The following is a 61,246-nucleotide window of genomic DNA, read 5'->3' as shown; positions in this document are numbered from 1 at the left end:
GAGCTGGAGGCCGCCCTGCAGAAGGCCAAGCAGGACATGGCCTGCCTGGTCAAGGAGTACCAGGAGGTGATGAACTCCAAGCTGGGCCTGGACATCGAGATCGCCACCTACAGGCGGCTGCTGGAAGGCGAGGAGCAGAGGTGGGTAAAGTAGCCTATTTCCTCTCCCAGCCCTGCCTGGGTTTCTAGCGTACAATGTGCCCACTGGCATCACTGGACTCCCATTTCCAAATACCCCATCCTGCAGTTTTACAGGTAATTTGAGTAAGTCCTTTCAGTATGTTTCAAGCCTTTCTTGAGTCAGTCATGCCCACCTACGTGCTCCTATGAGATTGGTACCTTTTGCATCTGCTTCAGAGCCAGGAGTCAGGACATATTAATTGTTTTCCTGAGAACCCAAGTCTGGGCTTTCAGCCACCCCTCCTTGAAAGTGCCTTTCCCCTCCTGGCCCTGCTTGTGTATAATCCAGAATGTAACTCTCTTCACAAGCCTGGCCTTGGCCCCATCCCCCAGGGGTTCATATTTATCCCATAATGACTGACTCAGATGGGGGTTTTATGAACTCACGTTTATGTATTGCAAGTACACCTGCTCTAGGCATGTTTGCTTACTGCCAGTGTTAGAGGTGGCAGGGTTAGTGGATGACTGATCATCTCCCTTGTGTCCTACACTCCCAGGATGTTGCCCCTAGGTGGGTCAGTTGCTCACTCTCCGGGCCTTCTCCTTGTGTATGGCCTGGCTGCTTGTCCTCAGCAGAACAGAGTGTAGGGTGAGGATGCCGAGGAGGCCTTGGGGGCACGCTGTGCAGTGAGGAGATGGGGACCCAGCTTTGGTAGCTGGAATTGAAGTGGTCACACAGTGAGAAGACTCGCGGCAAACTGGAGTAGTTGCTTTGGCCCGTGGTTTGCTGGGCCTGGGAAGTTTGATTAGTGGATAATTCTGCAGCAAAGAAGATCTCAAGACTGAGTTTGGAAGGCCTGGAGTTAGCACTGGATACTGAGCAGCCCAGCCCTCCACCACATTGGGCTTGTGGCAGGGTGGGGGTGGGGAGGACTCAGAAGCTTTGGTGTGGGCCCTGTATGAAACTGGGGCTTGGGGTGAGTAGGTGGTGGGCTGCGGATTCTCCCCACACCTGAAGTTGACCTTGTCAAGCCTTTGCCATGGTGCGAGCAGAGAGAGTCCCGTTCCCTTCCCTTGAGATGTGTTGCATGGGAAGGGAATGAGGGTCGAGTGGAGTTAGGTGGCCCAGATTATAGCCCTGCCTCTATTGGCGGTTATTTCCTCTCTCTGGGTCTCTGTTTCTCCACCTGTCAAATGAAGGAACTCATGTAGACGGTCTGTCTGTTCGAAGTCGGTTCAAAAATCCCATTCATTCATGCAACAGTTGTTTATTGGGCCAAACACTGATTTAGGCACTGTGGATTCTGCAGTGGGGAAAAGACAAGACAGAAAGTTCTGCCCTCCTGAAGCCCACGTTGTAGTGACAGCAATCAGACCAGATTTAGGGACTTAAATCTGCATCTCCTCCAATGCGTTTACAAGTCAATCAGAACCAATAGCCATAGTAGCAGCGGACAGGTCCGATCTCCTCACCACGTGGCAGGCACGAAGCCCTTACGTGTGTCACTGGATTCCACCCTCACAGGGAATCTAGGAGTAGATACTCCTGATCAAGAGGCAGGTGGAGCGAAAGAGGGCAAATCCAAGGTTGTTGAGCCAGCCAGGCCCACCGGGCATCGTGTCTCCAGAGCCCACGTGGCGGCTGGGCGACCCCGGCTTCCCGATTGGCGCGTTTATAGCCCCTCCCCCTCAGCAAGTGCCCAGAAGGAGGGCATGGACCTCGCTCGCTGTAGCCTCTGGCCCACAACACCGACCTCTCTCTTTTCCTTTCCCAACAGGCTGTGCGAGGGTGTCGGAGCCGTGAATGTCTGTAAGTAACCCCTCCGTTCCCCCTGCTCCCGCGGGGGCGGCGCCAAACCTTTGCGCAGGGACGTGTTTGCGACCGCCGAGCCGCCTGGCCGCCTGGCCGAGGCCGTGCCTGATGCGTTCTCCCCCCTCTCCCATGCAGGCGTCAGCAGCTCCCGCGGTGGCGTCGTCTGTGGCGATCTCTGCGCCTCCGGTGCTGCCCCTGCTGTCAGCAGCCGCGTCTGCAGCGCCCCCTGCAGCGGCAACGTGGTGGTGGGCACCAACTCGTGCGGCGCCTGCAGCGTGGGCTGTAAGAAGTGCTGAGGCCGCAGCGCCCCCTCCAGCGCGCAGCCGCGTCACCCTCCACCCGGCCAGGACCTCGATCGCCCCGCCACTGCCCCACGACCGCCGGCTGCCCGCCCCCAACATCCAGTCTCCAGATGTGCACACTAGGCACGTCCACCCTACGTGCTCCCTCTGTGCGCCACCTCCAGGCGCCCCGAGCCCAGTGCACCTGGGGCGGCACCTTGGCCCCCTTCCCGTAGCCTTTCCTAGTAGTGGGTTTGTCGTCTTGAGGATTCATCCCTTTCTTCTGCCTTCTGTGTTGTTTGCTGGATTGTTTGCCTGACTCCCTCAGCTAAGCTTGCAGGGACAGGGCAGGCCCTAGACTCTCCCTGTCTCCACTTCCTGGGAATCCGCCAGTGTGCTTGTTCCTGTGGAATGGAGGTGGGGAACACCGACGGTGGTTTTTCCTGTAACTCTGTGAGGCCCGTGACCGTGGGAGGGAAGAGCATCTCCTTCCAGGGCTGCCTGCAGAAGCTTCTGAAAAACCAGTGACTCAACTGCCAGCCCATTTGTTTGCCTTCCTTTCACTCTTGTGTTTCCAATAAACTAACTGTAGCTGATTAAACCTGGTGCCTCAGAGTCTTCAAAGTGCCAGGGCTGTCCTGGGATAGGAGCTCCCTGCCACAGATTTCCTCAGGACCCCTCCATCCACTTAGTTACTACGGGCAGTGGGTGCTCCCCTCTGATCTTGAGCACCCCAATTCACAGTGAAACAGAAGAAGGCTGATGGATGGAGGGAATCAAGTAGGGTCATGGATTTCTGTAGCCCAAGATCTCTCAGCATCAACAGTATTGTCATTTGGGGTTGGAGCACTCTTGGCTGGGGGCTGTGTTGAACATTGCAAGGTACTTAGCAGCTCACTGGTCTCTACCCACTAGATGCCAGGTACACTCCCCCCCACCCCGCCTCATTGATTGGGACAACCCAAGATGTCTCTAGAAATGGACAAGTATGCCGTAGCAGTTCTCCACCAGGGTGATTTGCCCCCCTCCCCCACCCCCATCCCCCAGTCATTTCTGGAGGGGAAAGAGCTTAAGGAAATGTGTGAAGATGAGAACAGAAGGAAGGAGTGTGAGACAAGCAATGTGGGGGAGAGAAAGAGCATTGGGTCTGGAGTCAGACTAGGCTTCTCACTGAGAGTCCTGACTCTGCCATTTTCCAGACGTGTGACTTCTAGCAAACTGCTTCCACGGTCTGAGCTTCCGTTTCTTTCTCACCCCTCCCAAGACCCCCCAAAGTTTCATCATGTCATGATATCAGCTTGAAGTTCGGGATCTCACTCTTTGGATCAGATCCAGGTATGCACAAGCCTCTTGGGACATGGTTCCTTTGTTGCAGCCCCCTCCTGTCCCCCCCACCCCATTATGATTTATCTCAATCTGAAGATCTGTGAATTAAGAGTGTTTGTGTCTACCACACACCTGACCTGCAATGGTGAGATAGGGGTAGGATAGCCAGAGTGGGCACTCCCATTTAGAGGGAGGGAAAATTGGGGGCACTGAGAAGTCACTGATTCTTAGCAATTCCAAGTATGGTCAGGCAGGCCCTGCTACCTCCTCCCATTGTAGAGTGTTGTTAGTGCCCATTTTTGCCCCTTGGAGGTCTCCTCCTCTGTTCTTGGCTCTATCCTTTGGGATCTTGGCTCCATTTTCTGGATTGTTCTTTCTTTTCCATGATAAGTGGCTCGTGTTTTCTTAGCCTGCTTCCTGTCTGTAGGAGGTTGGGGACCAGAGGCCCATTTTCATCTCGAATCATCCCTATTCCTTTAGTGAGAACGGCTATAGTTCTTTCAAAAATGTCATTTCTGGGGCGCCTGGGTGGCTCAGTCAGTTAAGCATCTGACTTTGGCTCAGGTCATGATCCTATAGTCTGTGAGTTCAGGCCCCGCATCCGGCTCTGTGCTGACAACTCGGAGCCTGGAGCCTGCTTCAGATTCTGTGTCTCCCTCTCTCTCTGCCCCTCCCTTGCTCATGCTCTGTCTCTCTCTCAAAAATAAATAAACATTAAAAAAATTTTTTTTAATATTGTTTCTGGTGTATCAAATGATGACAGACTTTGCTGGACAGAAGCTATCCCCATATATCTCTTTGAGATAGGCTCCTCTCAACCTTAGGCTGAGAGTCATAATGTTTTAGGACAACACTTAAGATTCTTGGAAACCCTGTTGCTTAGCAGACAGAGAATATCTACGATGGTGCCTTTCAGATGCTTAGAAAACTTTTGGTCCATGGAGTGAGTCTAAGAGGCCACGAATTTAATCTTTCTGAGATCTCAGCAAATGACCCAACAGCCACAGTATTCATCTGGCTTTTGCTTGAGGGCATGGCTTACTGGCAGGGCTTTGAATTTGAACTTTTTTCTGCAGCCATTTTTTACTTTGAGAACCTTTTGCTAACTGGAAAGACTGTCCTTCTGAATTGTGCTAAAAAGCTGAACATTTCCCTCCACAGTCCATCTCTGTCCCCTTGTATTTTATCGTAGGCAGCTAGAAGCCAGTGGCAACTTCGTCATTCTACCTGGAAACCCTAGCCAGATCCCCAGATCCATAGATGTCCCTTTTATCTTCTTTGTCACCACAGGCAATAGTACTGCCAAACATGTCACCACTACATAATATGGGTCGCCTTTTACAGCATCTAATAATAACTTCATTGTCTATCCGCCTTTCTCTAATGGTCTCCTTGAGGACATTCAGACTCTGCCTGGTGCCTGGTCCCAAAACCAGTTGTGACCAAACCCAAGTTTGTTTGTCCGACGTGCAGCCAAGCTGATCCTTGAGACACTGAGTATGCAGAAAGGAAAGGTTTATTCGAGAGGCAGCCAAATGAGGAGACAGGATGGCAAGCCTCCTATCGGCCTCAGTGAAGGGGGAGAGAACAAGTTTTGCTTTGTTTTTTTTTTGTTTTTTGTTTTTTACAATCATAGGAGTTGAGATTATGTACATGTTTTTTTTTTTTTAATTGTTTTATTTATTTCTAGGAGAGAGAGACAGCGCGAGCAGGGGAGGGTCAGAGAGAGAGGGAGTCACAGACTGAAACAGGCTCCAGGCTCCGAGCTGGCAGTCAGCACAGAGCCCGACGCAGGGCCCGAACCCACGAACTGCGAGATCATGACCTAAGCGAAAGTCGGACGCTTAACCGACTAAGCCACCCAGGTGCCCTGAGATTATGTACATGTTAATGGAAAGGGCAGGGGCACTTAGGACTATTAATGAAAACAGATGCAGCACGCGCCCCGAGCAAACATACATATAATGAAACATACATCCCATGTTCACCTGGGTGTGGACACTTAGCATCAGAAGGCGGCAAAATTCAGCCCCTAATGTAAGAGGTGATTTCAGGACAAGGAGCAGGGACTATGGGCACTCTCCGAGAGTGAGTATAAGCAGGGTTCTTTGTCTCTGGTAAGGAATGCAGGGCCTTGCCTGTTCATAGGCGGGAACCATATGAGTTGACCTTGAGTCCAGGCTTCTGCAGGGCAGCTAGTGTATTTGTTAGTGGGGTCAGAAAAGACACAGTAGCTGATTAGGGAGGAACGGGTCTCTGAAAAACGAGATTTTGACTTTCTGTGAAGTTTCTGTCTCCTGGTTTGACAATGTTACAGGTCTTAGGTGTTCTTGCAGTAACACCTGGATTCCAGGTACGGATTTCTTCTTCACTTATCTATTGCAATTCACAAAGTATCCCCAAACCCAGTGGCTTAAAACAGCAATATTTCTGATGATCCCTGGGATGAAGCCTGGATGATCTTCTGCTTCTTATTATTGGCTGGGGCCTCGGGGAGGTCCAAATGGCTTCACTCAGGTGCTTGCTATGTGGTGCTGGCCGCTGGCCGAGAGCTCAGCTGGGGCCGATGGCCAGGAGCCTCTGTCCTCCTCCACATGCTGCCAATCCTTAGGTCCCAGGTGCAGAAGCCCAAGAATGGCACTTCTACCACATTCTATTGGTCAGAGCAGTCACGGGCCCAGCTCAGATCCAGGGGAGGGGCAATGAGGAGTGACAGGCATGCAGAGAGACGGAGGAATAGCTGAGGGCCATTTCTGAAGACAGCCACCACTGAGGATTCGATGAGACCATGCACATAAAATTTGGAGTGCGGTGCGGCACACACTTGGCAAGTGCCGTTATTATTGTTATTACTGTTACTGTGGTATCATCACAGCACAGCATTTTGAGCCTCTAAACAACAGGAGGCAGGGCAGGGTTGTAGAAAAAACTGGGTGTTGCAGGACACCTAGGTGGCTTAGTGGATTAAGTGTCCAACTTCGGCTCGGGTCATGATTTCATGGTTCATGAGTTCGAGGCCTACGTCTGGCTCTGTGCTGACAGCTCAGGGCTTGGAGCCTGCTTTGGATTCTGTGTCTCCCTCTCTCTCTGCCCCTCCCCCGCTCACACACACACACACACACACACACACACACACACACACATACTCTCTTTCTCTTAAAAAATAAACATAAAAAAAAGACTGGGTGTTGAAAGTCTGGAATTTTGGGGGTTCTTGTCCTGGTTTAGTCACCAAGAGTGTGTGGTCAAGGCTTTTTAGCTTTTGGAACCTCAATTTCTCCATGTTTTGGGGGTGATAACTCAAGGAGCAGTTGCTCCAGCTGCTGGGCAGGGCCAGGCAGGCACTGAGGGACTGTTACTCTGGGTATGGTCACTACCACAGCGGGCCTCACCTCAGGCTTGTCAGCCCACAGGGGTCTGACATCCAGGTAGCTCACGTTCCTTGCGGTCAATGGAAACTTTCCGCAGAGGAGGCACGTTGCTCTCTGGGAAGCCCAGAATTGGCTCATGCCATCTACCTCTGCAAGATAATGCAAAAAGTGCCTGGAAGGAAGTAGGAATGAGGAACGACTACGAATGAAGAAAGCTTTTCTGGGGTGGAGTTGGGGGTGGGAAGGAGTGGGCTGTGGAAGAGAGTGCAGACAGGAAAGGCTCATCCCAAGCTTTCCGAGGGCACCGGAGAGCCGTCCCCCTCCTCCCCACCACCCTTAGGACTTATGAGAGTTCCTGGATTTTTGCATGCTCTTTCTCCGAACCACCTCTTCATATGCTCTTCTCTGTCTGGAGCACTGCTGGGAGCCGCACCGGCCTCTCTGGATGTCAGTCACAGCAAGAATATGGTAGCGTTTGCACAGCTCCTGCCATGAGAAATGAAAACTGGTATCTCCTTCTGCTACTACTGGCTCATGTTGGAAATGAGCCTGCTGGTATTGACCAGGCCTCATAATATTCCATATCAGACCGATATTCTGAACACGGATAAGCATATTACCTCCTAAGGAAAAGCATATTCCTGCCTTTACAAAAGAGATTTTAGATGAAAGCTCTGTAGATGATTGTCAAAAGGCTCTTCCTATGGGCCTTGCAGATTCAAGACTTAGATAATAAGGGGGGTTAAGAACACAAGAGTTACAACTGAGCCTGGCCCTAAGACAAAGAGCCTAATTTAAAGTTACGGTACAGATAAGGGCAGAACATAAGTTACTACATATATCTTTGCTAATTGGTGATGCATAGCAGTCCCTTCCAGAAGGCCTACTTTCCACAAACACCCTCCCTTACACTGGCAGCTGGGATGAGGATAGATAAGAGTAGCTAAAACATAAACCCAGATGCAAAGACTGACCTATTTATGGCCCCCATGGGGCTTGCACATTCAGCATCAAGGAAAAGGCTCGCTCAAGCAACTTAGGAACAAGCCTAATATACATTCTTCCTCTTGTGATTAAAAATTGTCTAGAGGCGGGGCACCTGGGTGGCTCAGTTGGCTGGGCCTCCAACTTCGGCTCAGGTCATGATCTCATGGTTCAAGGCCCGCGTTGGGCTCTGTGCTGATAGCTCGGAGCCTGGAGCCTGTTTCGGATTCTGTTACTCCCTCTCTCTCTGACCCTCTCCTGCTCACATTCTGTGTGTGTGTGTCTCTCTCTCAAAAATAAATAAACATTTAAAAAAATCGTCTAGAGGCCTACCCATGCAAAATAAGGTAAGTTTGTTAGTATCTTAATCTAGGGGACTGATGTCAAGAATATGGGGAGGTTCTGCAAGAATACTTTTGTAAAGCCTGTTTCTGTACACCTTCCGCTGATCAAAGCATCTTACTACAAATAATTAGCCCCTGTAAAAATTCTGTCTTCTGATGTCATGTTATTGTTGAACCTTTAAATAAAGACATCAAAACCGATAGGATGGAGATGCCTGCCTGGTGATCAGAAAGAATCTCCAGGGCTCTCTCACTCTCTCTCTCTCGCCGACACCGTCCATCCTTCAGGGACCCCTGGACCTGCTGGAGCCGGCCTCCAGCAGAACACATCTCTTCCTCCTGGTTAACTCCTTAACTTATGTTGACATTTTTCTGTAAGATATAGACTTTGTGGAGGACAGGCATCTGTGATTATGTCCATCACTTACAGGAACCCTGGCTTGTGTAACAGCACTTGGTACATATTAGATGCTTTATAGTTATTTGTTGATTGAATAAATGAACTCCTGTTCTTCCTTTAGGTCTTGGCGTCAATATTACTTCCTTTGGGAGGTAACCAGCTTTCCCGGGTTAATAATCCTCCAACTACGCTTCTCCTTTGCCCTTAGCTCCAAGGCCCAGGTCTCTTTGTGGCTGCACCTGTCGTCAATGGAGAGGTGGCAGTGGGACCTAGGAAAGGAGGCTCTCATAAATGGAGAGTATGCAACATCAGTCCTGCCTGGTGCCTGGAGCTGGCAGGCTGGAAGGAAGGTGCATCCCGTCCGGAGACATGGGGTCTCCCTGGGATCCCCTGGGGCACCTGGATGACATCACAAGGCTGGCAGTCTTTACAGTATCCTCCTTAAGTCCCTGGGAAGGGAGTATTATGATCTTAGAGCAGAGCTCGGGGTCACTACCCAAGAAGATCAGAACTGGAAAGGCCCTTGCAGAGCCCCTGGGCCAGCACTCACTTGACGTGTGTTCAAGGCATCCTGAGCCAGAGGCAGGGAGAAAGGTGGGGGTGACGAGGAGTGGGGAGAAGGATTGAGGTCAAAGCCAAATATTCAGGATGGGTGTGCTGTGTTCAAGAGTTTGGACTTCATCCCGAGGGCAGTGGGGCTCCGCTGAAAGGTCAGACTTGTGTTTTATAAAGACCCCTGTCTGCTGTGTAGTGTGGGCTGGGAGGGGAGAAGGCCAGCACTCCAACCAAGATGGCGGTGGCTGGAATGTGGGTGGTGGCAGCAGAGAGAGAGGAAACGGATGGATTAGAGGGGCACTTAAGAGGTAGAAAAGGAAAGCACTTGGGGGTTAATTGGTTTTGAGGGTGAGGATGCAGACATGGGGAGATAATAGCTCTGGGCAAGTGTGCTAATGATCTTGACAGGGGCACAAGAGGAGGCTCCGGTGGAGAGAGTGCGCATAGTGAGTTCAGCGGGAAGGTCTGGTGGGTTAGAAGAGTCTCCAGGACTGCCAAGTGGAGACGTGTTGTAGGAACTGGGGCAAGTGGGTCTGAAGCTGGGGAGTGAGAGCAGGGGAGCCATCTGGACTCGGAAGTGCAGTTGGAGAATTTTAATCAAGGAGGCCATTAACTGTAGTGGTGACTGCAGACCAGAGACTGATGTCATTGCCCAGGCAGTGTGTGCCGAGAGGCGAGAGAGGGACCCCGAGGCACTGGAAAGTTCAAGGGCAAGGTTGTATGGATGAGGGACATGAGCCAGGGAGTGGGATGGCCTGGGAGCAGCTGAGAGCCTGAAACAAGGCAAAGGAAGGCAGAAGAAGGCAGGGGAAGGCCTGAGACTCAGGAATGGGGAGGGACGGAGGGCCACAGGGAGACTAGGGGGCTTGGGTGAGGAGCTGAAAGGGCCCCGGGATTTCAAGAGGGAATGAGGGAAGGTAGCCGGTCCTCGTAGGACAGCTTGGGGAGATGGGTGGGAAGGAGCAGGGCCTGGAGGAGAGGGGCCAGCATGGGGGCTGGGTAGGGCTGGGGCAAAGGGAGAAATGAAGAGAGTGGGTGAGAGGAAGTAGACTGCACGGGAGGGCTGGGGCCCGAGGAGGGCTACTGCAGGCCTGGCTCTTCCTCAGGAGGGATAGAGGCCTCCCAAGTTTCTCCTCCCAAGAACTCCTTGACTCTTCCTGAACGGAGAGCAAGAGAGGTCAGACCGTGCGGAGGGGGGGCAGAGAAGGGAGCCCTCTCAGCCTTGGGATTGAAGCTCTGAGGTATCTGAGGATGAGGGGAGTGTGGAGGGAGCTGAGAAAATGAGTAGGTTGTATCCTCTTACCAGCTGCGGGGCTTTTGAAGACGCTGTCCCAGGTGCTAAACAGGGGTGTATATGGGGGGCAGGAAGGATGGGCAAGAGGTGGGTGTCAAGGGCCTTATCTCCCCTTGTTTGATGGGCAGCAGAGGGAACGAGATGGGGTGGGGTCCAAACTGACACAGGGTGGCCACCTGAGGTTGTTGCTGCTGTGGTGTGTGTGTGTGTGTGTGTGTGTGTGTGTGTGTGTGTGTGTAGGGGTGGTGGTGGGGAGGGGAGGGAGTGAGCGTGTACCAGGAAAGTGAGGTGTATGTGAGGGAGAAGGAGGCTAGAGCCAACTCCCCCAGCTGCCTTCCGGCAGACCCCATGACCTGCTTTGGTTCCCTTCAGAACCAGTCAGGGGAATAAGTCCCAAACTTCCTCCCACTGACAGTTGACACAGGTGCAAGGTGCTGGGGGCTCAGTCAGCACTGCCTGGCCAGGGGAGGATGGCACTGTCTGGGGACCAGCCCTGCAGGTGTCCAGGCTCTGAGATGGCCCAGATCCGCCCCAGTCTTCAGAGGCCCCATCGCTGGGCCGGGGCACTCACCAGTCAGTGGACATGGGCTCATGCCAAGGAAGTAAGATACCACAGCACAGAAAGCACTTCCTCCAGTTTATTGGGAAAACGGGAGACAAGAGACCAGAGAGGCAGGGGAGGCATCCAGCAGTGCTCCTGGCAGGGAAGGCGAGTCCTTCTCCCTGGGAGGGGCCAGAGGCGAACAGAGAGGAAGGGAATGCTGACCATTCCCAGGCAGCGGCCCCCTCCTGTAGGACAAGATGAGCAGAGGAGTGGCTGATGGGAATGAGCCGCATGGTGTATTCTCAGAACACGAGGGGAAGAGCTACTGAGGCACCGCTGTTCTCAGCTGGAGGTGGAGGCAGGGCACACCTGGCAGGCAGAAGGGGCTTCTCTGGCTCTCTCTTGGGGCCACCTAACACCTCCCCAGTCCGCAGGAGCTCCCTCCACAGGTGGTGTTGAGCTGGCCGCAGGGCGCACACATTCCGGTGCTCACCGCCAGGTTCCCACTGCAGGGGGCGCTGCACACACTGCCGGTCACGGGCTGGGAGCCGGACACGCAGAGATCTCCGCAGACCACCCCGCCCCGGGAGCTGCTGACGCCTGTAGAAACGAGGGCACAGTCAGGAGTTCTGGCTGGTGGCCACCCCATCTGGCCAGCTTCCTTTGGCCCCTCTGATCTGCCTAACACAAAGGACCTTCAGCTGCATGGAAAGGAACTTCATCGGAGAGCCAGGAGCCCTGGGTTCTGAGACTAGCTCTGCTTTGTGACCTTGGGCAAGCCCCTTCCTTTTTCTGGTCCTCAGCTTCCTCACCTATATAAGGTGGTGGTGTATTGAGTGACATCTCAGGTTCTGTCCCCAGTGACCTGTTATGCCCCTACTCCATTTATGCTGTACAGTTCTTCCTGCAAACTAACCTTAGTCTCTCTTACTCCATGACCAACCTACTACCATTTACTGGGAGAATTATTGGAAACACTCCTCTGCAACCCCCCTCCCCCCGCCCAAGTGTATCTATATACTCATAGCATGGAAATTCTTGTGCCCAACATAAAATTTTTCTTTTCAGGGCTCAAGATACTTACAGACATTCACAGCTCCAACACCTTCACACAGCCTGAGTGGGGAAAAGGTGAGAAAGGAATGAGAAAAGAAGTCAGAATGAGATCCTCAAATTTCCTCTATGCTGGGATAGATCATCTCAGGTCTCTTTCTGGTCTATATTTATGCCCCTGTATAACTTTTAAATAGTATCTTTTTGGCAATTGCAGCAATGCCAGGCCACGTTATTTGGCAAGCAGAGCATGGGCTGGATTTCAGCTCTTATTTGCTCTTCAAATGGTTGCTTTTGTGCTGTGCATAGCCTGAACAACCATATATGGCATACTTGGAAGGGTTCAGCTTTAGGAAAGGGAAGGCTCTCTTGACAGTCTGCATGAGGCCAGTGTCACAGTTTGGCCTGCAACTCCACTCTTGGGCAAGATAACCTCCTAGGCAGTGAGTGGATCTTGAAAGACTTGAGGATGGAATGACTCGAGGATGCTCTAAACTGAGAGAGGGGGTGTCTTTGTTCTGGCCCTGGGTTCTCTAGACCTCACAGTGACCCTGGCCTTCATTTTTCTCTCTGTATGCTACATCCATGATCTGGTCCTTTGAAATCTGGGATTCCTAGACCCCAGAGTCTAGCTTGGGGTCAGTTCTTGGGACCGAGACTGGGATATGGAGGTGGGCAGTATATGTAAATATAATCAAAGGTGGGCGGTGCATGCAAGTATAATTCCTGGGGCAGCTGGTTGGTCCTACCTCTGTTCTTCACCCTCCAGCAGCCGCCTGTAGGTGGCGATCTCGATGTCCAGGCCCAGCTTGGAGTTCATCACCTCCTGGTACTCCTTGACCAGGCAGGCCATGTCCTGCTTGGCCTTCTGCAGGGCGGCCTCCAGCTCGGCCAGCTTGCAGCGGGCGTCGCTCAGGGCCGCCTCACCCTGCTGCTCTGACTGGGTCACTGCCGTCTCCAGCTTGGTGTTCTGGGGCCCAGGAGAGAACAGAGTGGGTTATGGTCCTGGGTCTCTCTGTCCATTTCCTGTGGATGTCCAGTCTCTTCCCTCCCCCAGTTGGGAACACCCCAAGAACTGGTGTCTCCCCTTCATTAACCGAGTCCCCCTGAGGGACCACAACCAGGGACATTTGTCATGCAAGGAAGCTGGATCATGAATGGTGAGACCCATCTGGGGCACTCACTGCCTTTGTGGCCCTGGGGAGGCCCCAGGCGACCCATACCTGGCACTTGGCATTCTCGACCTCGGCGGTCAGCCTCTGGATCATGCGGTTCAGCTCGTTGATCTCCTCCTTGGTGCGGCGCAGGGTCTCCCCGTGCCGGATCACTGTGGCCTTCATCTCCTCGCACTGGGTTTAAGCAGAGATGCTCCTGAGGCTCAGGATGGAGTTTCCTCCCTTTCGGACCCCACAGATGGTTGGGAGGTTGTACAGAGCTCAGCCTGTGCAACCATACAGGGCAGCCCTGCCCAGACACTAGAACCTGAGAGTTGTGTGCCTTCTGTTACCATCCCTAGGGCCAGAAGCCCCAGACAGAAGAGGCCTTGTTAATATATACCTGGCTTCCCTCCCACTGTCATGCCTAGAGGCAGGTGTCCTGTGCCCCTCACCTTGCTGCGGTACCAGGACTCGGCCTCAGCCCGGCTGCGGGTGGCGATGTCGTCGTACTGAGCCTTGATCTCGGCCACAATGCTGTCCATGTTGAGGTCTCGGCTGTTGTCCATCTTGACGATGACTGAGGTGTCGGAGATGTGGGCGTGGAGAATGCGGATCTCCTGTGGGGGTGGGAGTGGGGGAAGTAGAAGCAAGTTATCTGTGCTTTTTGTCACCTGCTGATGCTGATGCCTATACTTTCCTTGGTCCATTTGGAGCCAAAGTCTTATATGTGGAGCTGATACTCCTCTGATGAAATTGTATGACTTTATGTGCAGAGAAGAAATTCCTCTTAGAGGAAGATGTGACCACTCTTCAAATGCTTGCTTCAGGGATAGTTAGGTCCCTGTGAGCCTAGGCTGCTTCCCTAAGCTCGAGTTCTGTGGATGTTTCCCAGGGCTCAGACCCTGTGTCAGTCCCAGTTCTCATTCTCCTGGACCAAACCTATAAAGGAAGGCTATTGGCTGCCGGAGAAAACCGCTGGAGGCTATGGGATGTTCGAATGGCCTTTGCGTGGGTGGGCCCCTTACTAATCCCGCCTCCTTTTCTTTCCTCATTCCTCTGCCTCCCTCCTTCCCTCTCCTTGCTCCCCTGCAACCCTCCAGCCTGGAGCCTGGGTTTCCAAGTCAGCAGGCCTCTGGGGGCCTGGGCAGGGGGCTGGGCATGCCCGCCGCGGCTGAGAGCCCCCTCACCTCCTCGTATAGGCGTCTCAGGAAGTCGATCTCCTGCACCAGGGCCTCTGAGTTGGCCTCCAGGTCAGACTTGCGGAGGTAGGCGCAGTCCACGTCCTGTGTGGGGTTCAAGGGTCTGTATAGCCAGCTGTCCTCAGGGCGCCCTGAGGGCTTGGCCGCAGAGTGGTGGGGAGGCGAGGATGGGGTGGCCAGGGACTCAGGGTGGGGCTGGGCTTCTGGTACTCACCTTCTTTAGAGCCACAAACTCGTTCTCTGCTGTGGCCCGAAGTGCGACCTCTTCTTCATACCTGAGGTGGGGGAGGGAAGAATAGGACCGTGTCTGAGTGGCTCTCAACTTGGCCATGAAGCACTCCCGATTCCTAGACCCTCTCCCTGCTCGCCCCTTGCCTCCAGAAGAAATGGGGCAAGACCAAGAAGAAATCAGGCTGCCTGCCCAGGCCTACTGAGATACACTGGAGAAGTGACATGTGCCCACACTCATGTCACCTCTGAGCTTCTCAGTGGGGATGGTGGGGGCAGGATCTGGAAGCTTGGAGTGTGTGTGCCTGCGTGCACGCGTGTGTGTGCAGGGCCGGGGGAGTGGGAGGTTCCTGTTTTTTCTCACTCAGGTCTCCATTTTCCTTTCTTCTTCCCCTGGCTTTGCTCTAGGTGGTGGGGGTGCCTCTCAGTCGTTCCCCTCCCGGGCTCTGCCAACACCAGTCAAGCCTGCCACTTCCTCCCACTCTGTGGGCAGGGCCAGCTCAGAGCCAGAGGCAGGGAGCGTGGTGGACTGGCAAGTTCATGGCCGAGATCGCTATTAGCCACTCCTTGAAGCAGCACCCTGTAGAAGACCCAGCATATACCCTCTGTATCCTGTGTCGCACTTTATGACCAGTGGCCTGTGCTGTGACCGTGTCAGGCCTGCTTCCCAGCAGCCTGCAAGCCCCATGAGGACAGGCACTGTGTCCACATCGTGCTCTTGGATTGCTTGCACCCTTCTCAGTGTCTGCCTGGCACCTGGTAGGCGCTCAGAGATGGCTCGCCGAGTCAACAAGTACACTTGAGAAGAAATGTCCAAGGCCCTGAAGGCTAGATTCAAAGGCACTGAGTGTTGATTTTTCTGGGATCCTAAGAGAAGTGTCCGGTGGATGGAGAAAGGGTGAGAATATCATTTCCCTGACCTGTGGATGGGAAGGCCAGGTGGACTCCATCCTTCAGGGGCCCAGGGCCCACCCTCAGACCCCATGTGCCTCCGGGAAGGGCAGAGAGTGCACATTCTTCCCCATCCTTGGGCAGAGTCCCAGCCACAGACCCAGATGCTGTTCCCTGCACTGGGGGCTCCCTTCAAGCCCTTGCCCAAGCCGGCGCCTTCTAGCACTCACTTCTTCTTGTAGCCCTCCAGCACCTCCTGCACGTGGTTGAGCTCGGAGGCCAGCCTCCCGCTGTCGGCCTCCACGCACTCGGCCTCCCGCCTCAGCGTCTCGATGTAGCCCTCGAACAGCGGCTCCAGGTTGCTCTCGCAGCACTTGCGGTTCTGGTAGAACTGCCACTTGGTCTCCAGAAGCTTGTTCTGCTGCTCCAGGAAGCGCACCTGCCGCCCAGAGGCAGAGCCTGAGAATCTCTCCTTGGGGTTTGGGGGGGGGAGGTGGGGCAAGAGGCGGGGATCCCAGCACCAGGACCTGCGGGGTCCCGACTCTCAGACCCAGAGTCCTCCCCGGCTGGGGTAATGTCAAAACCACACCAGGGCTTAATCAGCTCACCCAGAAGTCCTCCCTGAGATCTCACTGCGGTCTTTCCTAGGCTATTACCTGGTGCCGAGGAATGCGCTAAACTACGCTGAGTCCAGAGTCTGCTGCTGCTCGTTAATAACGTGTCCTTGGGCACGGCAGGTAACCTCTTCGCTGAGTGAGGCTAATGCTCACTTCACGAAGAGGGTTTGGTGAGCCTGGCATGGACGGGCACCTGTGTGCTGGACAGCGCTACACAGGGCAGGTGCGATTGTCAGCGTGCAGATGAGCAGGCTGGCCTTTTTAGAAAGGCAGACTGCAGAAGTTGAAAAATAAAGTGCGTGCCAATTATTGAAACCTTGCAACAACAAGGTAATTAGAATAATAGTCACCTGCGATATTAGTGCAGGCGCACTCTATACTCCAACCCTCCCATTTTATAGATGCGGCATTGAAGGCCCAGGGATATTACCAGACTGCCTGAGACCTTACAACGGCAGGGGAGAGACCCAAATGCTGAACTTCTGTACCCCAGAGGGCTCTTCTGTCACTATAATAATGACAGACCATCGGGCCCCAGGAAAAACTCACATCCATCTCCCTGCCAGCAGGCTGGCCCAGCTGGTCTACTTCCTTACTCAGGTCCCTTTGTCCAGAGGCTGCTACAACCCTGGTATCCTTTCCCGTGCTATCCTTGGTGTTTCGTGTTGGTAGGAGTTCTACACTTTTTGGGTCCTTCCTGATGGACATTTCTGCAGAGCGACCTCCTTCAAGGTCGGCTCTGGAGAGCCCTCACCAGCTCCAGAACTGCTTTCTAGTTGAAGAGTTCTCGATCCTCCCCTCACGGGGAAATGGCTGCAGACTTGAGCCAGACACTGACATCAGCAGATGGTTTCAGCTGCGTCCCGACCGTATGCTGTCTGCCTACCTGTAAGGCCCACAGAGTAGGGGCTACTGTTCACCCTGGATCCTGAGCCCCAAGGCTTGGATAAACCACTATGGCCCCGGCTCTAAACATGTGGCAGAGAAACAACTCTGTGTGATCTACAGCCTTCCTTCCAGGCAGTCTTCCTCTGTCCCATAGGGAGCCAGCTTCCCATGCAAACGGCTACTTGATTTCAAATACGTTGAATACCCGCACGGCAGCCCTGTGCTCGTGAGATGGTATCTCTCAGCACTAAAGTTTTTGTGTCTAGTTCTGCTTATGAGTCTTCAGTTTGTCTTCCCCCATCAGATTGGCAGCTCCTGATTCTACTCTGTCTTTCTGTCTGTGTCCTAGAGGTTTGACTGCTTCCCCTTTTGGACTTGGTTGGGGATTTCTATGGGCAGATGCCTGCCTCTGACCCCCTCCTCAGTGCCCTGCTGGAGTCCTGAGCAGGGGTGGAGTTCAGGAAAGGCTTGATCAAGGACACCCACCTTGTCGATGAAGGCAGCGAACCTGCTGTTGAGACACTTGATCTGCTCCTTCTCCTCGTGCTTCACGCACTGCGCGTTGGGGTCGATCTCCAGGTTGAGGGGCGTGAGGAGGCTCTCGTTGACCGACACAGTGGTGATGCAGGGCGGGCTGGGCCCGCACACGCCGCCGGAGCTGTAGCCGAAGCTGCGGCCTCATGAGCCGGCGCGGAAGCCGCCGCACACGCTGCGGCTGCCGAAGCCGGTGAGGCCGCGGTAGCAGGAGACGCCGCGGTAGGGGGCGGCGGTGATGCAGCAGCGGCCGGGCCGGGGCCCGCAGGCCGAGGCGCAGCTGAAGGTCCTGGGACCGAATCCGCAGCCCGCGGAGCTGAAGCCACAGGTCATGTTGGAGATAGGACGGTGTCGGAGCGCTGGAGAAGCTGGCAGAGGACGGAGCCAAAGGCTTGTGCTCCCTGGGCTGCGGCAGGCCCTTTTATGCACCAGAGGCAGCTGGCATTAAAAGGGGCAGCAAAGAGACAATAGCTGCATTTTATTGGCTTGGCATCACCCGGGCCTCTTAAGAGCCAACCTGGCTTGCCTCTTCAGTGTAGCTGTGTCAACAATCCACAGCCACAGGCCTGTTTCATCTTCAAAGCTATTAACAAGCTTCCTCATTACCTCTCCCCCTCCCATTGCTACTAGAGGTGGAGAAAGGGAAGGGGTCCTGGAAGCATCAGTTGGACTCCACACTCTGACTACAGGGAATGGGCATAGCGAGTGACCTGCGGTGGAACGTGCTCTCTTTTCTGGAAGGGGCATCGCTGGGCTATGGGCCCCAGACCTATGACCCGGCCTCAGGGTAGATGGCTAGCCTGTCCCAAGGAGCGGGCTGTGTCCCAAACAGCTTGTTGTTCTAGAGGCTTCTTTGCCTTCCTCTGTCTCTCTCAGCATGTCCCTTTCTCCATGGCCAATATCAGCCTCTCTGGACCTGTTCCTACCCAGAGCCTAGTCAGGGAGGGCAGTGGGGATAGAGGTTTGGGAGGTAGCATGGTCTCTGCACTTTGGGTATCCCTAGGAAGACGAGCCTTCGGACACCAGGTGGACCATGGGAGAAACTGAGTCAGTTCACGAGAGAATCGGGGCCATTCTTCAGAGTTCTGGCCCTTGTTGCTGGGGACTAGGGGGCAGGAGTGGGAGTGTGGAATTCCCCAGAGCGACAGAGATTAATCAGGGAAGACTGCCTGGAGGTGGGTTGAAGCAGGCGTGGGGTGGGGTGGGGGCAGGGTTGGGAGGAGATGAGAAAGGAGTCCAGCTCTGATTTGGAGGCTAGACTGTGTAATCATGCATTCTTGCATTCATTCCCTAGGTTCTGGGAATCCAGCAGAGGTATTTGGAGGTAGGAGAGGGGGTGTGCACGCAGGGGCGGCAACATTTGGCCAGTGGGGAAGGAGAAGTCCCAGGTGGAGAGAAGGTCCCGGGATGCTTAGGCCGAGTTGGGATCTGATAATGGGCTCTGGGCACCCTTTAGGTTGTCAGTAGGGAAGTGAATGATGAATATTGGTGTGTAAGTCCCCACCAGGAGGGATGAGAGGTGCTGGAGATGAGGGGAAGGGACGTCACCAGCGTCCTGAAATGGCATCACTTCCTCTCCTCTGAGGACCCCCCATGCCATGAGAGGAAGTGAGGGGCTGTCCCAATGGCCACATTCTCATGATTTCCCCCCTCAACCCTTTGCGCCAGGACCAGTGATGGCTTTGGTGGGTGGACAGTGGGACCAAGCCAGGAGGTTCCTCCAACCCTGCGGATCTGAGCTCATAAACCCTTCCAAGAGCAAGGCTCTTGACTGCCTTTGTACTTGAGCATGACTCCTTTGATGGACCTGTTTACTGACCAGCTGCAAGCATGTGCTGACCCAGTCTGGGCTAAAAATAGCCCTCCATGCAAAAGGGCCTCACCTTTTGCCCTCCTTACTCCTCTCAGGGCAAGTGGGTCACTTATGTCCCAGGGTGAAGGAAGGGCCATCTTTTCTGGGAAGGTAGGTGATGATGCTGTGGAAATCTGTTCAGGGGGCTAGGCAACGTGTGCATCGATCCTATTACCAGCCCCTCCGCTTGGGCCTTGTGGAAACATTTTCACGGACTCTCGTGTGTAGAGTGGGAGCCCTGTGGGTATGGGCTGTGGGGTAGGTGTTTCTGGGGTAAGAGATGCCCAAGAAGGCAAGGCCTGGGGAGGAGCTGAGTGGCCATTGGTGGGATTTGGGAGCACTTCTATGGGAGGGCTGGCCGGTGGGTACTTTCATGTGGACTGTTTGCTGGGTCACAATCTACCAGACATCCAAGGAAGAGCGAGCTCTTTTGCTCCCCTTATCTCAGCTGGACGTGCGGAGCACCTGGAAGTTTCTCAGTGCGTGTCCAAGGATTATGTAGGATTTATTTCTTGGTAAAACGCTGAGGGATGCAAGGCGGTGAATCTCGCCGGAAGGCTTCTCCGCTGCTGTGCTGGTAATTGCACCTCTGTGCTCTGACCCGTCTCCTCTGTCATAACCCGCTGGGCTGGTATGGAGTTACACACTTCACTGGGGGTCTCTGTGTAGACATACCCACTTCCTTGGCCGGGGTGGGGGGCGGGGAGAGCCACGAGTATGCCAGGCCTCTGTCCTCCCTGGAGATGATGGCAGTGCAGACTCTGGAGTTAAGAAGGCTTGGGTTTGGGGCGCCTGGGTGGCTTAGTCGGTTAAGCGTCCGACTTTTGCTTAGGTCATGATCTCGCGGTTCGTGGGTTCGAGCCCCACGTCAGGCTCTGTGCTGACTGCCAGCTCAGAGCCTGGGGCCTATTTCAGAGTCTGTGTCTCCCTCTCTCTCTGATCCTCCCCTGCTCACGCTGTCTTTCTCTTCTAGAAATTAAAAAAAAAAAAAAATATATATATATATATACAAAAAAAAAAGAAGGCATGGGTTTGAAGCCCGGCTCTCCCGTTGACTAGCTTTGTGACCCCGGGCAAGTCATGTTTCCCCATTTTCCTTCCTGGCAAAATATGAATGGAATCCATGCCTGACTGGGCTGTTGGGAGGACTGAATGGGTGCCTGGAGGTGGGAGGTGCCGCCCGCATCTTCGCCCCATACTAACAGGGTGACTGGTCTTGGTTAAGCAGGGGCTTGCAAGGGAGAGGGTACACCGGCTGTGAAATACCATTCTTGGTAAGCAGAAAACAGCCCCACAGCTTTACAAGGCAATCATGGCCACATCAGAGAGCTTTAATTAGAGCACCTATTTGTAAATGGCTGAGAACAAAGAGAATTGCACACTGGGTGAGCCCTTGAAAACAGACTTGGACGAGAAGCTGACAAAGGGACAGCAGCGCAGCAGGCTTCTCCCTTCCCCCTGGGCTCCAGGCTGGATGGGCTCCCACCCTAACCGCGGGCTATAAAGACTCTGGTGGAGGCCCAGACTGGTTTGGTCACCCGGCCTGTGCCCTGAGCCCACTCTCCACACAGCTGGCCTGGGTCAGCCTGGGGGCTGGCTCGTCCCTGCTTCCCGGAGGGACCACTTGCCCTGTCTTTCTGGTCCTTTGATTCCGGCCTCCCTCTGTCCCTGGGATTGTAAGCGCTGCTTGTCCTTACTTATAACTGTGGTTTTCTGGTGGTCACCTGCCTGTCTGGCCCACTGATGCTGCTGACATTTCTTTTTGCCTTCATATCAATGGGCCTTTTCATTTTTGTATCTTCTTAATGGACTTTTCAAACAACGTTTTATTTATTTTTGAGAGAGAGGGAGTGGGGGAGCATGAGCGGGGGAGGGGCAGAGATGAGGGGGACAGAGGATCCGAAGTCAGCTCCACGCCAGCAGGGGTTTGAACTCAAAACCTTGAGATCATGACCTCAGCCCAAATCGGACGCCCAACTGACTAAGCCACCCAGGAGCCTCCCCTTAATGGGTTTTTGATAAAAAACACTGTGATGAACATTTGTAAGCTATATCTTCATGCACAGCGCCACTGATTTCTTTCAAATAAATTCGTAGAGGTAGGATGCGTGGGTCTAAGGGGACTGGCCTGGCCTGGCTTATGCCTGGCTGTTGCTTGTCCAGCTGTGGAAGTAGTCTTTCTGTGGAGAGGTTGCAAGTGAAATACGGACAGCCCAGTGGAAAGCTACATGGCCAGTTCTGGAACGGAAAGACCCGGCAGCTGACAAGTATGTGGAGAGAGGATGATTCTCGCCAGCTCTTAGAAGCCGTGGACTGGAACCGTGAAGTGTTCTACCATCAGAATGGCGAGGATCAGACTGTGGGTGCCACTGACTGTGGGTGGGGAGCTGGATAGATGAGGAGCCCTGTGTGCTGGGAGCCGCACCGGCCTCGCTGGATGACAGTCACCAGCGAGGAAATGGCACCGTTTGCACAGCTCCTGCCATGAGAAACAAAAACTGGTATCTCCTTCTGCTACTACTGGCTTATGTTGGAAATGAGGCTGCTGGTATTGACCAGGCCTCACAATATTCCAGATCAGGCCGATATTCCCCACACAGATACCTGCTAAGGAAAAGCATATTCTTGCCTCTTCAAATGAGATTTTAGATGAAAGTTCTGTGGATGATTGTCAAAAGGCTCTTTCTATGGGCCTTATAGATCCAAGACTTAGATAATAAAGGGGGCTAAGAACACAAGAGTTACAATTGAGCCTGGCCCTGAGACAAAGAGCCTAATTTAGAGCTAAGCAACAGATAAGGGTAGAACTTAATACTCATACCTTTTCTAACTGGTGATGTATTGCAGTCCCTTCCCGAAGGCCTACTTTCCCCAAACGCTCTCCCTTACACTGGTGGCTGGGATGAGGATAGATAAGAGTAGCTAAAACATAACCCAAAAACAAAGGCTGACACATTTAGGGCCTCCATGGTGTTTATACACTCAGCATCAAGTCAAAAACGTTTATTAACCAGCTCAAAACCATTTGTCCTCTTGTGAGACAGACAGAATGACTCCTAGCCTATCTATATACAACTTAACCTATGTCCTAATCTTTGCTTTATTAACTTAGAACAAATATGTATGTCATCCTGTTTTTCACTAAGAACATCCTGTTATTTTCTTAGTTGTAAGATTTACTCAACCTCACTATGATTGGGGTAATTTTGCAAGAATACTTCTGAAAAGCCTATTCTTTTATACTTTTCAAAGCATCTTATCACAAAGAGTTTTCCATTGTAAAAATTCCTTTTTCTGATCTCAGGTTGTCGTTGGACCTTTAAATAAAGACACCCAAACCGACAGGGCAGAGATGCCTGCCTGGTGATCAGAAAGAATCTCGGGGCTCTCTCTCTCTCTCTCTCTCTCTCTCTCGCCGACACCGTCCATCCTTCAGGGACCCCTGGCCCGGCTGGAGTGGGTCTCCAACACCTGTGCCCTGGGGGTGGCAGCATGGGGTCCCGTGAGTGGGGATGGGAAGGTGTTCTGGAACGCAGCAGAGCATTACGCGCAGTGAATTCAGGCATATGGAAACCCTGTGACCCCCCACTCCACCCGTTCTGCACGGACAAGATAGTTCACTGTGGCCTTGTATGAGCAGAGGAAGCTGGGATGAGCCGGGTGACAGGCTGGACAGACACAGGGAACAGAGGATAAAGGCAGTTAGAAGCCCCACAGTGAATATACTTACAGACAACACAGCGTTGAGTTAGAACACGTCAGAACCATTCTGTTCTGGTGGATGAAACAGACGCACTCCGAAAGCGCTGCTGCTTCCTTTCCAGTCGTGAGCATGTAAGTGAGGGCATCACACGCATTGCCTGTGCTGCAGAGAGGGACGGGGCGGTGGCGGGGTGGGGGTGGGGGGGGCGGGAATGAAGGGAAGAGATGAGCAAAACAGAGAGGGGCTTCTGTGGGCTGGCGAGGACGCCGTGCCGAGGGCTGGAATATGCCACAGCCCCTCACCCCTCTGCCCAAAGGTCCATAAGCACAACTGAAGTTGAGATAAAGAAAGTGGGGGAGGACCTAGGAGATGAGCAAGGAGGGTTTTGCTGCGCTAGCCTGGGGACCGGACTGAGAGCCTTCAGATGCCTTCTGCTCAGCCTTTGGTGCCCAGGGACATGTGTCTTGGAAGCAGGTTTTGAGGAAGCTAAGACTGTCAGGGCATAGAACAAACTGGAGGAGGGAAGCCTGGCACACAGATCTGTTGGGAAGTTAACACCGTGGGGGGGGGGGGGGGGGGGGGGGGGGGGGGGGGGGGGGGGGACGGTGGCTGTGGGCCGCCAGGGAGGGTGCACCATGGTGTGCTGAGCACTCGAAGGGAAGCTCTGGAAGAGTGAAAAATCCAGGCAGGGAAGAAGAGCCAGGGACGCCACACTTTGTGCTCATTAACCTGGGAAGGCTTCCTGGAGGAAAGGCGCTCTCCACGTGATGGCTTTGGGTGCCTCCGCCGCCGGGGTAGGGTGCCCTCTAGTGGAGCAGCGTGGCAGTTCTGGCAGTCCAGGACCTCGGCAGCAGAGGGGTGACTCACAGGGCCCCATGAGCTTCTCTGAGCCTCAGAGCCCAGGGTTTTGGTTTGTGAAACGGATGCAGGTGTGATGCAGCTGGACGGGCGCCAGAGAGAAGACAGGAAAGGGGTAATTATAAGTGTTTCTGGGCCAAATTTTCTTCCTGTTTGTTTCCTGAAAGTCCTCCTTCTTGGCAAGGCTTCTGAGCTGTTGGACTTGGGGAACTCTGCAGGGCGCTATGTCCCACTGCACCCCCAGGCAGGTAGCCACCTCCCTGTCCCACGGAGCAGGTTGGGAAGCCCTGGAAGTGGCCTTTACGTAGAGCCTGAACCTGAGTCCCCTGTCACTTCAGCCCACTGATGGTCCTCTTTGGGCACCTCATGACATCAGCCCGGTCTTCACTCAGTGCCTGCGGGGACAGCTGCGTCACGCATGCCCTCCCCTCTTCCCTCCACTCCAAGAGAGATACCAGTCTCTTCTTCCCCAAGACTCCTCACATGGCTGGGTCTTGGGGATCCCCCCGGAGCCCTGACGCCCCTGAGTGGGTCTTGGCCAGCACGGGCCCTCTAGAAGCAATGAGGGGGCTCTGACCAGTCGGTCTCCCTCTTGTGTGGTCTGGGCAGCAGAGGGCAAGAGCAGGCACTGCCCTGGACACCGTGCATCAGTAGGTGCCGCCTGAGAGTGCAAGAGCTCCCTGGGACAGAAAAGTTGAGCTATCCCTGCCAAGCACTGCCCAGGCTGCAGATGCACAAGTAACGCAAATGTTGGTATTTAAGGCTGCTAAGTTTAGAGGTGGTTTGGTACACTGCTACGGTTACTGGAACAGTCATCTCGGCTAGATTTCATAGTCTACGGATGATTAAGTGCACCTTATTCCAGAGTTTAAGACATTCTAAAGTCATTGTATAATTTCAGTCTTGAGCTGTGTTCAAGCCTCCTCTCCCTCTCTCCCCGCCCCTAAGCCACTTGCCCCCACACCCGGCCAGCCTGTTGGTGGCTCTAATGGCTTGGTTCAGGGGATGCAGTCTTTTCATGACCTCCTTTTTTGAGATTTCCAGCATGTGTTGTGTCGCAGGAGGTACTGTCAAGCAGGGCTCTGCCTTGGTGACAGCTGGTGGGGCCGGGAGGCTCCACATGCTTGTTGCTCAAGGTCCCCCCACACTGTGCTGCCTTGTGACATGTGGCCATATCTTGCCTTCCATGCAGCTGGGCGCCGGCAAGGCCCGACCCGTCCTTCTCCACTCTCCACCTGGGACGCTGGTGACTGTGAGGGGTGGTGGCCGTGTCCAATGTGTAGCTTCTTAGAACTTGGGGGACTCATGTTCTTTTGTGTTCGGCTTTGGGACTCAGCTGGCAATCTGGGATAGGAGAAATCGCTGGATCTCTGTTCCTCACAGAATACTACTGTGAATATCTTAATTTACTGTACATGTGCCTTGTGTCTTCTTAGCGACTGCTTTGCCCTGGAAATCAGAAGAGCCTGTGTGTGTCTCTCTCCCCTGTCAGAGGCAGGAGACTCAAAGCTGTTCCCCCTAGATCCCTTTCCGTCTTCCTTGGTGACGCACATGCTCTCCTGATGACCCCACGCCCCAGAGGTCCAGCTCCTATTTCCCGCCTGCCCAATGTGTAACTGCGTGACTGTCCTTGTGCTGTTCTATGTTCTAGTTCTGCACTGGGCTGTCTGTCCTCTTCCCTCACTTAGCTTGAAAGCATCTTAGAAACAGGGATCTAACCCACGGGCAAGGACCTTCCACTCATCTGGGATTGCAAGGGCAAGAGATGTCACTCTTTTTTTTTTTTTTTTTTTTTTTTTACAAATAGTTTATTGTCAAATTAGTTTCCACATAACACCCAGTGCTCATCCCCACAAGTGCCCTCCTCCATGCCCATCACCCCCTCCCCCCCACATCCATCAGTCCTCAGTTTTTGTCAGCATTCAAGAGTCTCTCATGGTTTGCCTCTCTCCCTTTCCCCCACCATTTCCCCCCTTCTTCTCCCCCTTGGTCCTCCGTCAAGTTCCTCCTAATCCTCCTATACATGCAAACATATGATATTTGTCCTTCTCTGCCTGACTTATTTCGCTCAGCATAACACCCTCAAGGTCCATCCATGTTGCTACACATGGCCAGATATCATTGTTTCACATTGCCATGTAGTATTCCATCGTATAGATAAACCACATCTTCTTGATCCATTCGTCCGTTGATGGACACTTAGGCTCTTTCCACGTTTTGGCTATTGTGGAGAGTGCTGCTATGAACATTGGGGTACATGTGCTCCTATGCATCAGCACTCCTGTATCCCTTGGGTAAATTCCTAGCAGTGCTATTGCTGGGTCATAGGGGAGTTCTAGTGTTAATTTTTTGAGGAACTTCCACACTGTTTTCCAGAGGGGCTGTACTAGTTTTCATTCCCACCATCAGTGTAGGAGGGTGCCCTTTTCTCCACATCCTTGCCAGCATCTAGAGTTTTCTGATTTGTTCATTTTAGCCACTCTTACTGGCATGAGGTGGTATCTCAGTGTGGTTTTGATTTGCATTTCCCTGATGAGGAGGGATGCTGAGCATCGTTTCATGTGTCTGTTGGCCAAAGAGATGTCACTCTTAGTAAGCTTTTAAATACTTGAAGTTTGACTCCAAACTTCCATATGTACGGAAATATTTCTTTTCCTTTAAAAATTAAAAAAAAAATTTTTTTTTGAGAGACAGAGAGAGACAGAGCACAAGTAGGGGAGGGGCAGAGAGAGGAGACATGGAATCCAAAACAGGCTCCAAGCTCCAAGACGTCAGTGCAGAGCCTGATGCTGGGCTCGAATCCACAGACTGTGAGATCATGACCTGAGCCGAAGTTGGATGCCCAACCAACTGAGCCACCCAGGGCCCCAAAATATTTCTAAAGTGTGTTACCGACTTTCCTGCTGCAGTAAAGTGTATTGAACGTGATGTGAAGCTGACTCAGCGGTTTGAGTTTACAGGGACCATGGCTCAGCCCCTCCTTTTACTGGGAAATGGCCCAGAGAGGGGGCGAGGGGCTGTCCTCAGTCCCCATGGCCAGTTCAAGGCAGAGACAGAACCGGAGGGCTGCCTCTTGGCTGTGAGGTTGGCACTCTGTCTTTGATAGGTCTCTGTGTCATTTTCACAGCTGCCAGCCAAGCAGAGACCCTGCTCCTTGGGGCAGCGCCTCACTGAGTGTGATGTTTCACACCCACGTTTAATGTGACCGGCACACGGGAGCCAGTGTGATGTGCAGGACAGTTTGTCCCCATGCTGGTACATCCCAGTGTCTGTGCTATTTTCTAATACACACTGGCTTGGGTCCCCAGGGGGGAAGGGACAGCACGAGTGACCGCTGTGCTAAGTGTGATCTTGGCGACTGTCTCATCTGATTTTCTCCACACGCTTAGGCAGGGCTGCGATCGGGGTGTCTTGCCACAGGGCTGACAGTGCTGGGGCTCAGGGAAGGGCAGGTCACTTGTCACTTGCTTTTTGTCATTCTGTCTTTTTTTTTTTTTTTTTTTTTTTTTTTTTTTTTTTTTTTTTTTTTTTTTTTTTTTTTTTTGCTTATCCCACGTCCAACAAACTGCCAAGCTCTTCTGATACCTCGTGGTCTTTTCCATGTCCTCTCTAGTCCCTCCAACACCGTCTTAGCTCAGGCTGTGTTATTTCTCATTTTGCTCATGTGATGGCTTGCTACCTGGATTTTCCGCTTTTTATCATGTTCCCACAAGCAGTTCTTCACCCCACTTCTTAGTCGATCGCACTGTACATGCAGTCACCTTCCTCCCACCCACCTATCTGCTCTTCACCATCCAGCCCAACCCGCCTGCCCCTCTAAGCCACCGAGAGATGAAACTCTCTGCCTCTGACAGGGTGAGTGTAAACTGGGTCCTGCCTGAGCTCCCTCCTGCCTCCCTCCTCATCACTCTGCAGGGGACACCCTGCCCTCCTGCTACACTCAACCCTCAGAACGTCCCTCCGTACCTTTGCACATGCCGTCCCCTGGCTTTGGGCAACTCAAGGCTTGGTTCAGGGGCCATTTCCTTGAAAAAGAGCTCAGTATCTTTGCACATGTCTATTTCCACACTGTACTATGGTTGCTTGATTTCCCACTGTGACCAGTAGACTGTGGGCCACTGGAGGGCAAGGACTGGCTTTTGCCCAGCTTGAGGTCACCAGCATCTGGCCCAATGCATCACCCCTGGACACTTGATAAGCAGTTGCTGAATGAATGGATAAGTGGATGCGCTGAGGCCAAGGACTCGCAGACAAGGGGGAAGGTGGGTATTCAATGCCCACCCTTCTCCCCTAACCCTCCAAACCACAGAGCATCAGCTTGCCGGACACATTCAGACACATTCAGATGCTAGGGAGAGGCTCGCTGCCAAAGACGGATGCCAGGCAGGGCAGTCTGGGTGGGCTGTGAATGGGGCTCGGTCCACAGCCGTGTTCTCTGTTCCCAGTGGCTTCCTACACTCTCAGCCCTGCTGTTTTCCAGCTGAAGAATCTGGCCAGGAATCTCCAACCCTCCTTTGGGAGCTGAGCATAGCAGAAGATTCAAGCGGAGATCCTCCCTTCTGGATTTTTTTTAGGGGGGGACACCCTCATAATGTTGGTGATGTCAGTAAGAAATCCAAGCGTCCTTAAACTGGAGACAAAACAGGAAGACCATTATGTAGTACCCTCCCTTACTCTTCAGGCCCCATAACCGAAGAGCCCCAGGTTTCATTTGGTGATTCACCCAGCACCCTACACCCACAGGCTCACTCTACATATGCCGGGTGAGGTGGGGAATCACAAATGTTTACGAGAACCTTGGTCCCTGAATAACTATGTGGAGGGAAGCCACCCTACCCACAAATCTATACCCTCAACAGTGTTCTGTGAACACAGAATAAACTCTTACCATATTTGAGACATTCAGAGATGTATGGGGATGGAGTGGGGGTGCTGTGAGGCTGGTCCACTCTGGGTGGAGGCCACAGGGGTGTTTTTTTTTTTTTTGTAGAGAATTTAAAAACAACAATAAAATGGACTAAAAATCAGTTTTTGTTATCACCCAGCAGGAGCAGTTCTTTTGTTTTTATTTTTTTATTAAGAATTTTTTATATGTTTGTTTTTTATGTTTGTTTATATATTATTATTATTATATATTATTTATTATTATATAATATTATTATTTAATAATATTATTATTATTATCCAGCAGGAGGAGCCATGAGCAAAAGTATTCTTCTCCATCAGAGTGCACAGCCTCCCCATCCTGCTTGGTATACGCTCCCCCCCCAGCCCCCCACGTAGGCCTTTGTGGGGAAAGAGGTCCCAGGTGCTTGACTTTGTGCTCTGTGACCCCGGCCACAAGCCTAGCAAGATTGGGTCAGACAATTGTAATTGGGTCAAAGGTACCCAAGCCCAGCTCTGGGTTTCAGGGAACGCGCCAGGCTTGATGAGAGACTGCTCAGCAGGGGTGCTCCGGATGGGGTGCTGACAAAGTAGCCTTGTCCAATCCTCCATCTTTGGGAATATCTGCGTGAGGTGCCCCGCAGAGAAGGGCAGCAGGAACCAGTGACGTGTGCCTAGGTCACCAGAGGTGCTGCTGGTCCTGAGCAGCGGGAATCTCCCTGCCGTGCCTTTTGCACACTTGGGGGTGTGGGCCCCAGAATTTGCGTTCCAAAGACACCAACGCGAGTTTGCTTTTGTTTTTCACATGCAGTGCTCAGACCAGAAGCAGGTCAAGTGCCCACAGGTAAGCCGGGCTGAGTGAGAAACAGGCCCGGACCCCTACGGCCCACTGGCCCCAAGCTCCTTCCCCCGAACCTGCCATACTCAGGCCTCCCTCTCTCTGCTCAAAGCACACTGGCCTCCTTGCTCACACCAGGCCTGTTCCCACCTCAGGCCTTTGCACTGGCTTGTTCCCTTGCCTCCTCAACCTCTTTGCTCCACGGGGAGCAGGGCAGCCTGTTAAAATTGGACCCCATCTTTCTCCCACTTCTTCTGAGTCCCCCTTTCCTGTTCTATTTCTTCATATGACACACCTCACCATCAAATATGCAATCCATTGCCTTGCTAAGTTTACTGTCGATCTCTCCCATTGGAATAGGAACCCGTGAAAACATACTTCGTTGTGTATTTTGTTCACTGATGTATCCTCAGCTCACAGAGAGGTGCCTGGCACATAGTAGGTACTCGATAAGTCCTTGTCGAATGTAAAATAAAGAAATAAATAGGGCCCAGCGGCAGACAGGCCCTTCCAGGCAGTCAGCTGTGAGTTCAGGCGTCTGCTTTGCTTCCCTTGTTCAGCCTGTCCCCCCCACAGAGAAGCTCTCTCAGCTTCTGGCGCACTCAGCTCCCCTTCCCACTCGTTAGGGTTCGCGTAGGAGCTGTGTTCCTGGGGCCACGTTAGCAAAAGGCTGGAGCGAGTTGTTTCTGCAGGAATGTAGTTTGTGGGGCGTCTCCCCAGCCCACCCTGGACTTGGTTCTCCCTTGGAGCTCTGTGCTCCAGATGCAGAAAGGGGTGCTCCCGGGGCGCCTGGGTGGCTTAGTCGGTTAAGCGTCCGACTTTCGCTTAGGTCATGATCTCGCGGTTCGTGGGTTCGAGCCCCGCGTCGGGCTCTGTGCTGACTGCCAGCTCAGAGCCTGGAGCCTGTTTCAGAGTCTGTGACTCCCTCTCTCTCTGACCTTCCCCTGCTCACGTTGTCTCTCTCTCTCTCTCCTAGAAATAAATAAAACATTAAAAAAAATAAAAAAGAAAGGGGTGCTCCCTCTAGATCCATCCTTATACCCCCCACATGGAGTGCGATTCTATCCTCTGTGTCTTCCCGGTGTGAGGTGTGTGTGTGTGTGCACCTGTGTGCATGTGTGAGAGAGAGAGCGAGCAGAAAGACCCTCCCACCCTCCCCATTCTTTCTTGTTCTGTTTGGCTCTTTTCTTACGCCCCCTCCCCAAGCCTGGTCCCCCAAGAGGGAATTCTGGAAGATGACTCTTGGTTCTGGTCTTTGTGCCCAGAGAGTCTCTGTAATGAGAGCTCAACTCCAAGGACCGGGCTGCTGGGGGTTTGGAGATCATGACAGTCAGGGCTGCCAGCAGAGATTGTCTCCTTTGGGTCCCATTTCCATCCTGCTCTGGGGCGTGGCAGGGAAAGTGTCCTACACAATCAGGGTGGGAGGCTGGGGTGAGCAGCCCTGGCTGACGGCTCCGTTTTGCCAAGGATCTGAGGAACTGGGTCATTTGTCCAGTCGCCAAGCCAGCGGGGTGGCTCTATTCTCTTTGCTACGTGTCGCCATCTTTTAGGACCTGCCTCGGGTCTCACCTCCTTTGTGACGTTCCACCTGCCATGAGTGGCCCTCCTCAGAAAGCCTGCGGCTTTCCTTTACCTGTTCACTTGTCTTTCCCCCGCTTGCCATGGATCTTTCCTGCCTCTGGCCGGGGTCCCCGTGAGACCCAGTTTCTTCAAGAGGAGCTCTGCCCAGCGAGCTTTATTTCCCTCAGCATCTGAATTAGGGTCCCGCTCTGGTGGGGCCTCAGCACTTGCCTGCGAACGAAGGTGCCTTCTCCAGGACATCTCCTGGGCCTGGCATGGAGTGGAGGCTCAATCACAATCTGTGGACCGGATGAAGACGCTCTCCAGATACTGGCCATGCCTTCCTGGGTCCAGTCTATTCAATTTAAGCCGTGCTTCCTGAGGACCTACTAAGTGTTGGTTACCAGGAGGGCTATGAAAGTAGGTACGACATGCCTTCTGAATCAAGGAGGCTGTACTGACCCCAGTTACTCTACTATCGCACAGGATGTCAGAAAAGCAGGAAGAGGGAAGGCTTGAAGGGTTCACTCCACATGTGCTCACCGTGGAAAGATGAGCCAGACACCCTTGCAGTCTTAGGGGGGGAAACGCGTGATCCGCCTGCAAGGACAGGCCCGTGGGACCTCATGGGACATGGGACCCTTCGAGTCTCAGGAATGTGCTGGCTCAAGCCTCTACTTGCCCCTGTGGGATAATGATCCCAGGTGGCCTCACAGGGTGGGAGGGGAATTAGGGGCTGCATAGATATGTCCAGGCCTGTGGGGTTGCAAAGGCAGGGGACAGGTTTATTGTGATGCAGGGTCTCCTTGATAGGCTCGTTAAAGGAGACAAGTTTCAGCTTTCCTTCTCCGTCTGCCTAGCGGGAGATTCCCACGCTCATAAATGGCTTTAATAACTTTCTCCTGCCTTTTATGTTGTCGGGAGGCCCGTTCCTCTGCCCAATAAAAGGCAGGGGCACTGACAGGTCTCCAGCGTGAGACCCGTGTGCTTCGGGCCTCTCCACCCTCCCTGCACTGCCCTGCACAGCGGAGGCATGGCCGGCCGCTCCCACCGCATCAGCTCCGGCTGTGGGGTCAGGAACTTCAGCTCCCGCTCTGCTGTCCTGCCCAAGCCTTCGGCCCACAGCCGCGCCAGTGCCATGGCCCACCGCGCGGGCAGCGCTGGGGGGTCCGGCCGCAGGCACCTCTGGGGCTTTGGCAGCTGGAGCCTGTGCGCAGTGGGGTCCCCGCGGGCGGCGGTGAGCCGCGGATGGGCCTCGCGCGGCGGGGGCAGCTTCGGCTACCGCTCCGGCGGCGTGTGCGGGCCCAGCCCGCCCTGCATCACCAGCGTGTCGGTCAACGAGAGCCTCCTCACGCCCCTCAACCTGGAGATCGACCCCAACGCGCAGTGCGTGAAGCACGAGGAGAAGGAGCAGATCAAGTGTCTGAACAACAAGTTTGCTGCTTTTATCGACAAGGTGGGTGTGTGGGTTGCTCCCCGGGGCTGCGGCACAGGTGAGGGGCTTGGAACTCAGTGACTAGCCGTGTTCACATTCTCTGAGTCCCAGGCCTGCTACCCATCAGCACGTGGCCTTGAGAACATGACTGAATTGGGCTCTTGGTTTTCAAATGTTACCAGGAGAGTCAAATGCAGCGATGGATGTGAAACCAGACAGAACGGGAAGTTTATTGAGGCCGAGTCTCTGCCCAGCGAGAGCTGAGTGTGTGTCTGTGGCCCCATTATCTGGATCTCAGACATCATCCAGGGAGAGGGGGGTGGGTGGGGTGGGATGTCTGCTTAGGTTTGTGTAGGACCCCACTCCTAGAGGAGATGCCGCCATCCCCAGGGTGAAGAGATGCAGGATGAGGAGGGGTCGGAAGCCCCTTTCCTGCAGCTCTGAGTGGGGACACAGGCAGGAAGGCTGTGAGTCCCCGGGAATTCTGCCCCAGGCGCTCTTCCCTACCCAATGTTATGCAGAGTAAAGACAGTGAGTTGGGAAACTTAAGGGGAAGCCCCTGGAGGGGCTGTTAAGTTGCACTCACTCTTCAGTTGTGCCTTCTCTGAGCCAACTTCTGCTTGGATGAATAACTCTGGTGTCCTCTGACTCAGTGGTGTCCCCTCTGCAAGCCTATCTGGGGGAGGACAGACACTGAAGTCCAGGAGACGAAAAGGTCACCTTCTGGGGCTGAGTGGTGTGCACACCTGCACCCATGGTATTTGTAAGTGGAACACACAAGAGTGATGGTGTGTGGAAGCTTTGCTCTCTGATAAGGGCCACCTTTAGACATAGGCATCTCTGCAAGAGAAGGTGCTGTCCATCTGTTCTTTTTTTTTTTTTTAATGTTTATTTATTTTTGAGAGAATGCGAGAGGGAAAGAGGCAGAGAGAAGGGGACAGGGTATCTAAAGCAGGCTCCTTGCTAACAGCGGAGAGCTTGATCAAGTGGGGCTCAACTCACGAACTGCGAGATTATGACCTGAGCTGAAGTCAGATGCTCAACCGACCAAGCCACCCCGGCGCCCCTGTACATCTATTCTTCACATGCTGCTGGCTCTTCCCTTCTACCAGCACATCGTGCGGGTTATGCATTACGCACACCCACCAAGGGCGGTGGGTGGAGGTTGAAATGCAGCCCATGCTCTCCTCACCGGGCTGTGCGCCCTGGTAGGAGGCTGCGTCTGCCTGGAGCGGCCCCTTTGCCTAATTTGCTTGAAAGCATAATGAGGTCCCTGAGTGTGCAAGGACCTTCGCACATGGCCTTTTGGGACAGCACGTAGGTATGCTGTCTCTGTTGTGAGCAGTCAGTTCCAGTCTGTGGAAAGAGACTCCTTCTGCTGCCCTGGTCTGCCTTTCCCTCCCCCGGGGTTGCTGACAGCTCCCCCCCCCCCCACCTTCTCAGAAGGAGCTCCAAGGTGTGCCAAAGGTATTGCCCAGGTGGGTTTAAGCCTGCAGAGCAGGTAAACAAGAGAGCTCTCCCCACAGCATGGGCCTGTGTGTAGAAACCCAAGGCAGGTGTTTCTGGATAATCAGTTTGGTTTCTTTTCCCACAACAGTGGGCAACTGAGGGTTGCTTCAGATCAGGCTTGTGCTCCCAGAAGGCTAGGGCTTGGGAGGAGATCACTAGTTTCGGGCTGGCAATGGTATGGGACCTGGCAGGATGTGCGAATAGAGCCAAGCTGAGGGGTGTGCCTGCCTGGAGGGGCACCTGCTGCCATTCATTTCCAGACCCAGGCCCAGCAATGCCTGAGCTTCTGGTTGGTCAAGGTCATGGAGATCCAGATTCTTGCCTGAAATTGTTCAACTCTTAAACGTTGGCAACGGATCAGGTTTCTATGAAACAGTTTGCAGGCCAGATAAAACATGCCTGCGGGACAGAAAGAACTTGGGGCCAGCCAGTGGGCAATTGCTGATGTATTTCCACTGCCTCAGTTTACAATGAAGCTCAGAGAGAATGAGGTACAGGGTCCGGTTAGTGGCAGAGTCAGGCAGTGGAAGGTGTCCTAGCTCTTGGTCCAGGGCCCTTGGCTGGGCTCTCCTGCCCCGGGATCCGAGTGAAGGAGTCGTGGTGGGTGCATTTTTAAATCACTGGCACAAAAATGCCCACAAACTTAGTGGCCTAAAACAGTACAAATTTAGGGGTACCTGGGTGGCTCAGTTGGGTGGGTGACCGACCTCAGCTTAGGTTATGATCTCAGAGTCTGTGGGTTCGAGCCCTGCGTAGGGCTCTGTGCTGACAACTCAGAGCGTGGAGCCTACTTTGGATTCTTTGTCTCCTTCTCTCTCTTCTCCTCCCCCCGTGTTCTCTTTGTTTATCAAAAATAAATAAACACTTAAAAATTAAAAAAAAAAGATACAAATTTCATATCTCATGAAGCCAAAACCCAGGTGTTGGCAGAGCTGCATTTCTCTCTGGTGGCCCTAGGGGAGACCTGTTTTCAGGAACAGGAGGCTTTGGGCAGAATTGCCTTCTGTGTGATTGTAGGACTGAGGTCCCTGTTCCCTTGCTGGCTGGTTGCTGGAGCTTGTTCTCAGTTTCTGGAGGCCACTGGTGTTCCTTGACTCAGGCTCCTTCTCCTTCCACATCCAAAGCCGGTGATCGTGGCCGAGGCCGCCTCAGGTTTTGAGTCTCTCCTCTGCCTCCTCCTTGTGTGCACCTCTCCACTCTTCTGCCTTCCTCTTCCACTTTGTTATTTGCTTTAACTTTTTAAAAGTTTATTATTTACTTCTTGAGAGAGAGAGAGAGCAAGCAGAGGAGGGCAGAGAGAGAGAGGGAGACACAGAATCGGAAGCAGGCTCTAGGCTCTGAGCTGTCAGTACAGAGCCCGAAGTGGGGCTCGAGTTCATGAAACTGCAAAATCATGACCTGCTGAAGTCAGATGCTCAACCGACTGAACCACCCAGGCATCCCCTTCCTCTTCCACTTTAAAAGGCCCATTATGACACCTTGGGGCCACCTGGATAATTCCAGATCTCCTGATCTTCAGCTCCATAACCTAAATTCCACCTGCAGGGTCCCTTTTGCCATGTAACGTAACAGATTCATGGGTTCCAGATTTTAGGTTGTGAACAGCTTTGAGGAGCCATTTTGGGCCCACTACACATGGTCTAGGGTATTTTTGCCAAATCAGATGTTATTTCATTCTGTGAAGAATGAACACAACACAAATAAATTGTGTGCTCTATTGGGAGAGGGGATAGGGCAAGGGAACGTTCCTGGGGAAACAGCCATGACCTGCACTTTCAGACTTTGCCGAATGATTTGGCCTTTGGGGGAAGGTCACAGGCTGCTGCGGGTCAGGGAGCATCCCCAGGGGCAGAGGGGGCTCTGGGATCCGGGCGCCACCCTGGACTCCCCGCTGAGTCTCTTTCCTCCACCCTGGGGGGCAGGTGCGCTTCCTGGAGCAGCAGAACAAGCTTCTGGAGACCAAGTGGCAGTTCTACCAGAACCGCAAGTGCTGCGAGAGCAACCTGGAGCCGCTGTTCGAGGGCTACATCGAGACGCTGAGGCGGGAGGCCGAGTGCGTGGAGGCCGACAGCGGGAGGCTGGCCTCCGAGCTCAACCACGTGCAGGAGGTGCTGGAGGGCTACAAGAAGAAGTGAGTGTGGCCGGATGGGGTGTGGTTATGGGTGTGGGGCAGGTCTTGGCTGGGTTCACACAACTCTCCCGGGAGGTGGGGGTGGCTGAAGGTCAGGGCCATTCCAGACTACCTCTCAGATGGTTCTGTTTTCTCAGCCTGCTCTATCTGGTCTCAGCCCCCAGCTCTTGCAGCCCCATCCTGGGAAATGGGGAGAGAGGAGGGGAGAAGAGGTACTCCCAGTCTAGTGTCCCGGAGGCTGGGACACACATCCAGGGCACACAGTGGCCTAGAGATAGAGGAGCAACAAAGTGGGAAGATAGAGGTCAGCAGACTGGAGGGAAGAACTTGGGAGCAGTCAGCACTAGGATGAGAGTGGGGGAAGGAAAGGTCCCTGGGGAGATCTCTCCAAGATGATCCGGCCGATGCCATTCAAGGTATCTGATAAGCTTGGAGAATTCTTTTATTTACTCTGTGGATAAATCACCAGGCTCTTGTTCTGCAAGGCTCTGCGATTCAAAGGCCCTTGTAATGTGACTTGTTTAGTTTGACCATCACTTAGTTTAAACTCACTGGGTCACTGGTAACTTGCTCCTCTTTCCCCGTAGATACAGACAGAAAGAACAGTGATTCTGATATAATCAGTCCTGATCATTCCAATTGGAAGTAACTGGAATTCTGATCTTGGGAGATCGGGTTTTACCATCCAGATGGACCCAGCAATGGGTTTACACTCTCTTTGGGGCGGATGCAAATGCAGACACAATTCTGTTTGCTGGTGTCAAGGCCTGTCTCCCAGTCTGGGGGGTATGAGGGCAGGTAATTACATAGCCCAGAGTTTATAGCAGCCCAAATTACTCTGTCATTAAAATGTTGTGAAAATCATGCCGTGGGGACTCTGGTCATCCCTGTGGGCTGGGGAAGGCTGCTACAGGAATGACCTCATGGGCAGGCACAAGAGAATGGGCCAGGCGGTGTGGGAGGGCTATGGAAATGCCCCTGGGAAGTCAGGGGAGAATGGGGTGCTTCCAGGATTTCAAGTACTTGGATGCTGGGGGAGGGGAAGAGAACATCATGGGGGTGGCTTCATGGAGCTTTACATTTTGTATAATTTTCGGGTTGAAAGACACACCCCTGGCCCCCCAGAGCTTCTGTCTTTCACTCATCCCACAAATATTTCCAGCGTGCCTTATTGCACATCAGGCAATGTAACCCAAGATGCAGAGAGATTAAATGGCTTGCCTGAGGTTTTCCAGAAACTTCAGCCCAAGCTTGGATCAAAAACCAGGGGCCTGAACTTCATGTCCAGTGTCCTTTTGGTGGCTCTTGGTGTTTGCAAAATAGAGGTCCAGAGAGGCCAAGCTTCTTTTCCCAAGGCATACAGCAAGCCAAGGGCAGAACCAAAGAGTCTTGAAAAGCTAGGGCTCAGCTGGCCCGCCCAAAGCCTTCATCCCCAGGGGCCTCTCCACCTGTGCTCTCTCTCCTCAGGTATGAAGAAGAGGTGGCCCTCAGGACTACGGCTGAGAATGAGTTTATGGTGCTGAAGAAGGTGAGTGACTCCTCCCACATGGGGAAGAATGAAATCTTAGATGCTGGACCTCTGAGACTAGCAGCTTGCCAAGTTTGTGGCAGTCCAGTCATGGCGGCCAGGCACTTGAGTCCCCTGAAAAATGGGACCAAATTGCAGTTGGTCAGCAATGCCCATATGAGAGGAAAACTGAAGTGACCACTGTGGCTAATCAGCCAGACAGTAGCTCGGTGAGGCTTCAGGCCTGAGAGTCAGCTACTTGGATGCTGCCTGGCCTGGGTGCCAAGGACGGCCTGTGGGCCAGATGCACTCATGGCTCTGTGGCCACCACATGGTCACGCTCCATGGGCCAGTTTGGCTTAGTGGTAGCAGCCTGGCATTTTGGGCTGTGATATTAGGTTACTCACTTCAGAAAGGTCTCTAATTCTGGAGGAAAGAGAAAAAAGTCTGTAGGGGTCAGACTTCTTTCTACTCCCTGTTTGAGGTGGCCCCACGTATGTTTCTGGGATAGAAGAGTGGGCCAGAACATGGCCTTAGGGCTCCCTATAGAGGGCAGAGGTGCAGGGGCACTGAGTGACCCTTGCTCCTCCCTTTCCCATGTGTGTCCACCAGGACATAGACTGTGCCTACCTGCGCAAGGCTGACCTGGAGGCGAATGTGGAGGCGCTGAGGGAGGAGATGGGCTTCCTGCGGGCCCTCTATGAGGAGGTGAGTCTTTCCTCTTCTCCAGAGGAGGAAGTGAGGGAGGAGAGGGCAGAGGGCTTTTTGAGTTGTGGGCTGTCTTGATCCCTTGGCTCTAGAAAGTGTTGCCCATCCCTGAGTCTCCTAGGACCTGAACATCCTTCCCTTCTGTGACCAGAAGAGATTTTCTCTTGCTTAGGCCTCCTTTCAAAATGGAAATGGGTGATGCCCTTCCTTTAAAATCATTTGTAGGGCACCTGGGTGGCTCAGTCAGTTGAACGTCCTCTTGATTTTGGCTCATGATCTCACGGTAGTGGGATTGAGTACCATGTCAGGCTTTGCGTTGGGTGTGGAGCCTGCCTGGGATTCTCTCTCTCTCCCTCTCTCTGCCCCTCTGCCATTAGCACTGCTTCTCTCTTCCTCTCTCTCTCTCTCTCTCTCTCTCTCTCAAAAACCCATACAGACGATTTGAAGGGCTGTGATTTTTTTTTTAAATGTTTTATTTATTTCTAGCAGAGAGAGAGAGAGAGAGCAGGGGAGGGTCAGAGAGAGAGGGAGTCACAGACTGAAGCAGGCTCCAGGCTCTGAGCTGGCAGTCAGCACAGAGCCCGATGCGGGGCTCGAACCCACGAACCGCGAGATCATGACCCAAGCGAAAGTCGGACGCTTAACCGACTAAGCCACCCAGGGGCCCCTGAAGGGCTGTGATTTATTGTCTGTTTACACAGCACAGCAAGAAGTGGAGGTTTGACAATATAGGCATATAGATGTAATTCAGGTAGTATGAAAAGTTAATTAGAAAACTCAGGACTCTAAATCTGTCCATTATCTGGTTGGTTAGATTTATGCAGATAGCAAGAGCTGCACTTTTGGAATTCTCCAGTTTATTTCCTAAAGCTCCAGATGGGGATGGATTTTTACCTACAGTGATGGGAATTGGAGGGGGATTTGGAGCCAAGAGCACTGGTTGCTGTCTCCTACAGGAAATCTACCTCCTTCAGTCACAAATTTCTGACACCTCGGTGGTGGTCAAGATGGACAACGGCCGGGAGCTCAACATGGACTCAGTGGTGGCCGAGATCAAGGCTCAGTATGACGACATTGCCAGCCGCAGTCGGGCTGAGGTTGAGTCCTGGTACCAAACCAAGGTGAACTGGAGGGCCGGGCCGCCCATTGGGCAGGGAGGATAGCCAGAACCTGGAGCTTCTCTGGGAAAAGCACCCATGCACTCAGAGGGACTCCAGCACAGGCCCAAGCAGAGCAGGGGTAGAGCAGCAGGCAGTGTCACAACCATTGGCTGGTGCTGAATGTTTGTCTCCCAACCCACAGTGCGAGGAGATGAAGGCCACGGTGAGCCAGCAGGGCGAGAACCTCCGCAGAACCAAGGATGAGCTCAATGAGCTGAACCGCATGATCCAGAGGCTGACGGTGGAGGTGGAGAATGCCAAGCAGCAGGTGAGGGGGCGCTGAGACCTCGCTCGGTGTACCTGCTCCTTCTGATCTGTTCTCCTCCTGCTTCTGATCTGTTCTCATGCTGCTTCTGATCTGCTCTCTGCCTTCTTCCTGCTTTGAGGGGCTGCTGCTGTCTTTGGAGAGGCTTATATTTTAACCACTTGCATCTGAAGGACCGACAAACATTGTTTGCACAAAATATTGTGGGGGGAAGTTTGTGGGGGGGGAGTCTACCTTCTCTGAATTCTGCTCTTATTCCCCTTCATATCCCTCCGGTGTTTCTTTCCTTTAAACACACCTTAGGCAATGTGGCCTAGTGCAGGTTGTGTTCTGCTGGCTCTCTCCCTGCCTCCCGGATGGATTTGAGGTACACAGACCTGAACTGGTCCCACGCCACTCTGTTCACAATGTACACTAGCACTGTCTGTGCATCTCTGTATTTGAACATGGCTTATCCTTCATCTTCATTCCATTCTCTGCAGCCTCTCTGAGTCTCAATTTCTTCATCTGCTTAATGGGAAATAACCGTGCCTGTTCTGACAAGTTCACAGAGTAACTGGATGCAGATAGGCAACATCTGTCAAAGTGCCTTGTAAGCCAAGAATAGTAAACAAATGCAAGATGATATCACTAATTATTATCAGTCCTGTTCCAGTGCTAGCGTTTCCTCCTTCTAACGGCTCCCTGGGGACTTGAGTTTTATAATAAAATCAAGTGACGCAAAAATGGAAGAAGAAACAATAAACCGAAAAAAAAAATAAATAAAAAAGGAAAAAAAATAAAAAACAAAACAAACAAACAAAAAAGCAAAAAAAAAAAAAGTGCTTGTATAGGAGGATTAGGAGGAACTTAACTGAGGACCATGGGGAAGAAGAAGGGGGGAAATGGTGGGGGAAAGGGAGAGAGGCAAACCATGAGAGACTCTTGAATGCTGAGAAACAAACTGAGGACTGATGGATGTGGGGGGCGGGGGGGGGATGGGCATGGAGGAGGGCACTTGTGGGGATGAGCACTGGGTGTTATATGGAAACCAATTTGACAATAAACTATTTGTAAAAAAATAAAATAAAATTAAAAAAGGAAAAAAATAAAAAAATAAAAAACAAAACAAAACAAAAAAGCAAAAAAAAAAAAAAATGGAGGAAGAAAGCTTCAAAGGGCCATTATTTCCCTGCCTGGTTAATTTGCAAGTGGACTGTTTTGAATGGAGGTGAGATAGGTTGATGGAGGCCATGGGGGACCCACCAGGGTTCCCACAGCCTGCACCCCCCTCAAGCTCCTCCCCTCCTCCACTCCCTGACAGCGCTGCAAGCTGGAGGCTGCCGTGGCAGAGGCAGAGCAGCAGGGCGAGGCAGCCCTCGGTGATGCCAAGTGTAAGCTGGCCGAGCTGGAGGCCGCCCTGCAGAAGGCCAAGCAGGACATGGCCTGCCTGCTCAAGGAGTACCAGGAGGTGATGAACTCCAAGCTGGGCCTGGATGTGGAGATTGCCACTTACCGAAAGCTGCTGGAGGGCGAGGAGAGCCGGTGAGGATGGGGCTCAGGGTCACTTCACCTCCCCACTCAAGGCTGGAGGAGTGCCTCGATAGACTATCATCCTCCAGGCAGAGAGTGTTCAGACTGGGAAAGACTCCAGAAAGATTCTGGGAATCAAGGAGTCCAACCATTTTCTTTTTCCATTTTCAGATGGGGAAACTGAGGCCTAAAGTGGGGAAAGAACTTGTTCAAGGTGACAGCTAGGTAGCAGTTACACTAAAATTACCCCAGTCTCCTGGTTAGTGTTCCGGTGATCTTTTCCTTCCCACACAGCTGCAACTAAGGTCATTCCAAGGCAACTACTTTACCCTGTTGGCTGCAAAGGGGTTTCTGCAATCACACGTCAGTGGATTGTAAAGGCTGGCATCATTTAGAAGATCTGTTAAAGGCCATTTGACTTGGGATGCACAGACAAGGAGCCCTACAGTCTTGTGTTCAAGAGCAGCAAATAGAAATGACCAGCACAGGGTCTTTGCTTAGCAGGGAAAGACAGGGGCAGGCATAAATTGGGCTGTGCTGACAGTCTGAGTCAAGAAGTGGGGCAGGGGAAGTCATCAAGGGAAGGAGCAGTGTGGATTTCCATCTGGGCCAGTGACGAGCACCTAGCCTGGAGGTGACCACATCGTTACTACCCCCTAGCTGGGTCCCATCACGGGGGATCAGGCTAGACTGGGGAGTCACATAGAAAGGTTAAGATTACAGGTTGTGAGCCAGACCACCTGGGTTCACATCCCAGCTCTGCCACTTACTAGCTCTGAACCTCTGTGCCTCAGCGTCCCCATCTATACAATGGATCATCACAAAACCCAGCACTTTATGCTGTTGCAAGGATTAAATGAGTTAGCGTGCATGGAAAACACCAGTAGGGGCAGGTTGCGGTCAGAACAAGACTCTCTCTGTCCGGGGTAGCTAGGCAGGGCTGTACCACGGGGAGGCTCCTTATTGACGAGGTTAGCATTAGAAATCTGACGTGTGTGACCCCCTAGGCAGCTGGAGTGCTGCTGGATTTGTGCCAGGCTTGACCAAAACAGGTAAACTTTCCTGTCCATTTCTTCGGGACTTTGAGCAAAGCCATCAGAGCGATCTCCTTCTTTCTATACTTACGCCCCCAGCCCACTCATCGACATTCAGTAAGGCACCCGCATTTGTGCTGTGAAACTTACTTTCATTATAATCATCATCATCACTAATGTATGAAGAACTCTATAATACACGAAGCACTGTCTTCGACACGAGATTTTACAAGATAGTTTGGTATATGGTGCCTTGCATGTTGTGGCCACTGACCTTTTGACAGATCTTCTTTTCTTGGCATTTAACAAATTTAATTGGATTACACAAGTAATTTTCATAGCAGAAAACACAGAAGATAGGAAAACAAAGCAGCCACAATCATTCAACTTGGTGACAGCTGCTGCTAGCACTGTGGTGCAACAGGCACCATGATGGGCATTGGCGAGAATCTTCTGGAAGGGCACAGTTCCAAGGCTGTGGCAGCTTCAGATTCAGGTGGCTGGAGAGTGAGCCCAAAGCATAGATCCTCACTGAAAAGCTGTAGTGTGTGGAAGTGCCCAGTGGGGCCGAAGGAATCAGACTGGAGGAAACAGTTTGAAACTGGGGGATAAAAAAGAGCGTGACATAGAACAGAAAGTGCAGGTGGGTGTGAGGGAGGAGGGAACCCATGGCAGTGGCGTAAATGTCTCATCATCAATGAGATGTTTATATTGTTAGTAGCAAACACAGTGGATTTACTGTGTGCCAGGCTCTACCTGTAGGCACTTTGTAGTGTAGAGCTTACAATAATGCTGGAAGGTGGGAATTATCATCCCCATTTCAAAAATGAGGAAACTGAGGTACGGAAAGGCTCGGTGATTTGTCCAAGGTCACCCAGCTAGTAAGTGGCTCAGCCAGATATGCACCCAGGAGGCCAGGTTCTTGACCACCATTCCTTCCAGCCCCCTCTGCATGTATCAAGTCGGGTGGATATCTGGGGTAGCATTTAAACTCGTGGGATAAAAATGGCTTAATTAGAATGCTAGGCAAGCTCTTTCCTGCCTGGAGGTGTCCAGTTAGGCAGTGGCTGTTCCCGTCCCCTCTTTGGCTGGGCTGGAATTTCCAGCCAGCGGACAAGGAAGATTACCCCACTGCGCCCCATGTCTACCTTTCGGTGCACCACATTTCCATGGCCGAGAAGCAAACAAGGCATAAAGTGGCCTCTGGGTCCTGCAACTTACCAATCCCCTGTCCTTTTGGGGTCTCTGGGAGCAGTGGCGACTCTGATGCTCTCTGCGGTGGGTGGGCAACATGTCCCCTCCCCTCAGCTCTACTCTCTTCACTCAGGATGGAGCAGAACAGACCTGTTGCGAGAGCAGAGGATACTCCATTCTAAATGTCCATTCTCTCTCTCCCCTGCAGCTTGTGTGAAGGCGTGGGCTCCGTCAATATCTGTAAGTTGGGTGTGTGTGTTGGGGGGGGCATCATTCTTTTGGGTGTTAATATTGGATTACATCTAATCAGTGACTGTGGGCACTGGGTGGGAGACATGGGAGCTGAGGTCTCTGGGATGTGGACAAACGATGGTCCAAAATATTTGGTCCCTACGTGGATCCATCTGGAACATCCGTGAAGCACAAGTTAATGACTGTGGGAAGTTCTATCCTCCTAACTGGTTCTGCAAAAATAACTCAAGTCTTTCAGTTACAAACAGAATGCTCTTCAAGGGGCACGATGTTTTAATAAGAAACACTATAGATGTTTATTCTGATCATTTGGGGCCACTGCAGGCAACTCCATATCTTAATAATCCAACATGTACAAAGCACCTAGGCTAGGTGTCCATCTGTTCTCATCTCTCCAGCAACCATGTTTGTAGGTAATTCCTTCACTATGACCCATTAGTTTTTGCTCAAAGATTGTATAAACATATCTCAACATTAGTCTGGTTCAGACAGAGTTAGGTGTCCAATTTGCTAACCTCACTCCTTCAAGAAGCAGGTGGCAATGGCTTTGGATTTGCCTGTAGGTCTAAAGATTCATGTTGCGGGTCCCTCGGAAATACGAGTCAGTCATTGGTTCCAAAAAATTCTGGGGCATGTCATGGCGGGGACGGAGGAGAATTCTGACCCAGGGTCTCCTTCCACAGGTGTGAGCCGTTCCCAGGGTGGTGTGATCTGCGGCGACCTCAGTGCCACTGTCCCTCGTGGCCCAGGGGCTGTGGCCACCAGCAGTGGCATCCTCTGCTCCCCCTCTGTAGTGGGGGCATGCTCTGGTATAAGATCCGTGCGGTTTGCCTAGTGAGTGGGGGACTCCGGCGGGTGGGGTCTGATAGGGGCAGAGGTGGGGAGCAGGAGGGGAAATCATTTCTCCCCCAGACCCCAATGTCTGTTTAGTAATTTCCCCTCACCGGAACCCAGACTATCTCTCCAGTTTCCTTGCTATTGCAGTTACGATTTACTCTTTGAATGCAAACCCTGGGTGTGACATTACTGCCACCTCCATCGATTCTCCCTTTCCTGTGGTCCAGGAAAGGCATGTAAAGGCTTTTTGATATAAGATGCTCACCACTTTCTTCCCCAGCTAATTTCAGGTTAGCAGACATTTTACTAAGTACTGGCCATGCGCCAAGCCCTCTTGGCAGGGAGCCACGTAGGGGAATGGCAATGGGTGGGTGCACCTGTGCTTTGTCCTTGATGAGGGGAGGACATGTCACCTCAGCATTGAGGGGGCAAAGGGGGAAGTGGACTTGGGGTCTGGGAGGCCCCTCACCAATCTGAGAGACTGTGTATTCCCAGAGGGACCCCCAGCTATTTATATGTCAGGATGGAAAGGTTGACTGAAGCTAATACTGAGGTGTTTATGGTTGGCAGTTTGGATTTTTTTTTTCTTTTTGTATTTGGGTGATTCCTGTTATGGTTCCTTCTCTCTTCGGGTGTGCGTGATTAAATATCAATGGCAAAACGTTTATCTCCTAGAAAACAAATTAATGCCTGTCTCTTTTGTGGTTTTCCCAGCCTCCTTCAAAGCCTTGGCCATTTCAATGCTTTTGCAGATGTGGTCCACAAACCACCACATACATCAGGGTTGCCAGGATGGGGGTGAGGGGTGGAGGGGACTCCATCCAGATCCTGGGCTCCATCCAGAACTACTGAATCAGAAGTTCCAGGGATTGGCCCAGGAATACGAATTTAAACAAGCTCCCAGGTGATTTCTGTAGGAACTAAAGTTGAGAACCATTGATTTATGTGGGCAGAGGGAGTAGGAGAGTCAGACAATTCTGACTGAGGAACTGACTTCCTCTCTGATTCTCACAGGATCAGATTCATCTCTTTGCATTTCTCCTTTGACTTTGCCAAACAGTCAGAGCCAATCTGAGCCACTCATGCCTGGGTGGAGTGGAGGGAAAGATAGAAGAGGGGAGGAGACAGGAGCCTTTATCTACAAGCACCTGCTAAGTGTCTGGCACATGGTATGTGTATTTCATGCATTGTTCACAGCAGCAATATTATTATCTTCATTTTATAGATAAGGAAGTTAAGGCCGAAGAAGTTAAGTAACTTTACGAAGGTCACACGCTAGTCTAGCATTCCAACTGAGGGTTGGGGAATGTCAAAGTTCGTATGCTTTCCACCGTCTTACCCCAAATTGTTCCTTCAGACTAAACATCCTGGTGCATCACAATGCTCCTGGAGGAAGGATTCTAACTGATCCTACTTGCTAGTCAGACCCTTCAGAAATAAGACACGGAAGATGATGTAAAGAGACCCCCTGGAACTGTTTGTAGGAAGAACTTTCATAATCTCTGCTTTCCAAGAATCTTGGACAGGTCTTATTAGGGGGTAGTTAATAACAGGCCAACTACGTGGGGACTCAGAAATAAAATCCAGACCTCTGGTTGGAGGACATTTTCCCCGATGGCCTGAATGGGGTAATTGATTGGGGAACTCTGCCTCTGGCCTATTCCTGAACTGACAGTCCCCAACAAGTTCAACAAGTTTGGAGTCCCTTCTGATGCAAAGGAGGGTCCCCCTGATGATGTGGAAAGAGGGGTTTCTGATGGACAAGTTTCTTTATTTGATTTACAGGAACAACTCTACTTCCACTTTTATTTGAGATTAAAAAAACAGCCTGACTGGGCAGAAGATATTTTGCCATAAGAAGATATACTTGATCTCAAGACATAGAGAAACCTTGGAGCAGTTCTCTGGGCCATGCAGTCCTTCTAATGCCCTCAGAATCTGTCTTCTGGGACACACATGATTCTCTTGGGTCCCGGGGAAGGCCAGGATCTTTTTTAAGTATATTGCTCCCTTAGTCTCTGCCTCCTGGCCTTGGAGGGTTCCGCAGGGGCTGCCCCACTAGCACACCACGGTCTAGATCCCACCAAGTTTGAGTGGAGGTAAAATCAGGTTCAAAGGGCCATTAGATCTGCTCTGAGGAGGAAAAGGAGTCTCAAATGGCACCTGCTGCCCTGCGGCAGAACAGGGGGTGGGATGGGGGAGGGTCTGCCTTTCTTTCAGGTTTTGGTGGTAGAGAGCCTGTGTTCACATTTTCATGTCTCTGGTGTTTTCTCCATTACAGAAATTTTTTAAAATGTTTATTTATTTTTGAAAGAGAGACAGAGTGTGACTGAGTGGGGGAGGGGCAGAGAGAGCCAGAAACACAGAATCCGAAGCAGGCTCCGGGCTCTAAGCTGTCAGCACAGAGCATGAGGTGGGGCTTGAACTCATGAACCATGAGATCATGACCTGAGCTGAAGTCGGACACTTAGCTGACTGAGCCACCTAAGTGCCCCATTTTCTCCATTTTTAATGCAAGAGCTCATTCCTTTGAGCGCTGCCTCCATCCCACTCCATTCCCCGGCTTTCCACCCCCCACCTCTCACTGCTCCCCCTCCCCCCTGCCGTCCAACAGTGCCAAGAGAGTAAGAGTGGGCATGTTGGGGGATCCTTTGCTTTTGAACAAAGTGGAAGTGGGCAGGGATTTCCAGGGGGCCCAAAGGGGGTGTGGTGAGGGTTGGAGGAAGTGCAGCAAAGTGGAGTGAGGCAGTCATGAACTCAGCCTCTCCCCAGTGCAAGTCTCCTGACCCCAAGAGAGCAGAAGCTAGTTAGCTGTCCTCAACGCTCTAGTTTTCAATGAACAAAACATTCAATACAGTCTCTTCTCAGAGTCCACGTTCCCAGAGTGTGGCGGTGGCATGCAGATGCAGACAGGGGGTAATTCCCAGATAGCCATTTCCAGTGTCCATGCCCACCACAAAGACTGATACACTTAGCGATTTCCTTGATCGTGTGGTGAATTTATGTTTCTCACTGTGCCTAGTTCAGGTGGATAATGACACCAATCTGTATGTCCTGGGGTCCCAAAGACTGAAGCAGGGAAGTTGGAGATACTGGGCTGGTGGAAGGAGCCGACCTGGGAGTGCGTATTGTGAGGATAGCGCAAGGGGAGGGTGTTTGAGACTCGGCAGAGGAGAGCTTGTGGCCTCAGCGAGGAAAGGAGAGGACAGCAAAGCCCAAACTGACCTGCTTTTTTGGAAAAGACTATAAGCCATACTTCCGTCTTCCTTTGGAGACTCTTGTATTTTGGGGGGACATTGGAGATTTGAATAAGAGTAGAAAACAAACAGAAGGTCTGATTTTCTCTGACTGATGTCCTACTCGGTTTGTGGAGTTTCAAGGGAAAAGGAGTCCAGGCAAGAACTCTGGAATCACCCATATGGGCCAACTTTATTGTTTGGGCCACTCCCTCTGGATTTACCTGATCTTTTGATTTCAGACCCCTTGACTTCTCCTTAAAATATTTTTCTGGGGGGGTGGTCCCTGGGTGACTCGGTCAGTTAAACGTCTGCCTTTGGCTCAGGTCATGATCTCATGGTTCATGGGTTCAAGCCCTGTATTGAGCTCTACGCTGACAGCGAGGAGCCTGCTTTCCATCCTCTGTCTTCCTCTCTCTCTCTGCCCCCCCCTCTCAAAAATAAAATAAACGTTTAAAAAAGTTATTAAAAATTTTTTTCTAATAAAGCTTTAATCCTTAGTTGCCCTTGGATTATATCCTTTGCTTTGTTCTTTTATCAGGATTGGGCTATGGGAGCCACAGAATTCTTTGAACTAGAGGAGCTTGCTTGGCATTTTTGCTGTTGGCTGCCGGGAAGGCTGGGGCGGGGCGGGGGAGGTTTCATCCTCAGAAGGCAACAGCACCTCTGGCTGGCTGAGTCAATTGACTGGTCTTTGCACACAAAGCACGGAAACTTATTAAAAAGCTTATTAATATCTCCCAGCTTGTGGCTGTTTGACTTTTTCAGTGCATAATGTCCGATTTTGGGGCTGTCAGATTTGGCATCTTGGTTATGCTTGGCCCAGACCTATGGTAACATCGAGGTGTCTTCCCCAAACACAGACTCACTCGGGCAACCCGGGACCGCAGGAGCTAAGAGGACCAGAGGTGGCTCATGTCACATACCCCCCAGGCTGATCTAAAATGCATGGGGGCCACTTCTTGCCCGATGTCTCACTGAGAAACGGCAGAGTTCATGCTCAAGTTTTGATTTTCAGCCCCTAATTTTCTACCTTTCCTATGGATGAATGATGTGCCCTAAAGTGAATGTTGTCCTGTTGTGGTTATGAGCATGGCCTTGAGGCCCAGGGAGGTGAGTGAAAGGAGGGAGGCCAGTGGGAAACTTGGAGGAGGCCTGCCTAGTGTCACCCGGCAAACCTCAAATGGCAGCAGCCTGAGCACGCGGAAGGGGCCGGCTGCCTCCACAGTGGATCTGTAAGTCTCTGGGGCTGAAGTCGGGGTTCGTCAGAGCACACAGAGACTCAACTTCTCCTCCCAGGGAAAGGCTTGGGGGTGGGGCAGCAGAGGGGGCTGGCAGGCGGACATCCGCCTAGAATGGTAACAGCCAAACTGTTTTCCTTTTTTTTTTTTTTTTTAAATGTTTTATTTATTTCTGAGAGTGAGAGAGAGACAGCATGACAGCATGAGCAGGGGAGGGTCAGAGAGAGAGGGAGACACAATCTGAAACAGGCTCCAGGCTCTGAGCTGGCTGTCAGCACAGAGCCTGATGCAGGGCTTGAACCCACAAACCGTGAGATCATGACCTGAGCTGAAGTCGGATGCTTAACCGACTGAGCCACCCAGGCGCCCCAGCCAAACTGTTTTCCTAATGGAGATATGGAAGTGAGTCCACATGGCTTCTCCTGCTCTCCCAGGTGCCCAAGTTCATCCAACCATCCCAGGCCTGACAAGTCCTGGAGCCCCACCCTGGGACTTAGTTGAGGGGCAGAGCTAGGGGAAGATACTTCCTGCCCTGAAAGAGCTTCCACAGCTTGATCCAGGCTCCAGATACACCCAGTGACCTCCCTGGCCATGAGCCACAAGGTCAGATCCAGAGATCCTCAGGGTGGGGAGACAGTGTGGGGTAGGGGTAGGGGAATGGTGAGTGTGGGAGGGAGGGTAGAAAGGGAGAGCGCAGAGAGCACTGGGCAAAGGGAGGAGAGGCGTGGGATGGCTTATGTGTCCAGGTAGGATGGTCACAGGTGGCTTAAAGGGGGGGCTTGTCTCCATGGGGTGGAGGGGGCATCTGGGAAGATCAGCACTGGGATGGGTGTGTTGCAAAGGGCTGGGGAGCAGCTGTGGAAAGAGGAGATGGAGGGAGCCTGCACTTAGCATAAGGATCACAAACGCGTGCTGGGAAGTGGTTTGAAGCAGGTGACAGGGGGTGAGAACAATGAATTTGGGGTGGGATTCTGGCTGCTGGGGGCATAGTGGGTGGGGACAGGGAGCGGAAGGTCAAGGGGGGAGCTGGAGCTGTAGTCCAAGCCTGAGTGGACTGAGGAGGACTGGGCTGGGAGAAGAGGCAAAATCACTGGAGGGCAGGGAAACATTGCCTGGGGCTGGAAAGGATTGGCCGGCTGGAGATGGGGCTGAGTGTCGCACAGGTGGGGTTGGGGCCGAGTCACTGTCATTCACAAGACTACATATCCTTGCACGGAAGCAGCATTTATTGAAACACAGGCTGAGACAACCCAGAAGGCAAGGCACCCACAGACAGTCTTAACAAGAGGGAGACCCAGGAAGTGGCCTAACCTTCTCCATCCCACCGGCTCTGCATCAGACAGATCCCTCCTGCACCGGCAGGGGGCGATCTGGAGCAACCTTGGAGTTTTTTTTTTGAAATGTATAAAGGTGCAATGAATAGCAAGACCTGTCCCAGGTCAAAAAGATTTCCCCTCTGTAATGGCCCATCAACTGGGAGGTCACAGGAGGAGTTTGGCTGGGACAGGTTAACCCAAAGAAGGCAGTCAGTCAGAGAGACAAGCAATACTCAAACAAAAATAACCCCTGGGGCAAGTGCTTCCCCCCAGCCGACCTCCCTGCCAGGAGAGGGTAGCTGTTGGGAGGGAGGACTTAGTCTCAGATTCTCAGGTTGTGGGAGACTCAGCTCGATGTTAGCCTCATTCCTTGTCTCAGGGGAAGGTCAGGCTCCCATGAAGCCCAGCCACCCTGGGTGATTGGTAGTGTCCCAGAGAGCTTGGAGAATAATACAAACGAGCCACTGTGTTTTGGAATCAAACCGGAGTTCCGGGAAGGGCTGGGAAAGACTCTCTAACTGAAGCCCAGAGGAGAACCAGGAAAACAACTCCCTAAAACGAGCAGGTGGCAGAGCGCGGCTGAGGGTCTTTCCCTCTGTAGGAACATGTGGAAGATTCCGGAAGCAAGCACACGATTTCCACTCACACCCCGTCCTGCGCTCCGGGGACAAGAACGCAGGCAGCCTCGGACTCTAAGCAAAGCGGACAGACCGGCTGCTCCCGCAGCTGAAGTTGGCCGAGCGGGGCTGGCAGGGGGCACAGGAGTCGGGCGCCATCACCGTGATACTGCCTCCCGTGGCCACGGGGCCAGAGGCAATCTGGCGCCCCGGGGTGGTGGTGCACGTGAGGCCCCCACAGGAGACTCCGCCGCGGGAGCTGCTGACGCCTGTGGGGACAGAGGGGACACAGAGGGTGAGAGGCCTGCCCTCACCTCACCAACCAAGGAGCTTCCGTATAGCAGAAGCTTCCTCCTCCGGAAAGAGGCATACTGGTTAATAACTGAGGCCCAGGTCCTCTCAGCATCTCAGCCCTTCTAGGGGGCGGGGACAGGAAGGAAGTGAGCACCCCCTACCCAGAGGGGCAAAGCAGCCACGGCCCCATTTCCACGGCCTGCAGTTCACATCGCCACCAGTTGAGGGCGCTCAACGCGGCATTCCCTAACTTCAGTGATGCTCCCCATGAGGAGCCGGGGGAGGAGGCTACCTCCTCCCCGTCCGGAAGCATTCCAGGTTCAGTTTAGCCCATACACAAAGCCATTTTTTTGGAGGATGTTCAAGCAGATACTTACAGACATTCACGGAGCCCACACCTTCACACAGCCTGCGGGGAAAGAAAACTCGATTAGCTAAGGACACTGAGCTGGATACCTTGAGGCAGGGACAGAGAAGGCCCTCCTGTCTACAGATACTGCCTCCCAAGGCAGGGAGGGCCCCCCAAAGTCAGGTTCTTTCTCTAACCGTTCTCGGAACACAGAATCAGACAGCCTTCTGATTTCAAGCAGAGGTGGGCGCGATGATGAACTCTGCCGGCTGCCGCCAATCCGAGCGACCCCGCACCCTGCGTAGTGCTGGTCAGGCTCATGGAAAGGAGAGTCAGATCAAATGCAGCAATGTGTGTGGAAGGGCTTTGTGCCAGTGAAGAGCTAGTGGAGTGCAAGAAGAGCTAGTGGAAGAGCATATGGAGTGCATTGTCCTGACGGTGCACGAGCCTTGCGTAGGGAGCTTCTGGAAAAATTGGGTTTGAGAGGCACACGACTTGGGCACAGGTCCTGCCTCTTGCACTTCTTATTCACTGTGGCCACGAGAAAGTCACTGCACGCTGAGCCCTATTTCCTCATCTTTGGATGTGAAAAGTGACACCTACCTCATTGGATTGTGGAGATTAAAATGAGCATGTGGCACGGGCCAACACATACTAAGTAACGGATAAATGATGACGATTATTGAAGCTTGAGCTGTACTAGCAGGGGGTAGAGACGTAGCTCACACTTGGGCTGAGGGAAACACACTCCCAGGAGACCAGGCCCTCCTATTGGCGAGGAGATCCTCCTTAGCCCTACCTGTGCTCCTCGCCTTCCAGCAGCCGCCTGTAGGTGGCGATCTCGATGTCCAGGCCCAGCTTGGAGTTCATCACCTCCTGGTACTCCTTGAGCAGGCAGGCCATGTCCTGCTTGGCCTTCTGCAGGGCGGCCTCCAGCTCGGCCAGCTTGCAGCGGGCGTCGCTCAGGGCCGCCTCGCCCTGCTGCTCTGCCTCGGCTACGGCAGCCTCCAGCTTGGTCCGCTAGGAGGAAGGAGATGTGAGGGCAAGGATAAGAGAGAGAAGGCACAGCCTGGCTCACCGGAGCTGAAGGAGTGGGGGCAGGGAGAGCAGGGTCCAGAGAGAAATTACGTATCTAATGAGACCTTGAACACAGGAAGGAGATGGGGGCTTTCACCACCTTTCCCTGGCGGTGGTTGCTGAGTGGCCAAGGAGGGTGACATCAGTGAAATGGCCTATCCTGCTTCAAGTGTTGTGCGATTTGGTTGGGTCCCTGCTTCCTCACAGGCACACTGTGAAGCCTCATTTGGACCAGGCCTTTGCCCTCCTGGGGGGCAAGATGCCCAGTGCTCTAGTGTGCCTGTGCAGACTGTGATCTACATCCTCCCCCTGCCCAACTCTCCTTGTACCATACCTGGCACTTGGCATTCTCGATCTCGGCAGTCAGCCTCTGGATCATGCGGTTCAGCTCATTCATCTCCTCCTTGGTGCGGCGCAGGGTCTCCCCGTGCCGGATCACCGTGGCCTTCATCTCTTCACACTGGGGGCAAGCCGAGATGTTCCTGAGGCTCAGGATGGGAGTTTCCTCCCATTCAGATACCACAGATGGTTGGGAGATTGTACAGTGCTCAGCCTATGCAACTATACATGACAGCCCTGCTTTACCATCCAAACTGAGAGATGTCTGTCGTCTTACCATCCCTACAAATCAAAATCCTCAGACAAGAGAGACCTTCTTTAATATACACCTGGCTTCCCTCCCACTGTCATGTCTAGAGGCAGGTGTCCTGTGCCCCTCACCTTGCTGCGGTACCAGGACTCGGCCTCAGCCCGGCTGCGGCTGGCGATGTCGTCGTACTGAGCCTTGATCTCGGCCACAACGCAGTCCATGTTGAGGTCCCGGCTGTTGTCCATCTTGACGATGACCGAGGTGTCGGAGATGTGGGCGTGGAGAACCTGGAGCTCCTGGGGGCCAACAGTCAATGCGTTTGGGTCTGGTGCCTGGTCTGGGCCATGGGCTCCACCCTTAGGGGCAGTGTCCACTCTCTGGAGGGGGCACTGGTCATGCACGTTCCATGACACCTGCTCCGCGTGCTTCTCCTCCCCCCTTCATTCACACAGAGGCACATCATAAAACAAGGAGGCTGGAAGGGGCCCCAGAGAGGAGCTGGGGACAGCCCCTGACTTAACAAATGTGAAAACTGAAGCCCCGCATGTGAAAAAGACCTGACTCAAAGTCACCCAGCCGGGTGGCTGGGGTTTGAATGCCAAGACCAGTGATTTGTCCATTCATTAAGACTCCTCTCTAACCGGAGACCCACCCTGAGCACCCCCACCCTCACATGTACACTTGCATATCTGTGTACAGACTGACACGCCCCCAGACCAGCACACAGGCACACACACTGCAACAACAACTCCACAGACATGGAGAAGCCCGAGGGCCCACACACTCCTCGGTCCTCAAACACGCGTGCAAGGCTCTCCCTGCGTACATACATGCAACACGGCCCTCTCAGATATGTCCGCATGTTCTCCTGGGCCACATCACACACATCAGGTGAACACGTGCACACGGCACACCCTTTCCCCTCTTTCTCAGGTCCCCCACCTCCCCTCTACCTGCTGTGGCTGGTCGGCAGGGGCTCCCTTACCTCATCGTAGAGGCGCTTCAGGAAGCTAGACTCCTCCACCAACGCCTCCACATTGGCTTCCAGGTCTGATTTCCGCAGGTAGGCGCAGTCCACGTCCTGGTGGTGGAGGGAAAGGCAGGGTGTGTATGTGTGGGAGGCCTCTGGGGTCAGTGTGGTGACCGTGCCCTGATGGAGGCTGGCCAGATGGGTCCCCCTCCCTTCCTGCTCCACGATCAGCCCCCTCACCTTCTTTAGAACCACGAACTCGTTCTCTGCCGTGGCTCTCAGAGCCACCTCCTCTTCATACCTGGGTTTGGGAGGGTGGGTAAAGAGGGGTCACAGCTGAGGGGTCCAGTCTTGGATAATATCCCAGCTTCCAGGCAAGATCTTCCAGGAATCAAAAGGGATTGAGTCCCAGAGAATACTATCTTGTCCTCTCCAGTGTCTATTTTGTGCATTATTTTACTTGGGCTAACCCTTGGCCCAGACTGGCTTATTCCACCCCAGTCCTGCTGTTTCTGGGCTGAGATCAGGGCATGCACACGCTGTTCCCTAAATCTAAATTCCTTTGTGCATCATAGAGCCAAAGAGGGCCAGTGCCCAGGGCAGTGAGAACACAGAGCAAGCATCATGATGTGAGCTGGGCAGGGTAGGAGCACAGAAAACTGTAGAATTCCATTGGGTTTCCTCTCCTCACTCCCCATCGAAGCAGCTCTAAGACTCACGAGGGTCTTACCCTCCAAGGGGTAAAGTGGGGCCGAAGATTCTGAAGAAACCCAGGCCCCACCTCAGACAGCCCCTCCCTCGGCTCCAGGCAGCCCCTGCTGCTAGACAGGCAGGATTCTTAAGCTGCTTCAAGAAGTTGAGGGTGGAGCCTTCCTCCTCTCCCCGTGTTCGCCCTGTCCAGCCGCACTCACTTCTTCTTGTAGCCCTCCAGCACCTCCTGCACGTGGTTGAGCTCAGAGGCCAGCCTCCCGCTGTCGGCCTCCACGCACTCGGCCTCCCGCCTCAGCGTCTCGATGTAGCCATTAAACAGCGGCTCCATGTTGCTCTCGCAGCAGCGCTGGTTTTGGTAGAACTGCCACTTGGTCTCCAGAAGCTTGTTCTGCTGCTCTAGGAAGCGCACCTGCCGCCCAGCGTGGAGGAAAGAGACTCAGGGGAAGCCCAGGGTGGTGCCTGGACCCCCGAAGATCTTTCTGCCCTGGGTGCTCACTGAACAGCCAGGGCCAGCCAAAGGCAAGGCATGGGGTTGAGTCTCTGTGACTCAAGGGGACTTGCTCCCGGCGTCCAGGAGGCAGTGTGGGTGTGGGGGCAAGCGCCCTGGGGCTTGAGGCTGGAGGTCTGGTTCAAGTCCAGTTCTGCCACTTTTAGTGGGCAGGTCATCTAACCTTTTGGTCTTGTTTTTCTCATTTCTAAACCAGAGATGGTAACAGTGCCTCCCTTAGAGTTATAAAGATTGAACAAGTTAATACATGAAAAGTGCTTAGAACATTTCTGACACATGGTAAATGCTCAACTAATTCAACTGTTACCTTAATTAGCAGTTCCTCGTTTATTAATTTATGCAACACTTACTGAAAGTCTAGCGTGTGGTGCTAGTGCCCATGCTAAGATACACACACGCACAGACACACATCTATATCTATAGTTGACCTCGAACAATCCAGGGGTCAAGGGCACTGACACCTCCCTTTCCTGCCTCCACACAGTTGGAGATTTGCGTATAACTTCTGACTCCCCACAAACGTAACTACTATTAGCCTACCGTTTGACTGGAAGTCTTACTGATAACATAAATAGTCAAGTAGCATGTATTTAGTTTATGTATTAAATATTGTATTCTTACACCAAAGTAAGCCAGAGAAAACATGTTATTAAGAAAATCACAAGGAAGAGAAAATGCATTTATAGCACTGTATTGTACTTATCAGAAAAAGTCCTCTTATAAGTGGATCTGTTCAGTTCCGACCCATGTTGTTCAAGGGTCAGCCCTATAGCTCTGTCTGTCAGTCTGTATCTACCCATCTGTCAATTACATTCCACTTTCACAACCCTTTGGGGGCAGATATTATATCCCTTCTAGTACAGATGGGGACACTGGGATGCCTAGCCCATTGTCACACAAATGGTAAGTGAGAGGCAAGGTCTGCTGTCCCTGGAGTCCCCTTTGCCTGTCCCACCAAAGTACGCCTAAGCAGCTCATCTAAATGGTCTCAGCTCCAATTTGATATTTAAAAAATAAATGGAGGGGAGCCTGTGTGGCTCAGTTGGTTAAGTGTCCCACTCTTGGTTTCACTCAGGTCATGATCTCACGGTCCGTGGGTTCAAGCTCTGCATTGGGCTCTGTGCTGACAGTGCAGAGCCTGCTTGGGATTCTATTTCCCTCTCTCTGTGTCCCTCCCCTGCTTGAGCATATGCTCTCTCTCAAAATAAATAAACATTAAATAAAATGGAGATAATAATACCTACCCCACTAGGTCATTCTGAAGATGAACTAAGCGCACCAAGAGCCCCTGCCTCCAACCCCAGAGCGGGGTCCTATCTATTCTGCCAGAATGAGGCCACGTGGGCAGAGGGGCCAGCACAAAGGGAAGGTCATGGGTAGCCTTTTTGGGAGGCAGCCTCACGGTAGTGTGCTGGTTTTCACACTCAGCATCTGTGGGCTTCCTCCTATGAGCCTGGCTGCCTGTCTTCCACATTCCCAGCCCTGCATCCGTGAAGGTGGCTGTGCCAACCCTGGCTGGTTAACTGTCATACCTCCTTGCCCCCTATCATCCTGGGAGAATAATGCTAACAGCGAATGTTTATTGAACACTTACTATGTGCCAGCATTTTCTAAGCATGGAGCCATCAGTGCTCACAACAAGCATGTGGGGCTGGTTCTGTTATCCAGACAAGTCACATGCCCGAGGTCTTACACTGCTGAGGGGCAGAGCAAAGATGGGGGAGGGGTGGCGTGGCTCTGAGCCCAGCCGCCCACTTCCCTGAGCCGCCTGGCCGGGAGCCATCTGCCTCCCCCTTATCTCCCACTCTTGTAGCAGCCAGTGCCCAATCCAGTTTCTCGGGGCACCTCAGATATTCCCGTGTGGCCTTGTCTCCGGAAGCACACATGCACTTTAGATCACAGACTGTTTCTGGACCACTCTGGGCCCTCTGCTGTGCCTTGCTGGGATTAAGAGACAGAAACTGATCCTTTGCCTACGTTGGCCTGCCATCCTCTACCTCCGCCGTATCAAACCTGGCCCCACACGGTCTCCCCGACACACGGGACCTTCCCGAGGGGAGGACAGGCCAGGGCCTTCTCTGGACCATCATCCCAGGCCTCACTGACCTTGTCGATGAAGGCAGCGAATCTGTTGTTGAGACACTTGATCTGCTCCTTCTCCTCGTGCTTCACGCACTGCGCGTTGGGGTCGATCTCCAGGTTGAGGGGCGTGAGGAGGCTCTCGTTGACCGACACGGTGGTGATGCAGGGCGGGCTGGGCCCGCACACGCCGCCGGAGCGGTAGCCGAAGCTGCGGCCGCAGGAGCCGGCGCGGAAGCCGCCCATGGCCATGCGGGGCCCGCAGGAGCCCAGGTTGGAGAGGCTGCGGCTCCCGAAGCCGGTCAGCCCCCGGTAGCAGGACACCCCTCGGTAGGGCGCGGCGCTGATGCAGCAGCGGTTACCAGTTTTGGGGGCCACGGCCGAGCAGGAGCTGAAGGTCCTGGTGACCCCGCATCCTGAGCTGATCCTGTAGGAGCGGCAGGACATCGTGTGCGTCTGGGGAGAGGCTGAGTGCGGCGGGAACGAGTGAGGTCTTGGGTGCGCTGCTTAGGATCCTCTGGCCTCTCTGATCCTCCTTGGGCCTTTTATTGGTGGGGAGAGCTGGGGTTGGCTGCATAAAAGGAGTGAAAAGCCATTTTATGTTGTTTATTGGCTTGGGGAGTTTGCCAGCAACTCCCCAAAGACTCATCTTAAAGGTGAGCTCAGCGGCGACTTGAGGCCTCCGTAAAAGTATTGAAGATGTTATTACGGATACTGTGTTTGCACTTTTCATCTTCAAAGCTCGTTTACATACATTAAGTAATTAATTTTCTCTCAGTCTCAGATGGCCCCAACCCACACTGGGAGACGGATTTGAACTCCACAGCAGTCTGAGGTGGCTGGCGCTGGGGTAGAGGCTGGGCCACTGTCTCAGGGGGAGGGTCTAGGGCCCCAGTTCCCGGGAGATCCCGAGAACGCATTACCTCTGTCCTCCAGGCTCCACACAGGACACGTTTGCAAATAAATCACTGTGTTTCGGGGGCTGAGGGATCAGGCACGTCGAATCCACCCACGCAGGATTGCCTGGAAGGTGGTTCAGACTCGTGGGGCCATTTTGACCACGCTCCCTGTAGGACAGAGAGCTAGAGCCCATGGTCTCTTAGAACCTTCTGGATTCTCGACCAGAGACTCTGTTTCAGAGCCTTCGTTTCTCACCCAGCAATTTGCAAACCACTCAACTCTCAGTGGCCACAATAATGGCTACTTGGGGATAATGGGGAGGCTTTCCTTTCGGCCACTTTCGCCCACTGGATTGCAAGGATGGAGGGAGCCAATCCTGGGATAACCTGGCTTCTGGGAACTTGCTCTGGGCAACTTCTCTTGGGTCTCTAAGAAGAAACAGGTTCTCTGAATCTCTCTTCCTTCCAAGACTACCAGCCAGAAGGGGGGCACATCTGAAACGGTCCCTCATAGAGAAAACCTTTAGAGATGGAGGAGGGAAAGTGGCTTTTTCTGCTCAGAGGACACTGTGATTTCTGCCTCCCGGGGGCTGTGGGTGCCTAGGTCCTCATAACGTCCCTGCTTCCCTGTGTATCCTGGAGCCACTTATTAGGATAATGATTGCTCTTCTTTTAATGTTCATTGAGCACAAAGCTGGGGGATGTGGTCTTTGCCCCCAGGGAGGCCAGCTAGGCACCCCGGGTGTTAGGAACTTCTAGAAGAAGGGAAGAAGGGCAGAGGAATTTCCTCGGAGGGCGACAACCCCTCCAGGGAGCCTCCCAGAGACAGTCACTGCCACTGGGCAGCCCCTGCCTGCCTCCTCCCTCACACGCCTGATGTTCTGTCCTGGTCCTGTGCTCCTCTCCACAGCTGGGCCCGAAGTAAGTCTTCACCCAGGACCAAGATGATTGCTTTCTATCTCCACACTCCACATGTGTTCTTCCAAGGAGGGCAGAGAGACTTTGGGCAATGGTGGGGAGGGGCAGGCAGCCTTACCAGCTGGCCCCCAAGGATCTTCAGATCACAGTCAGCCATGGGGGGTGCAGCTGGGGCTTAGCAACCTGGGCTGGGCAGCATAACCAAAGTCAGAAGGACTGGTAGAGGATCCTTCCCAGTTGTGCAGCTCTGGGGACCTTCTTACTGCTCTAAGCTTTTGTTTCCTTGACTGTACTGTGGAATTCATCCTTCCCTTCTAGGATTGTTGGGAAGGTTACATGCATAAGACACAAGCATGTGCTTCCCTGAATAAAGGAAGGGGATTTGCTTCCTATCAGGAATGTCCCTACCACCCCCTGCACCCCTCACCCGGCAGAGAGTGGGTGTACTTCCTGCCCCACCCATGGTCTTCACCTCCTCTGCACCTTTATGACTTCTTTACCCTTTCAAGGCTGCTTTGAATGTTTCCTTTAACCTGATTTCACTAGTATAAAAATTTGGGGTGGAGTCTGGGGGTGGAGAGAGGAGGCTAAGGAGTGTGATTCTCAGTACCCTCCCCTTAGTGGGGGGGGGGGCCCGCTGGCCTGGGTCCAGGGATGTATTCTGGCACCTTGGACAGTGAGCTCCTGACTGCCTATTGTGTAGACCTGGATCTGGTGTATGGGCCAAAAAGGATTCGGGCCCTTTGAACATCGTGGGGGGTCGGGGGGAGGGAGGATGGGTGGGTGTGGGAGGTGGAGAGTGGGTGGACCTTCTGCTCAGCCAGCTTGGAAAGCCCACAAAACCCCTCTTCTCAACTCTCATAAGCCTCGGCTCTCCTTCAGCTTGTTGAAAAGGATGAAGCTAGATCCATTTCTGCCTCTCCTTGGGGACAGGAGGGCAGGAGGGAGTGGAGGCTTTGTTCCAGAGGGAGGCTCCTGAGTCAGCTGCTCTCCATTGCCTCCAACACACACACACACACACACACACACAGGTTCCAAACGTCTGCCTCGAATTGGGCCTGGGCACAGAAGATGGGGAAGGGGTGGTTGGGGGGACTCAGGAGATGTGGGGAACAAGGGCTGGAGGGCTGGAGTGTGTCAGGAGGGAGGGCAGGCCCCAGCCTGGCAAAGGATGTGCTCATGGGCGCTGGGCCAAGTTTGCATCGCTGCAGCTCACAGCCGAGCCCAGGGCCAGTCGGGGCTGCTGGGGAAGGCTATCCACATGGTGGTTTGGACTAGAGCCACTGGGCTGGAAAGGGAGGCTACGTTCTCAGTGAGGCTGTTCCTAGGGTGTCTGGGGCAAGCAAGAAACTCATAGGCCACGGCAGTCTGACACACCAGCCCTGGAAGTTTATGTAGACCCATGGGACCTGAGCCTTTGCTGTCTAGTTCTTCCCAAGAAAGAGACAGACAAGCCATAGCCCAATGCCTGGCTCTACTCATCATCTGTGACCACCTCTGCTTATGGGATCAACTCTGGGTGGGAGTCGACCTCCCTTCTCATTTACTGCCACTGTGCCCTATAGGTTCCCTGCATCTCTCTCCCTACGCCCAAGCCTCCTCTCT

At 52.9% G+C, this 61,246-nt stretch overlaps 4 protein-coding genes across 5 annotated transcripts; 2 read left to right on the top strand and 2 right to left on the bottom strand.

Annotated features, from left to right (window-relative positions):
- Positions 1 to 9: 9 nt before the first annotated feature.
- Positions 10 to 2,228, top strand: LOC120226785 (keratin, type II cuticular Hb6-like). The gene is made up of 3 exons (XM_039224952.1): positions 10 to 140; positions 1,898 to 1,929; positions 2,068 to 2,228. The coding sequence occupies exons 1-3, from the start codon at positions 37 to 39 to the stop codon at positions 2,226 to 2,228; spliced, it is 297 nt and encodes a 98-aa protein (XP_039080883.1). The 5' UTR covers positions 10 to 36.
- A 9,215-nt stretch (positions 2,229 to 11,443) lies between these two features.
- Positions 11,444 to 17,931, bottom strand: LOC120226786 (keratin, type II microfibrillar, component 7C-like). The gene is given in 9 exon segments (XM_039224953.1): positions 11,444 to 11,631; positions 12,116 to 12,147; positions 12,834 to 13,054; positions 13,308 to 13,433; positions 13,694 to 13,858; positions 14,429 to 14,524; positions 14,655 to 14,715; positions 15,790 to 15,998; positions 17,551 to 17,931. Coding segments are annotated over 9 exon segments (1,479 nt in total).
- A 14,395-nt stretch (positions 17,932 to 32,326) lies between these two features.
- Positions 32,327 to 44,835, top strand: LOC120226779 (keratin, type II cuticular Hb5-like). The gene is made up of 9 exons (XM_039224945.1): positions 32,327 to 32,749; positions 36,160 to 36,368; positions 37,836 to 37,896; positions 38,488 to 38,583; positions 39,540 to 39,704; positions 39,886 to 40,011; positions 41,312 to 41,532; positions 43,957 to 43,988; positions 44,684 to 44,835. Exons 1-9 carry the CDS (start codon positions 32,327 to 32,329, stop codon positions 44,833 to 44,835), a joined length of 1,485 nt encoding a protein of 494 aa, XP_039080876.1.
- Positions 44,836 to 51,322: 6,487 nt separating this feature from the next.
- Positions 51,323 to 58,271, bottom strand: LOC120226778 (keratin, type II cuticular Hb5). 2 transcript variants are annotated; one of them, XM_039224944.1, is made up of 9 exons: positions 57,852 to 58,271; positions 55,438 to 55,646; positions 54,767 to 54,827; positions 54,542 to 54,637; positions 53,688 to 53,852; positions 53,302 to 53,427; positions 52,690 to 52,910; positions 51,915 to 51,950; positions 51,323 to 51,509 (listed from the first exon to the last, which is right to left on the bottom strand). In XM_039224944.1, exons 1-9 carry the CDS (start codon positions 58,269 to 58,271, stop codon positions 51,323 to 51,325), a joined length of 1,521 nt encoding a protein of 506 aa, XP_039080875.1. The 2 variants fall into 2 exon arrangements, with proteins under 2 accessions (XP_039080875.1, XP_039080874.1); XM_039224943.1 differs by having other exon boundaries at positions 51,323 to 51,516; positions 51,919 to 51,950.
- Between the last annotated feature and the right edge of the window lie 2,975 nt (positions 58,272 to 61,246).

The sequence above is a fragment of the Hyaena hyaena genome, unplaced genomic scaffold, assembly GCF_003009895.1.
Source record: "Hyaena hyaena isolate Hyena2069 unplaced genomic scaffold, ASM300989v1 scaffold_1851, whole genome shotgun sequence".
Taxonomy (NCBI): Eukaryota; Metazoa; Chordata; class Mammalia; order Carnivora; family Hyaenidae; genus Hyaena; species Hyaena hyaena.
Note: the sequence above shows the minus strand (reverse complement) of the source record. Positions and strands in the feature narration are given on the sequence as shown.

Bases quoted from the DNA above. Each gene is read 5' to 3' on its own strand.
- LOC120226778 (XM_039224943.1), bottom strand. From the start codon at position 58,271: ATGTCCTGCCGCTCCTACAGGATCAGCTCAGGATGCGGGGTCACCAGG. The intron at 54,828-55,437 runs GTGAGTGCGGCT...TCCCAAACCCAG, and splicing joins CTGGAGGGCTACAAGAAGAA to GTATGAAGAGGAGGTGGCTC. The intron at 53,853-54,541 runs GTAAGGGAGCCC...GTTGGCCCCCAG, and splicing joins TGAAGCGCCTCTACGATGAG to GAGCTCCAGGTTCTCCACGC.
- LOC120226785 (XM_039224952.1), top strand. From the start codon at position 37: ATGGCCTGCCTGGTCAAGGAGTACCAGGAGGTGATGAACTCCAAGCTG. The intron at 141-1,897 runs GTGGGTAAAGTA...CTTTCCCAACAG, and splicing joins CTGGAAGGCGAGGAGCAGAG to GCTGTGCGAGGGTGTCGGAG. The intron at 1,930-2,067 runs GTAAGTAACCCC...TCTCCCATGCAG, and splicing joins TGTCGGAGCCGTGAATGTCT to GCGTCAGCAGCTCCCGCGGT.
- LOC120226779 (XM_039224945.1), top strand. From the start codon at position 32,327: ATGGCCGGCCGCTCCCACCGCATCAGCTCCGGCTGTGGGGTCAGGAAC. The intron at 39,705-39,885 runs GTGAACTGGAGG...CCCAACCCACAG, and splicing joins AGTCCTGGTACCAAACCAAG to TGCGAGGAGATGAAGGCCAC. The intron at 43,989-44,683 runs GTAAGTTGGGTG...CTCCTTCCACAG, and splicing joins CGTGGGCTCCGTCAATATCT to GTGTGAGCCGTTCCCAGGGT.